Below are 72,089 nucleotides of genomic sequence, written 5' to 3' on the forward strand. Positions count from 1 at the left end.
ATTTGACTTTTTAACCTCTTAAAATGTATCTTAAAATATGTCAAGGTTATCTTGTACTTGTCCAAGGTCTGTGTCCCAAGAATGTTCCCTGTGAAATTGAAGACTCTGGCAGAAATAGGACTGGACTTATGCTGAGCACAGACAGACAGACAGACAGGCGTACAGACGGGCACACAGACAGACGAAAAGCCTTCACAATACCTGATGGCTATATTTGATGGTCTCAGGTAAATATAACACAATGCTAAAATACCCTCGGCTGTATGAGCATTGTGTTCTTTATGATTTGCAGTTGTTATATCCTAGTGCAAAGTGTACTTTGCATTTTCACTCAGTTCCTGAGTTGGGCTGCCTACATTCTGGGGTTTAAATCTAACAATTTGTGAACCAAACCCTAACAGAATGAATCGGCCAGTTATCAACCCCACAGGCAGCTCCCCAACTTGGTGACATTTAAAGCCTTTGGAGACAAGTTTGGACTTTTCTTCAGTTTTTTTTTTTTTGGTAATCACTGTTGTTACACTCCTAGCAAGAGGAAAGACTTTTTGAATCTTACCTGGGATTTATTAGATGCTAATATTTGGGCTTTTGAGATATTTCCAGAGCAAGATGCAAGATCCCCCCCCAGGACAGCCACTGTGTCTTGGACAGTGTCACGCCCACAAAGCCCAACCTGAGGGACCTTAAAACAATTTTTTCACAATTGAGTTTTCTGTTTGACTGCATCCACTGTTCCTACACGCCAAAGGAATGCTATGATATGTTGTATCAAGCCTGGGACTTAGTAGAAGGTTGTTTGACTGTTTCCCTGGATTGTACAAACTGGATTCTTTGTTTGAGGTGGGCAGGCTCCTGGAGTGGGTGGAGAACCAGTGGAGTCTGAGAACCAGCTGCTGGCCGGATTCTCCAGACCGAGCTTTGACTATTCCTGGTCAGAGTCAGAGGACAGTTTTCTGTCCGATGCAGAGGGGGACTGCATGCTGGATCCCGTGGAAGACTCCAAAGCCCCGGATCTCCAACACACTGCTGAAGTATTTTTCAGATCGGGGATTTGTATATGGACTATTTAGACAGCACTGATCCTGTTGAACAAAACACAATACTTAGTTCCATTGAAAACATCACTCACACAGAACCAGGCCTCATGACCGCGTACCCTGACCTTCATCACATCCGGACTCTTTTCATTTGAAGACAGGTCTCCAAATACATAGATGACCCCATGGACTTTCTGTATTCTCCCTCACGTAGACCAGCATCCGACATCCTCACTATTCCTTCACCCGCTCCTGAGATCCGCATGACCTCTGCTTCAACCATCCACTTCGGTACCGGCACTCCCACATCCTGTAACCACACTGACTGTTACTCCGAACTGCACAACAGACACATCACCTCCCTTCATTCCACACATCTCCACATCACACGTACATGCTACTAAACCACCCACCGCACCACATCCCATGGCCGACCCGACTGCAATGCTGAATCTGATCACATCACTCCAGACCACCACTGCTAGTCAGCCAGCTTGCCACAGTCAGCCAGCTTGCACACCGGACCTCAGCCCTCCGTCACTAGCTTTGACGACCTCACACCTCCTCTGCAGGCGGCATTCTGCTCGTCTTTGCCGCAGTCAGCGACCTGGGGTTCCTGTGCTGCTGGAACCCCAGACACCACCACTTCTTGTGGATTCCCTTCAAGGCAAGGGAAGCTTGCCTCTGAGGAAGAAGAAACGTTGGGCTGCCTCTGGCTGTAGGAGCCGCTGTCTAGCTTCTGAGGGGGCTGTGCTCTCCAACCACCTCCTTCATCAGAGTCGGCGACTTATGTGACTCCTGAATTAACTGTGGCTTTGTGTTCCAGCTCGGGAGGGGTCGCAGAGGGTCTCTCTCCTGGATTTATTTTCTTCTGCACAGGTTTGGGAATAGGCCCAGTGTATTTAAACCCTCCCGGGGAACCGGTCATCACAGCCCTGGAGGAGTCAGTCAGCTCCGAGTCCAGAGAGGTCTGTGCTCCTTTGGGGCCATCTGCCTCTGGGCTTGGGGACACTGGGAACCCCAAACAACCACAGATTGTAGCGCCAGATGACATCTTCGAGATTTAGTCAGCTTCTCCCGGAACTCCCAGAAAAATGTTGTTCCTGCTGCTAGTTATCAATTACATATTACTCTGTGTTTTTGTTGGATCATAAATACTATTTACGTTTTAATGACGTCTGCAGGAAGGCGTGCATGTGCGCATACATGCGCTTTTGACAAGAGCGGAAGTTAGATTTGAGTTAGCAGAAGTTAGAATGCACATCGATGTCTCCAAAATGTCTAAATCACTCCAGAAGTGTTATCAAGTTAGAAAAACAGAGTTTTCAGTTTTAGAAGTGTCTATTTCTTGCTAGCTTTTACATAATATATGACAAAGAGGTTATATTTACACACAAACAAAATGGAGTTTGCAGCTAGCTAGACCAGCATGTGATGTCAAAACACTAACATCCACAAAATGTCATGTAAAGAGGTGCTATCAAGTTCCAAAAACAGCGTTTTCTGTTTTAGAAATGTTTATTTCTCTCTAGTTTTTACATATGACAAACTTAACGGAGCTTGCAGCTAGCTAGACCAGCCGCTGACATCATGGTGCCACTCTACTCTGATTAGCTGTCACCTCCTGCCCACAAAAAACAATAACAACAAAAAACCCCCAACAAAACAAAACAGAATGTGACTTTTTAACCTCTTAAAATAGGTCAACATTAGCCATTTCTGAACCCAAGAATGTTCCTCGTGAATTTGAAGAATTTGCAGCAACAGGACTGGACTTATGCTGAGCACAGACAAATGGACGCAAAGTCTTCACAATACCCAATGGTCATATTTGATGGCCTTGGGTAAAAATCAAGAGAGAGAGAGCGAGAGAGAGAGAAAATGGATATAAACATACAGCTTCTTGCATAGAGAATCCTAACAACAGGTTCTGTTGATTCATTGAACAAAACTCTGAGTTTATTGATTAAATCAGTGTCAGCGTGTTTAAAATGGAATAGATTCATAAAAATCACAACTAATATCTTGTGCAGGCAATGAGACACAAAGATTTTATTAAAAATATGTTTTAGAATTTATTGGCCACTTAAAAAAAACATTTAAAAGTGAAAATGCTTTTTGTTACATAAACAGTAACAGACACATTTTAAATCCCATTTAAAATAATTTTTTAGATAGTATGTTTAATTTAAATGTGTTTAATTTAAATATTTATACATACCTGTCATAATGTTAAATATATGGACAGAAATATATAATTCCAAAAATAATTAATATATACAGAACATTAAATGGACTGCATAGCACTTTTCCATCTATATCAGAAGCTTCACACCCACACTCACACACCGATGTCAAGGTGCTGCCATGCAAGGCGCTCACTATACACTGGGAGCAACTTGGGGATAAGGACCTTGTCCAAGGGCCTTAAGTGATTGGTCCTGACAGACAGGGGTTCGAACCGATGATCCCCTGGTCTCAAGCTCACTGCTAAACCACTAGACCATCACCTCCAAAGAGCTCTTCAAGAACATGGTCTAATAATTTACAACATTTATAATCTGCAGAATGCTGCATTAAAAAGTTTTTTCCGTATTGTTTGTCTCAACATTTGTGGTTGAACTGAATCAGTGCAAATGTCTGTGTGTTATAAAACAATGAAAGGTTTATAAGATGATTGTGGCACGTTGTGATCTGGATTCATTCAGAGGTCCTGGAGTCTATCAATGCAGCCACCTGGTGGGAGCCTGGTCCTCCATGGACTCCTCTACCTGGTCTTCATCACTGGATATGACCATTTCGTCGTCTTCTGAGCTGCTCCTCTCTGCACTGTCTTTTCTCACACAAGCTAACTCTGGAGTATCATTGGAGAGTGTGGAGTGACAGATCCTGCAGATCCTCTGATGCTTATTCGGGTCAATGTGTCTCAACAACGCTCTGTGCTTGGAGCAGGAATTACACACCACAAAGCCACAGTTTCTGCAGTGGTGTCGACGATGGGTCACAGTGAACGTGCTGTAGCAGCGCATGCAGATGGAAGATTCCTGGTCTGGGACCCAAGTAACAGCAAAGATAGATCCAGGTTGGCGGCCGCTGGTCTGCAGCAATTTGGACCGGCAACTTTCAATATGTTGCATCCACTCCTGCTTCTCCTGGCATGTAGAAGCTCCCACGAAGAAGGATTTCTTTGGTGTGCGAATGAGCCACTGGTTCTTCATGTTGAAACTGTCTTCCAAGTCCTCCAGCTGGATGTCCTCTGAAATGATGGAGAAGACTGTGTCACACTCTGAAGTGATCACAATGTGTGGACAATTAAAACAACATTTCTATTTCCAGTATAAGTGCTACACAGTGACTGGATTTTTAAAATCTCAGTCAAATATGTATGAGTTGGGTTTAACTTTTGAAGTGTTATTTTAACATTATTAGTGTAAAAGTCACAAAGAGTTGGAGATGTTTCTCAAAACTGTTCATATCCATTTTGATTCAGCTGTCTACAAGTGCATTGATACATATGTGCATTCAGATTTTAACTCTCAACAGTGCAATTTTCAAAACTGTAGAAGTAGTAAGTCCTGTGGAGGCCGACTGCTGCCAGTACTTATCCATGGATACCACAGTGTGATGCACTATGCCTTTATTAAATGTATTTTTAAGTGGATGTGCATACCAGCCCAGTCTCAGGTTTTTTTTTTCGTCCTCCCGTCATGAAATGATTCAAATTTGCGTGACAGGGTTTTTTTTAAACTCACTAATCCTAACCCTACTCCTACTCCTAACCTTAACCATAACCACCCAGACCCCCGCTGCACTTTTAATTACGTGCAGCCATCATGGAATAAATTAGAATGAATTTGTGCTGCCATGACAAAGATTTTGCACTTTTTGTGACAATACGATGAACCAATAGATTAATGTATAGTTTGTGCTGCTGAATCACAACATGCCGTAAGACTGGGTTGGTACATACATACAAACCCATGCATATTATTGTGGTAAGTACAGTAATAACAATAAAAAAAATCAATTAAACATGTGCAGCTGCAGGATAATGCCAAAATTCAACCAAAGCCTCAATAAACACAAATAAAACTATTCATTATCTGATTTGTTTGTAAATGAGAAACATTAAAATGTTAGTTTTCAATTGTTTCTTTCGATGAACTTGATGTTTTCCTTTTAAGCTCTAGTTTTCTATCAGGCTCATTCTGGTGTTGAGGAGTAGCAGAAGAATTACTCACCTAGTGGGATAATCTTCTGTGTTTTGTGCCAGTGGCCCTTAAGAACGATGCCGCCGTACACCAACACATCATTGAAGAGGAAGAAGGACTTTGTTTTGGGCCCTCGACGACTCAGTTTAGTCAGTCTGCCGTGTCCGATCAGAACCCGATTTGCCTGGATCAGGTCATGGTTCTGCAGAGGATGTGTGAGCTGATCAGTCATGGTGCCCAAACTTTGGGAGTAGAACCAACAAATACAAAGGAAGAAGAAAGACAGCAGTGAGAGTGAAATCCTTTCTGACTGTGTCGAGCTGCAGCTCTGTGGATGTTGTTCTGGGTGTGTGCCTCACCTCTTACATTAGACATTTAAGTCTTGTGATGTGATGATGCAAAAGGGACAAAGGAGGGTGTGTGTGCAGAGTCTCATATATAATTAACAGCATTTTCCACGTACCAGTGTTATGATGATGATGAGGGGACTACTATTCAATCAATCAATTTCAATCAATCAATCAATTTTATTTATATAGCGCCAAATCACAACAAACAGTTGCCCCAAGGCGCTTTATACTGTAAGGCAAGGCCATACAATAATTACGTAAAAACCCCAACGGTCAAAACGACCCCCTGTGAGCAAGCACTTGGCGACAGTGGGAAGGAAAAACTCCCTTTTAACAGGAAGAAACCTCCAGCAGAACCAGGCTCAGGGAGGGGCAGTCTTCTGCTGGGACTGGTTGGGGCTGAGGGAGAGAACCAGGAAAAAGACATGCTGTGGAGGGGAGCAGAGATCAATCACTAATGATTAAATGCAGAGTGGTGCATACAGAGCAAAAAGAGAAAGAAACACTCAGTGCATCATGGGAACCCCCCAGCAGTCTAAGTCTATAGCAGCATAACTAAGGGATGGTTCAGGGTCACCTGATCCAGCCCTAACTATAAGCTTTAGCAAAAAGGAAAGTTTTAAGCCTAATCTTAAAAGTAGAGAGGGTGTCTGTCTCCCTGATCTGAATTGGGAGCTGGTTCCACAGGAGAGGAGCCTGAAAGCTGAAGGCTCTGCCTCCCATTCTACTCTTATAAACCCTAGGGGTGATATGGTACTATGAGGTCCCTAAGATAAGATGGGACCTGATTATTCAAAACCTTATAAGTAAGAAGAAGAATTTTAAATTCTATTCTAGAATTAACAGGAAGCCAATGAAGAGAGGCCAACACGGGTGAGATATGCTCTCTCCTTCTAGTCCCCGTTAGTACTCTAGCTGCAGCATTTTGAATTAACTGAAGGCTTTTCAGGGAACCTTTAGGACAACATGATAATAATGAATTACAATAGTCCAGCCTAGAGGAAATAAATGAATGAATTAGTTTTTCAGCATCACTCTGAGACAAGACCTTTCTAATTTTAGAGATATTGTGTAAATGCAAAAAAGCAGTCCTACACATTTGTTTAATATGCGCTTTGAATGACATATCCTGATCAAAAATGACTCCAAGATTTCTCACAGTATTACTAGAGGTCAGGGTAATGCCATCCAGAGTAAGGATCTGGTTAGACACCATGTTTCTAAGATTTGTGGGGCCAAGTACAATAACTTCAGTTTTATCTGAGTTTAAAAGCAGGAAATTAGAGGTCATCCATGTCTTTATGTCTGTAAGACAATCCTGCAGTTTAGCTAATTGGTGTGTGTCCTCTGGCTTCATGGATAGATAAAGCTGGGTATCATCTGTGTAACAATGAAAATTTAAGCAATGCTGTCTAATAATACTGCCTAAGGGAAACATGTATAAAGTGAATAAAATTGGTCCTAGCACAGAACCTTGTGGAACTCCATAATTAACCTTAGTCTGTGAAGAAGATTCCCCATTTACATGAACAAATTGTAATCTGTTAGATAAATATGATTCAAACCACCGCAGCGCAGTGCCTTTAATACCTATGGCATGCTCTAATCTCAATAATAAATTTTTATGGTCAACAGTATCAAAAGCAGCACTGAGGTCTAACAGAACAAGCACAGAGATGAGTCCACTGTCTGAGGCCATAAGAAGATCATTTGTAACCTTCACTAATGCTGTTTCTGTACTATGACGAATTCTAAAACCTGACTGAAACTCTTCAAATAGACCATTCCTCTGCAGATGATCAGTTAGCTGTTTTACAACTACCCTTTCAAGAATTTTTGAGAGAAAAGGAAGGTTGGAGATTGGCCTATAATTAGCTAAGATAGCTGGGTCAAGTGATGGCTTTTTAAGTAATGGTTTAATTACTGCCATCTTAAAAGCCTGTGGTACATAGCCAACTAATAAAGATAGATTGATCATATTTAAGATCGAAGCATTAAATAATGGTAGGGCTTCCTTGAGCAGCCTGGTAGGAATGGGGTCTAATAGACATGTTGATGGTTTGGATGAAGTAACTAATGAAAATAACTCAGACAGAACAATCTGAGAGAAAGAGTCTAACCAAATACCGGCATCACTGAAAGCAGCCAAAGATAACGATACGTCTTTGGGATGGTTATGAGTAATTTTTTCTCTAATAGTTAAAATTTTATTAGCAAAGAAAGTCATGAAGTCATTACTAGTTAAAGTTAAAGGAATACTCGGCTCAATAGAGCTCTGACTCTTTGTCAGCCTGGCTACAGTGCTGAAAAGAAACCTGGGGTTGTTCTTATTTTGTTCAATTAGTGATGAGTAGTAAGATGTCCTAGCTTTACGGAGGGCTTTTTTATAGAGCAACAGACTCTTTTTCCAGGCTAAGTGAAGATCTTCTAAATTAGTGAGACGCCATTTCCTCTCCAACTTACGGGTTATCTGCTTTAAGCTGCGAGTTTGTGAGTTATACCACGGAGTCAGGCGCTTCTGATTTAAAGCTCTCTTTTTCAGAGGAGGTACAGCATCCAAAGTTGTCTTTAATGAGGATGTAAAACTATTGACGAGATACTCTATCTCACTTACAGAGTTTAGGTAGCTACTCTGCACTGTGTTGGTATATGGCATTAGAGAACATAAAGAAGGAATCATATCCTTAAACCTAGTTACAGCGCTTTCTGAAAGACTTCTAGTGTAATGAAACTTATTTCCCACTGCTGGGTAGTCCATCAGAGTAAATGTAAATGTTATTAAGAAATGATCAGACAGAAGGGAGTTTTCAGGGAATACTGTTAAGTCTTCAATTTCCATACCATAAGTCAGAACAAGATCTAAGATATGATTAAAGTGGTGGGTGGACTCATTTACATTTTGAGCAAAGCCAATTGAGTCTAATAATAGATTAAATGCAGTGTTGAGGCTGTCATTCTCAGCATCTGTGTGGATGTTAAAATCGCCCACTATAATTATCTTATCTGAGCTAAGCACTAAGTCAGACAAAAGGTCTGAAAATTCACAGAGAAACTCACAGTAACGACGAGGTGGACGATAGATAATAACAAATAAAACTGGTTTTTGGGACTTCCAATTTGGATGGACAAGACTAAGAATCAAGCTTTCAAATGAATTAAAGCTCTGTCTGGGTTTTTGATTAATTAATAAGCTGGAATGGAAGATTGCTGCTAATCCTCCGCCTCGGCCCGTGCTACGAGCATTCTGGCAGTTAGTGTGACTCGGGGGAGTTGACTCATTTAAACTAACTAACTCACCATCTCGTCTACTATTATTATAGTTATTATAAGTAGTAGTAGTAGTAGTAGTAGTAGTAGTAGTAGTAGTAGTAGTGGCCTGCAGACAATTCCTGATTCAAACCCCACTCCTGCCACATTTCTCCATGTTCTGTGGAGTTGCGTTAGCAAAGGATCCGGTGTAAATCTTGTGCCAAGTCAACATGCAGATCCACCTTGGATCTGCTGTGGCCACACCGAGTGAAAACGAGGGAACAAGAGCAGACTTACTTTATTATGGGTGGTGGCCAAACGGTTAAGTGTACAAGGTTACCAGTTCAAGGCAGCCCTGCCCACTCTCCATTTAGAGCTGCACAAGCACGGGCATCCTTTGTAAAACTTGTGCCAAATCTTGTGTAGCAACCCTGTGTGAAAATAAGGGAGAAGCTGATGGGTCTTACTTACTAATTATTATCATTTTAGCATTGTTGCAGAAATAATAACACAATTCCTTGATCAGAGGATTTTCTCATTACAACAATTTCTCTGACTACAGTAAAAATGTATTAATTTATTTGCTGTTTTCAACTAATATAGTACATAAAGTACTGTGCAAAGGTTTAGGTGTGTTTAGCATCCAGGACATGAATAAATATATTATAGTTATAAATAATTCAAAATCAGTAAAATATGTCACCACTTTTCACTTTCAAACATGTTTTTTTAATCATTCCAACATTAACTTTTAAGTCATTCCTCATTTTCCCCATCAAACATAAAATCTTTGTTCCAAAATGACAATCGCAGTTATGTCCATTAGCCATATTTACTGTAGATTTAGTCATGTAGTTTATATTGTTCCAGTTGGTTGTTTTTTTCCTGAACTTGTGTGTGTCCTCCTGTCTGTCAATGTGTGACTAAAGACCTGCCGCGCGTCAAAGGGATTTTTTTTCAGTTGCTCTCTCAGAATCCACACAGACAGGTGCAGCAGTTTTACAGTAAAATCATTTTGTACGTTTCCTTCAGACATATATACACATATATATTTGCAGTAAATCTGTCCTAAAACACACTAACATGATAAAATGGCATTCTCCTGAGGTCATATTGCAGTTAGGGGTGTGGCCTAAACCAAACATCCCAGAATCATTGTCACATTTAACTTTCTTCATGAAGTAAACTGGGATAAAAGCAGTGACAGTCCCAAATTTCTTCCCGTCACAGTTGAGTCTTTAGTTTGACTGTGGAGTCAAACCTATTACTACATAACTGCAGTGAGACGATGGAATGAGAAAAATCTGCCCTCACCTGTTTGGTGGCTCCACACAAGGAAAGGAGGCCTACGCATTTTTTTCTTCTTTTCATTCTGGTAAATGACATATTATAGTCAGTGAACAAAGACCTGGTTTTTAAAGTGACATGATTTTTATGGGCATTGTGATGCCACATTTACAGGGGATTATTCTCATACTGAAATCACCTTTGGTAAGCCGTAAAACAGCTCTGGGTTCATGATACTGTACATTGTCACATCAACCACACTGTCCAACCACACAGGGTCCTAACTGGCAGAACCACACAGTAAGACAGGAAGAAACTCAACCTTGAAATCATTTAAAACATATTTTTACCCAAGGCCATCAAATATGGCCATCGGTGTGCAGCCAGTACATTCTGAGTGCCGGTCCCAAGCCCGGATAAATGAGGAGGGTTGCGTCAGGAAGGGCATCCGGCGTAAAACAAGCCAACCGAACTATGCAGACTCAGAATCGAATTCCCATACCGGATCGGTTGCGGCCCGGATTAACAACGTCCGCCACCGGTCCTATTGCCCAACAGGGTGCCGGTGGAAATTGGGCTACTGCTGGGCGAAGACAATGAAGAAGAGGAGGAAAACGTTGCCACGAACAGCGGGAGAAGAAGAAAACTAGAAGGGTGGAAATGAGAGTGGGGACTTTGAATGTTGGTAGTATGACTGGTAAAGGGAGAGAGCTGGCTGATATGATGGAGAGGAGAAAGGTAGACATATTGTGTGTGCAAGAGACCAAGTGGAAGGGAAGTAAGAGCAGGAGCATCGGCGGTGGGTACAAGTTGTTGTACCATGGTGAGGACAGGAAGAGAAATGGTGTTGGGGTCATTTTAAAGGAAGAGTATGGTAAAAGTGTGTTGGAGGTTAAGCGAGTGTCTGACAGGGTGATGAGTGTGAAGTTGGAAATTGAAGGGGTGATGATGAATATCATCAGTGCATATGCCCCACAGGTTGGTTGTGAGATGAAGGAGAAAGAAGATTTCTGGAGTGTGTTAGATGAGGTGGTGGAGAGTGTGCCCAAGCATGAAAGAGTGGTGATAGGAGCAGACTTCAATGGGCATGTTGGTGAAGGGAACAGAGGTGATGAGGAAGTAATGGGTAGATATGGTATCAAGGATAGGAATGGGGAAGGACAGATGGTAATTGATTTTGCAAAAAGGATGGAAATGGCTGTGGTGAATACCTACTTTAAGAAAAGGGAGGAGCACAGGGTAACATATAAGAGTGGAGGAAGGTGCACACAGGTGGACTACATTCTTTATAGGAGATGCAAGCTAAAAAAAATCACAGACTGTAAGGTGGTAGCAGGAGAGAGTGTCACTAGACAGCACAGGATGGTTGTTTGTAGGATGACTTTAGAGGTAAAGAAGAAGAGAGTGAGAGCTCAACAAAGGATCAGATGGTGGAAGCTGAAGGAGGAAGACTGTTGTGTGAAATTTAGCGAGCAGGTGAGAGAAGCACTGGTTGGAGGGGAAGCAATTTTGGACAACTGGAAAAGTACTGCAGATGTGGTGAGGGAGACAGCTAGGACAGTACTGGGTATGACATCTGTTCAGTGGAAGGAAGACAAGGAGACTTGGTGGTGGAATGAAGAGGTCCAGGAAATCATAAGGAGAAAGAGGTTGGCGAAAAAGTTTTGGGATAGTCGGAGAGATGAAGAAAGTAGACAGGAGTACAAGGAGATGCAGCGTAAGGCGAAAAGAGAAGTGGCAAAAGCAAAGGAAAAGGCATATTGCGAGCTGTACAAGAAGTTGAATAGTAAGGAAGGAGAAAAGGACTTGTACCGATTGGCCAGACAAAGGGACAGAGCTGGAAAGGATGTGCAGCAGGTTAGGGTGGTAAAAGATGCACATGGTAATGTGCTGACAAGTGAGGAGTGTGTGCTGAGAAGGTGGAGGGAATATTTTGCAGAGTTGATGAATAAAGAAAATGAGCGAGAGAAAAGGCTGGATGATGTGGTGAGAGTAAATCAGGAAGTACAAGAGATTAGCAAGGAAGAAGTGAGGGCTGCTATGAAGAGGATGAAGAGTGGAAAGGCAGTCGGTCCAGATGACATTCCAGTGGAGGCATGGAAATGTCTAGGAGAGATGGCAGTAGAGTTTCTAACCAGATTGTTTAATAAAATCTTGGAAAGTGAGAGCATGCCTGAGGCGTGGAGACGAAGTGTGCTGGTTCCTATTTTCAAGAACAAGGGTGATGTGCAGAGCTGCAGTAACTACAGAGGCATAAAGCTGATCAGCCACAGCATGAAGTTATGGGAAAGAGTAGTAGAAGCTAGGCTTAGAAAACAGGTGAAGATCTGTGAGCAGCAATATGGGTTCATGCCAAGAAAGAGCACTACAGATGCAATGTTTGCTCTGAGAATACTGTTGGAAAAGTACAGAGAAGGACAGAAAGAGTTACATTGTGTGTTTGTGGACTTAGAAAAAGCTTATGATAGGGTGCCAAGAGAAGAGTTGTGGTATTGTATGAGGAAGTCTGGAGTGGCAGAGAAGTATGTTAGGGTAGTGCAGGACATGTACAAGAATAGTGTGACAGCGGTGAGATGCGCAGTCAGAATGACAGACTCATTCAAGGTGGAGGTGGGATTACACCAAGGATCAGCTCTGAGTCCTTTCTTGTTTGCAGTGGTGATGGACAGGTTGACGGATGAGATCAGACAGGAGTCCCCATGGACTATGATGTTTGCAGATGACATTGTGATCTGTAGTGAGAGTAGAGAGCAAGTTGAGTCTAGTCTGGAGAAGTGGAGATATGCTTTGGAGAGAAGGGGAATGAAAGTCAGTAGAAGCAAGACTGAGTACATGTGTGTGAATGAGAGGGAGCCCAGTGGAATAGTGCAGTTACAAGGAGTAGAAGTGGTGAAAGTAGATGAGTTTAAATATTTGGGGTCAACTGTTCAAAGTAATGGAGAGTGTGGTAGAGAGGTGAAGAAGAGAGTGCAGGCAGGGTGGAGTGGGTGGAGAAAGGTGGCAGGAGTGATTTGTGACCGAAGAATATCAGCAAGGGTGAAGGAGAAAGTTTACAAAACAGTAGTGAGACCAGCTATGTTGTATGGTTTAGAGACAGTGGCACTAACAAAAAGACAGGAGGGAGAGCTGGAGGTGGCAGAGCTGAAGATGTTGAGATTCTCTTTGGGAGTGACAAGAATGGACAAGATTAGGAATGAACATATCAGAGGGACAGCTCAGGTGGGACGGTTTGGAGACAAAGTCAGAGAGGCGAGATTGAGATGGTTTGGACATGTGCAGAGGAGGGACCCAGTGTATATAGCGAGAAGGATGCTGAGGATGGAGCCACCAGGCAGGAGGAGAAGAGGGAGACCAAAGAGGAGGTTCATGGATGTGCTGAGAGAGGACATGCAGGTGGTTGGTGTGACAGAGGAAGATAGAGAGGACAGGGTGAGATGGAAACGATTGATCTGCTGTGGCGACCCCTAACAGGAACAGCCGAAAGACAAAGAAGAAGGTATTGTGAAGGCTTTGCGTCTGTCTGTCTATCTGTCCATTTGTCTGTGCTCAGCATATGTCCAGTCCTATTACTCCCAGAGTCTTCAAATTCACAGGGAACATTCTTGGGACACCGACCTTGGAGAACATTCATCATTCATCATTCATCATTATCTTAATGTTTCTCTAGGGTTATCCTAATGTTTCTCTAGGGTTATCCCAATGTTTCGCTAGGGTTATCCTAATGTTTCTCCAGGGTTTGTTGTGAAAGTTTAGTGACACGGACCCATATCAGGGGGCGCAAATGAACGGACAATAGAAGGAGTCAAATTTGAACACTTTACTGTTGTGAATGCCACAACCACACACAGCAGATTATAGAATGATACAAAGTCAATGGATAAAGGTGTCGTGTGGGCAGGCTCGACGATAGGAGACGTCTGTCTAAAGAAGAACCGGAACCACACGATTTCCTCCACCACCGAACCCGAAGGATACTGGAGCCGCCAGGTCCCGAATCCCCCAGGTGGCCACCGTCTCCGCGTGTCGGATCTGGTACTGCTGGCGAAGAGCAAAGACAGTCAAGTGTGGGTGTGTACACCCAGTAACAACAACGGTGGGAATTCCACCTCCACCTCAAATCACACACTCGTGCAGCTCCTGTTTCAACACTTATCTGGAAAGAGTGAGAGGCGAAGACGTCGGCACTCTCACAAACCACCAATCAGCGGACAAGGCTCCACAGGAAAGAGGCTGCAAAAAGAGTTCAGACTAAGATACAGTTTAGTTTATGACTGAGAATATTACCTCCTTAGAAGAACGATATCTCGGCGATGTGGTGGAGGTGTCATCCTGCTTTTATCTGGGGTGAAGTGCAGATGATCGGTGACAGCTGTCATAGTTGATGAGTGACAGCTGTCACCTCGGCTGTTCCTGTGAGGCGGCAGCGCCCTCTCGTGCCTGAAGCCCGCAGTTCAGGCAGGGTGCCCTCTGGTGGTGGGCCAGCAGTACCTCCTCTTCTGGCAGCCCACACAACAGGACCCCCCCCCTCAACGGGCACCTCCTGGCGCCCGACCAGGCTTGTCCGGGTGGCGATGATAAAAATCGGCCAGGAGGGCCGGGTCCAGGATGAAGCTCCTCTTCACCCAGGAGCGTTCTTCGGGTCCATACCCCTCCCAGTCCACCAAATATTGGAAACCCCGGCCCATTCGACGGACGTGCAGGAGCCGGCGCACTGTCCAAGCTGGCTCCCCGTCGATGATACGGGCAGGAGGTGGCGCCGGACCGGGTGCACAGAGGGGTGAGGTGAGACGTGGTTTCAACCTTGAAACGTGGAATACTGGATGAATCCGCAGTGAGGCCGGGAGTTGGAGCCTCACTGCGGCGGGACTGAGGACCTTGAGGATCTTGAAGGGCCCGATGTACCGGTCCTTCAGTTTGGGGGAATCCACCTGGAGGGGAATGTCCCTTGTGGATAGCCACACCTCCTGCCCGGGCCGATATGCGGGGGCTGGGGACCGTCGACGGTCTGCATGGGTCTTTGCCCTCGTCCGGGCCCTCAACAAGGCCGAACGGGCGGTGCACCACACCCGACGGCATCTCCGCAGGTGGGCCTGGACCGAGGGTACACCGACCTCTCCCTCCACCACAGGAAACAAAGGGGGCTGGTACCCCAGACACACCTCGAACGGGGAGAGGCCGGTGGCAGAGGACACTTAGCTGTTATGCGCATACTCGATCCAGGCCAGGTGTTCACTCCAAGCCGTCGGGTGTGCGGATGTGGTACATCGCAGGGCCTGCTCCAGCTCTTGGTTAGCCCGTTCAGCCTGTCCGTTGGTCTGAGGGTGATACCCAGACGAGAGGCTCACGGTGGCCCCCATCTCCCGGCAGAAACTTCTCCAAACCTGCGAGGAAAACTGGGGACCACGATCTGAGATGATGTCTGTTGGTATCCCATGCAGACGTACGACATGGTGGACCAGGAGATCCGCTGTCTCCTGGGCCGATGGGAGCTTCGGGAGGGCCACGAAGTGGGCCGCCTTGGAGAACCGGTCCACTATCATGAGGATGGTGGTGTGCCCCCAGGACGGCGGGAGGCCCGTGACGAAATCCAGACCAGCCTCAGCCCCAACCAGTCCCAGCAGAAGATTGCCCCTCCCTGAGCCTGGTTCTGCTGGAGGTTTCTTCCTGTTAAAAGGGAGTTTTTCCTTCCCACTGTAGCCAAGTGCTTGCTGACAGGGGGTCGTTTTGACCCTTGGGGTTTTACATAATTATTGTATGGCCTTGCCTTACAATATAAAGCGCCTTGGGGCAACTGTTTGTTGTGATTTGGCGCTATATAAAAAAATTGATTGATTGATTGATTGAATGTGGGACCAGGGGCGATGAGGCACAGGAAGCGGCTGAAGGAGTCCCTGTGCCTTTTGGTGGTCCGCCTTGCCCCTGGCGCAGGTGGTGCAGGTCTGGATGTAAGCCCGGACGTCAGCCTCCAGGGACGCCCACCAGAAGCGCTGCCAGACCACTGCCACGGTCCTACGCACCCCTGGGTGGCAGGAGAGCTTGGACCCGTGACAGAAGTCCAGGACGGCAGCCCTGGCTTCTGGTGGGACCTATAGTCTGTTCTTTGGCCCTGTTCCGGGATCCGGGCTCCGTGCCAGGGCCTCCCGGATGGTCTTCTCCACGTCCCAGGTAAGGGTGGCCACGATAGTGGACTCTGGTACGATGGGTTCCGGTGGATCCGACAGCTCGGTTTTGACTTCATGTTCATGCACCCGGGACAAGGCATCCAACCTCTGGTTCTTGGTCCCGGGGCGGTAGGTGATTCGGAAGTCAAAACGGCTGAAGAACAGTGACCAGCGGGCCTGCCTGGGGTTCAGCCGCCTGGCAGTCCTGATATACTCCAGGTTCCGGTGGTCAGTGAAAACCGTGAATGGCACGGACGCTCCCTCCAACAGGTGTCTCCACTCATCAAGAGCCTCTTTCACCGCTAGGAGTTGTCGATTGCCCACGTCATAGTTCCGTTCTGCTGGGGTCAACCTGCGGGAGAAATAGGCACACGGGTGAAGAACCTTATCGGTCTCTCCGCTCTGGGATAGCACGGCTCCTATCCCTGAGTCAGAGGCGTCCACTTCAACCACAAACTGGCGACTGGGATTGGGCTGCACCAAGACGGGTGCAGTCGAGAAGCGCTGTTTCAACTCCCTGAACGCGGCTTCGCACCAATCCGACCAGGTGAAGGGGACTTTTGGAGAGGTCAGGGCTGTCAGGGGGCTAACTACCTGACTATACCCCTTAATGAACCTCCTGTAAAAATTGGCGAAGCCTAGGAACTGTTGCAGCTTCCTACGGCTCGTAGGTTGGGGCCAGTCTCTCACCGCCGCAACCTTGGCCGGATCCGGGGCGACGGAGTTGGAGGAGATGATAAACCCCAGGAAGGACAAAGAGGTGCGATGAAACTCACACTTCTCGCCCTTCACAAACAGCCGGTTCTCCAACAACCGCTGCAGGACCTGACGTACATGCCGGACATGGGTCTCAGGATCCGGAGAAAAGATGAGTATATCGTCCAGATATACGAAGACGAATCGGTGCAGGAAGTCCCGCAAGACGTCGTTAACCAAGGCTTGGAACGTCGCGGGGGCGTTGGTGAGGCCAAACGGTATGACCAGGTACTCAAAGTGACCTAACAAGGTGTTAAATGCCGTCTTCCATTGGTCTCCCTTCCGGATCCGAACCAGGTGATACGCATTCCTAAGATCCAACTTAGTAAAGATTTTGGCTCCATGCAGGGGGGTGAACACGGAATCTAACAACAGCAACGGGTATCGGTTGCGAACCGTGATTTCATTCAGCCCCCTGTAATCAATGAATGGACGGAGTCCGCCATCTTTCTTGCCCACAAAAAAGAAACCTGCACCCATCGGGGAGATGGAATTCCGGATCAGCCCAGCAGCTAATGAGTCCCGGATGTAGGTCTCCATTGATTCGCGCTCAGGTCGTGAGAGGTTGTACAGCCTGCTGGACGGGCACTCAACGCCTGGAATCAGATCAATGGCACAATCGTACGGACGGTGCGGGGGAAGGGCGAGTGCCAGATCCTTGCTGAAGACATCAGCAAGATCGTGGTACTCAACCGGCACCGCCGTCAGATTGGGAGGGACTTTGACCTCCTCCTTAGCATGTAAACCGGGAGGAACCGAGGATCCTAAACACGCCCGATGGCAGGTTTCGCTCCACTGAACCACCACCCCAGATGGCCAATCAATCCGGGGATTGTGTTTCAACATCCACGGGAAGCCCAAAATCACGCGGGAGGTAGAAGGAGTCACAAAAAACTCGATCTCCTCCCGATGATTCCCAGACACCACCAGAGTTACAGGTTGTGTCTTGTGCATGATTAAAGGGAGAAGGGTGCCATCTAGTGCCTGCACCTGCAATGGCGAAGGAAGCGCCACCAGAGGGAGCCCTACCTCCCTTGCCCATCTGCTGTCTAGCAGATTCCCTTCGGACCCCGTGTCCACCAATGCTGGGGCTTGAAGTGTTAAATCCCCACTCAGGATTGTAACTGGGAGTCGTGTGGCAATATGTGTGTGTCCCACGTGAATGTTATGACCCCCCCTTAGCCCAGTCTCTAAGGGCGGGTGTTGTTTTGGCCGTTTGGGGCAGTTTTTCTGTATGTGCTCTTTTGAGCTGCAGAGAAAACACTCCCCGCGGACCAGCCTCCTCATTCTGTCAGCTGTTCTCATTTTGGCCCTGTGCGTTTCCCTAGCAACGTCAGCAGGGGGAGCTGTTGCCCCACGGAGCGCTGCGGCTGTGGAGCGTGGGGAGGGCGGAACCTTTGTGAACCCGGAAGGGAGAGGGACGGCGCGTGCCCGGCCACGTCCTTCGCCTCGCTCCCGACGGCATTCCTCCAACCGATTGTCTAACCGTATAGCGAGATCGATAAGCCCATCTAAATCCCGCGGTTCTTCCTTAGCTACCAGGTGCTCCTTCAGGACCGACGACAGTCCGTTTATGAAGGCGGTGCGGAGCGCAACATTATTCCAGCCGGACCTCGCAGCCGCGATGCGGAAGTCGACTGCATATTCGGCTGCGCGCCGGCGCCCCTGTCGCATTGACAGCAGCACTGTTGAAGCGGTCTCTCCTCTGTTAGGGTGATCAAACACTGTTCTGAACTCCCTCACAAACCCAGTATAAGAGGTAATTAGCTGTGAGTTTTGCTCCCAAAGCGCTGTAGCCCAAGCGCGTGCCTCACCACGAAGCAAGTTAATAACATAAGCCACCTTGCTGGCGTCAGACTCATACATGACGGGACGTTGTGCAAAGACGAGCGAACACTGCATCAGAAAGTCCGCGCACGTCTCCACACAACCTCCGTACGGCTCTGGGGGGCTTATGTATGCTTCAGGGGATGGTGGGAGGGGTTGTTGAACGACCACTGGAACATTCATATCTTGCACAGGGTCGGCAGGAGGAGGAGCTGCAGCAGCGCCCTGAGCGCTCGCTGCCACCTGTGCGGAGAGAGCCTCCACCCTGCGGTTCAGGAGGATGTTTTGCTCGGTCATCTGATCCAACCGAGCCGTAAAGGCGGTGAGGATGTGCTGCAACTCACCAATCACGTCTCCTGCAGACGCCTGTGCACCCTGCTCTCCCATTGGCCGTTCAATCGCTGGGTGACGCCCCTTGGAGTCCATGACGCTGGCCGAGATATCCTGTTGTGAAAGTGTAGTGACACGGACCCACAACAGGGGGCGCAAATGAACGGACAATAGAAGGAGTCAAATTTGAACATTTTACTGTTGTGAATGCCACAACCACACACAGCAGATTATAGAATGATACAAAGTCAATGGATAAAGGTGTCGTGTGGGCAGGCTCGACGATAGGAGATGTCCGTCTAAAGAAGAACCGGAACCACACGATTTCCTCCGCCACCGAACCCGAAGGATACTGGAGCCGCCAGGTCCCGAATCCCCCAGGTGGCCACTGTGTCCGCGTGTCGGATCTGGTACTGCTGGCGAAGAGCAAAGACAGTCAAGTGTGGGTGTGTACACCCAGTAACAACAACAGTGGGAATTCCACCTCCACCTCAAATCACACACTCGTGCAGCTCCTGTTTCAGCACTTATCTGGAAAGAGTGAGAGGCGAAGACGTCGGCACTCTCACAAACCACCAATCAGCGGACAAGGCTCCACAGGAAAGAGGCTGCAAAAAGAGTTCAGACTAAGATACAGTTTAGTTTATGACTGAGAATATTACCTCCTTAGAAGAACGATATCTCGGCGACGTGGTGGAGGTGTCATCCTGCTTTTATCTGGGGTGAAGTGGAGATGATCGGTGACAGCTGTCATAGTTGATGAGTGACAGCTGTCACCTCGGCTGTTCCTGTGAGGCGGCAGCGCCCTCTCGTGCCTGAAGCCCGCACTTCAGGCAGGGCGCCCTCTGGTGGTGGGCCAGCAGTACCTCCTCTTCTGGTGGCCCACACAACAGGGTTATCTTAATGTTTCTTGTAAATTCTTGTTTCTTGTTATCCTAATGTTTCTTGTAAGGATAACCCTTACAATTAAAAAGTTCCTTTTCCCATTTGATTTACTTCAGAAAAATTCTTTTAAGGATCGATTCAAACATTCTGAGAACATTCTCACAATGTTAAAAAGCAGTGATATTCACGGCATTGTGAGAACCATAGGGTAATGTTATGATAACTTTAGCTGTTAGCTGGGGATCGATTCAAACGTTCTGAGAACGTTCTCACAATGTTAAAACACCAGTTGCAGTGTTGCAGAGGTTTGTGATCAATGAGAGAGGTGCTCTAGTTTCTTCTGCAATGAGAAAAAACAAACAAAAACATCCTACTTACCCAGTGGGCATGTCGACATTGTGTCAGTGTTATTTTTTGATTATATATTTTGATGTCAATAAGCCTGATTTCAGTGTTGCGCTAACGTCGATCTTCCCATGTTGTACTGAAGATAACACTGATACAATTTTGAAATGTAGTTAGCCTCCTCCAATGTATTTTGATCCATTTTTAATTTCTGTCACAAACTCATAGGAAGTGTATTTATTCATTTACACATGACAGCAAATGTGCAACTTGTTGAATTTAACACGTATCATAATAAGTTGAATGTTATATTCAATATCTACAGTGAACATCTCTGTTGATCCAATTTTCAAATCCACCATAATTTTCTTGTTGCTCAACTTCAGACGTCAACAAAGATCATCACTTTGCATGCTGTGTAGAGTAACATATTTTAAAAATATCCTCTTTCCTTTTGTTCACCTCTTAAAAGGAACTTGGAAAGTCCTGTTGCATCATCAGCTGGTGTATAAAACACACTCTGCACACACACACACACACCCAGAAAAGCATCCACAGAGCTGCAGACATCAGCACAATCAGGAAGGATTCCACTCTGACTGCTGCTCTCTGTCTTCTTCCTTTGTGTTTTTTGGTTCTACTCCTGACGTTTGGCCACTATGACTTATCATCTCACACTTCCTCAGGAGAACCGTGACCTGGTCCAGGCAGTGGAAAATTCATTTGGCTGCTTGGGGAAGCCACTGTCCCAGCCGGATCGGTTTCTGATCGGACAGGGCAGACTGACTAAACTGAGTCGTCGAGGGCCCAAAACAAAGTCCTTCTTCCTCTTCAATGATGTGTTGGTGTACGGCGGCATTGTTCTTAAGGGCCGCTGGCACAAAAAACAGAAGATTATCCCACTAGGTGAGTAATTCTTCTGCTACTCCTCAACACCAGATTCAGTGTGATAGAAAACAAGAACTTAAAAATGTCAATTTCACAGAAAGAAACAAAAAACTAAGGACAAACATTGCAAAACAAAAAGAAACCCCCAGATATTTTCATGTTTGTCAAGTCCAACAAATAATGAATTATTTAATTTGTGTTTATTGAGACTATGGTAGAATTTCTGGATGATCCTGTAGCTACACATAATTGATTGATTGATTGATAAATGTTTGATTTTTGCATTACTTCCCATCGCTTGATAGTAAACCAATATCAACTCGAATGTCACTCGTTAGAACACCGGCCACCATCAATCATATTAACTCCACCCACATTCTAACTGTTCACCCTCTAAACTTAATTATGGAATTACTGCATATGAAATTAGCAAAATGCCACAATTTAATAATACTCTATGAATTATAGAATTACCTCCTTGGTGGAGAAAGTTGTGCATCTATGCATAAATGCTGCTGCCTATTGTTACCAAAATACACAAAACAACTGGTGTTAAACCAACTCACAGCAGAGGTTAACTATTTTTCAAACTTTTTTTTTGTTTATGCAGCTTAATTAACACTAAGTGAAGACTTATTCAACACTCAGATTTGAACTCCCAGTAGCGTCATTTTGAATGTGAGAGTACTTTAGCAATGTTCAGATTAAAAAGTGTAGTTACTAGTTGGATTTGTTCGGCTACAAGTGTTTTGAACATCTCCAATTTTACTTATAGAAAATTAAATTGCAGGGGTGGTGGCCAAGTGGTTAATGCGCTTGGTTTCAGTGCAGAAGGTTCCGGGTTCAAATCCCATCCCTGCCACATTTCTCCATGTAATGTGGAGTTGCGTCAGGAAGGGCATCCGGCGTAAAACCTGTGCCAATTCAACATGCAGATCCACCTTGGATTTGCTGTGGCGACCCCGAGTGTAAACAAGGGAGCAGTCGAAGGGACTTACTTAAATTAACATTATTATCATCCAATCTGGGAAACATCCCCAATGCTTTGCAAGGTTTAACACAGAGTTTCAAAATAACACTTCAAGAGTTAAAACCAACTGTGAAATGTTTGACATTTTAACACTGTGTAGCAGTTATTAATAAAAAATATTTTTTTAATTGTGATAGCTTCAGAGTGTGACACAGTCTTCTCCATCATTTCAGAGGACGTCCAGCTGGAGGACTTGGAGGACAGTTTCAACATGAAGAACCAGTGGCTCATTCGCACGCCGAGCAAATCCTTCTTTGTGGGAGCTCCTACATGTCTGGAGAAGCAGGAGTGGATGCAACATATTGAAAGTTGCCGGTCCAAATTGCTGCAGACCAGCGGCCGTCAACCTGGATCTGTCTTTGCTGTTACATGGGTCCCAGATCAGGCATCTTCCATCTGCATGCGCTGCTGCAGCACGTTCACTGTGACCCATCGTCGGCACCACTGCAGAAACTGTGGCTTTGTGGTGTGTAATTCCTGCTCCAAGCACAGAGCGTTGTTAAGACACATTCACCCTAAAAAGCATCAGAGGATCTGCAGGATCTGTCACTCCACACTCTCCAATGCGTTAGCTCGTGTGAGAGAAGACAGCGTGGAGTCGAGCAGCTCAGGAGAGGATGAAATGGTCATATCCAGTGATGAAGATCAGGTAGAGGAGTCCATGGAGGACCAGGCTCCCACCAGGTGGCTCTGCACTGATGGACTTCTGGACCTCTGACTGAAACCAGATTGTGACGATCACATCTAAAGTGCCACAATCATCTTAGAAACTCTTCATTGTTTTATAACACAGACTTTTGCACTGATTCAGTTCATCTACAAACAATACTGAGAAGCATTTTTAAGGCAGCATTCTGCAGATTATGACTGTTGTAGATTATTAGAAAGTGTTGTTGAAGATAATATTGTGTATATTTTTATTAAGTATTTTTTGAATTATATATTTATATTCATATATTTAACATTGTTTGGTTTGTATAAGTGTTGGTGCTGGTATTTGCAGCACCTGTTAATTCTTTGAGTATCTTCATTTCTAGACTCCAGAAGATCTTGTTAACTTTTTGTGAGTTTTATAGACAGTTTGCATAATTTAAATGTCATAATGTGTACATGACAAAAGAAGCATAAATAATAAAGCATCCAAAATAATAATAATAATAATAATCCCACATTTGTGTCTCATTGTCTGTATTAGAGATTAGTTGTAGTCTATGAATGATCCATTACACTTTATACATGCTGACACTGATTTAAATGAATGAACTCCACATTTTGTTAAATAAATCATCATATCCTGTTGGGATTCTGTATACAACAAACTGTAGCTTTTCATAATTTTTTTCTATTGATTTTTTATGTTACATTTTAATTCCTTCATGTGAATAATTAAAATTAATTCAACATTTATATGACAACACAAAATGTGCACATATTGAGATTACAGCATTTTCATATTTCAAAATTAGAAATTCAATTGTAACCAAAATGTATTTTTCTCCTAATACATTAGTTCAATCAGATGAAGATGAAGAATAACTTGAATATGACACAGAGTGAAATAAAATTTTATAGTGGCATCATAATTAACTGAGGTTCAAGTCAATCCTGATGATAGATTTTGCTTTCAAAAACTTTATTGTAATTCTGTCCTGCAGCAACATATGAATTTAGTCATGAAATGAGTTTTTAACTGTCGGCAAAGCAGTGAGCAGTGTATATTTTTGTTTGTCGACCACATAACGCAAAAACGGTTATATATACACATACTAGCTCATTATCTGCCCTAGGGTGGGTTTGAGTCAGAGACTGAAATGAAAACTTCATCTTCACCAATAAAGCTATCACCTCCCACTAATCTCACATTCTGGAGAACTGTTCGGACGTGATTAAAGCTGTCTGAAGTAGAGACAGGTCATTTACAGCACCTTGTGGTACAAGGTGTTTCTTATCTGTCCAAATGGACAGATAAGAAACATGGTGTACCACATGGTGTACCACAAGCCATGTGAAAAAGATGGCTCAGAGAGATCCACACCAGTGGCTTTGCGAGTGTGTCCCTGAGCCTTGTTGATGGTCATCATGGGAAAGCTTGACAGGAAACTGAAACCTTCTGAACTGGGAAAAATAGATCTGAGGGAATCATTAGTATTTGAGGGAGAAAGACGACTTTACCTTTGCATGGGCCTCAGTTCGATGACGGGCCGATGTTCTATGACGTTCTGGTGAGCTGGTGGATTTCACAGTGAGTCCCACTGGGACATCAACAGCCTATATCACTCTCCTTATGTCAAAGTATTTTTGTGCTACGTTTGGATAGATTCTGAGGTGTCATTTGGACAAGACAGGGACACACACGAACAATGCCAGAATGTGTCATGTGATTAGCCGATCCAACAGCACTTTATGTGGTGATCTCACCTTCATGTGAGGACCTGCTCCACTGATGTTATTGTTCTACACAGACACAAGTTGTATTAAAGTGCTGCCATTTATGGGGTCAACTTAATGTCATTTTGAACCAATCAGACACTGCAATAGGTCGGATGTGTGTTGTTATTATTCCTACTATCAAACAGTGTGTCATGCTGTCAGACACTCAAATACAACACAACTAACTCCAGCTAAGCTAACACTAGCTTCAAGTCTGAAGATAACAGAAACAAGGAGAAGTAAAACTTACCAACATCCAACTCAAATAGATTTTTGTGCAAATAATGGCATCCTTATAGTTTTTGAAGTTATCTAGACTGTTAAAAGAAACAAAATTATGTTGAACATTACCCAAAATACACAGTTCCTCACGCATTAAAGTCACACCAGATGCTGTAATGTAGAGGTGGGCGGATCGATCCTAAGATACCAACACTGGTATTGATATTGAACGATCCTCGTGTAAAAAGATCGATACTCAAGCTTTTTTCTCTCTCACACGCACTGACTGCTGCACACGCAGATTCATCAAAGTCTACTCTCTGTGTGTAAGAGCAGCGCTGCACTGTGTCACACAACACAGAGCAGCGCACCCTTGTATTGTGGTTTGTCAGCCCTCTACCTCAGGAGATTTAGTTTTAAGTTGTGTTGAGTGATATTTTTTAAACAAAATTGTTGATTGTGATAATAAAGTATTTTGTTGTCACGTACAATGTTTAGCGAAATTCTATCCTAGGTCTTTTGGATCCTTTGGATCTATGAAGCTTAAATATGAAAAAGTATCGGTATCAATATCGGCAATATTGGGCCTGTATTTACTTGGTATTGGATCAATACCAAAATTCCTGGTATCGCCCACCTCTACAAAATACACAGTTCCTCAAGCATTAAAGTCACACCAGACACTCTAATGGAAGAATAGGTGTCTTCAACAATGCCATATTTTTTTGTCAATATTTATTTATTAATGTTTGAGCGTGTATAATTAAAGATGAAGATATTTTAAAGTGTTTTTAATTTGATGAAGAGCACATTTAGATAGTTTCATTTAAAAATCAAAAACTGTTACAGCCACTGACACTGCAAAACACTGACATCTAGCCAGTGGCGGCTCCTGAAAAATTTCTCAGGAAAGGAAATTTTTCTGATATTGGGTAAGATAATTGTATCATTTTGTTGTTAGCTGATCAACTAATAAAGCAATAACTCCACTAGATGACAGCATACAACAGAAAGATTTGTTCTCTGGCTACATAAATTACAGTTGGAAAGCTATGGGGAAAAAAAGCTGCACCCAGGAACGTTCACAAGCAAAACGTTAATCAAAATGAAGTAGCCCCACAATAAATTAACCCACGTACTTACACTGGGAGCAACTGGGGATTAAGGATCTTGCCCAAGGGCCCTTAGAGAATTTCAGTTGGAAAAGCGCTGTATAGATTTGTGTGTTTATGTGTGTGTGATATTCTCAGGTGAAATGAGATGATGTGTTACTTCTGTTACATATGTCACAGATACATAAATTCATCTTAAATCAGGAGAATATCTGTGAAAACGCTCAGAATTGTGGGACTTTTGAGATTTATGTAAATATGATTATGAGATGAGATGAGATGAGATTTTGCACAATATGACACCTTTAATAATTACCTTGTTGGCTCCAAGACCATTTAATTTTTAAATCTGTTCATTAAACATTAAAATTTAAACATTAAAATTTACTCTGCTGGGATAACATTTGGTATTTTATTCATTCATAAACAACAGAAATGGGACTTACATTTTGGTATTCTACTGCTGCTAAAATCCCAACACAAACTTTAAATAGGAGTCCAAATTGTGACATGCAGTCTGGTGATGTGCACTGACTTCGTACTTCCATAAAAAAAGACTTTGTGTAGTTCCTCAGTCCAGCGAAACATCACATCAGCTTTTCAGCTTTTCATTTGAACAGTTCTTCATGCCTGCATCATTAATTAGCTTAATCAAATCGTCGTTCCGCTTGTGTGAGTGTGCGGTACATGCGGAGCGGCGCTTGTGCGCGTGTACTTCCTTTGTCCATCGAAACGTCACGTCAGCTTTTCTTCTGAACAGTTCTTCATGCCTCCAGACGGCTTACAGCGCAGTGGATTTGTTTTGTGTGTGCGCGTGGGCGTGCGTGTGTGAGTGTGCACATGTGTGTGCGCAGAGTGCAATGGTACCAAACGTATGGAACCAAATTTGCATGCTAAACGGAACCAAATTGCACTCTAAATGCAATGCAACACAAATGGGACGAATAATCCAGCTGTTATATAATACTCCCCATGTGTCAAAGTGTATGTGTGCCAAGTTTGGCTCAATTCTGATGTGTTGTTTGGACACACACACACACACACACATACACACACACACACACACACACACACGTCTCTTAGGATATAGATTCACTAATACATTTATATTGTGGTGTGTAGTTTGCACAGTGTGTGCACTTAGGCTGTATAGGGTGTGCATTAGCTCGCTGGTGCCTTTTTTAATCATTTATTTTTTTGTGACCCTTTGTATATCACCTTGTCTGTCACAATGTCAATAAAAAGTCACCAGGGGTCCATGGAATTTTTGTTTCGGGTTGCTCTCTCGGAGTCCACACACACAGTTGTGGCATTTTACAGTAAAATTACTTCATCTGTTTCCTTAAGATATATTTGTGCCAAATCTGTGGTAAAACATGTTGACATAGCAAACACCTTCTCCTGAGGTCATAACACAGTTGGGGGTGTGGTCAAACACATAATAGCAGTGACAGTTCTTCCTGGTTGTGACTTTGGTTTGAATGTGGAGCCAAACCTGTAAATGACAGTGTGTCACCGCAGTGAGATGACGGTTTGAGAAAAACCTGCCCTCACCTGTTTGGTGGCTTCACACAACAAGGAAATGTCACCTTTTTTTTAATCTGGTAAATTGTAAATGAACAAGTGATGTTGATAAGTGACATGATTTTTACGGGTCACATTTACAGGGGATTATTCTCTTACTGAAATCCTCTGTTTTTCCGGGTGCTCCGGCTTCCTCCCACTTCCAAAGACATGCAGGTTCGGTGAACTGGTGATTCTAAATCGACCATAGTTATGAGTGGGCGTGTCACTGTGTTTGTCTCTCTACTGGTGGCCTGTGCAGGGTGTACCCCGCCTACACCCTATAACGAGAAAGGCTCCAGCCTGTGTTGCTTCATCACATTTACCACGATTAGGCTTGTTGCACTTTGCGTGCATGCATCAACGTAGAATTACCTGCACAACACAGAAGCCGGGCAATTTTAGCATTAAGAGACAGCCCAAAAGTGTTAATAAGGATGTTTGTCACAATATACGCATTCATTTAAGGCACAAAGAAGGATACTGAAAGACAGTCACAAGTATTTTAATAAAAAAAAAAAAAAACATGACAAACAACTACAAAAAGGCAGAATTAGTTGAATTCAATATCAGCTTAGCATTCCGGTGTAACAGGAAGATATCCTTGGATATCTTACCTTACCCCCACCCCGATATCTTGCCAAAACGAAGTTTGCAAGATATGTTTGTCAGTATGTAAAAATAATGGTATTTGTTTTTCATTAAAATACTTCCCCCGGGGGGGGGGGTTAAACTGTTACACTGACACAGGAATCCATTGAGGAGGACAAGTTAAAAACTCCCTGAAATATTCTCCAGATGTGATTTTTTTCCTGACTAGACTTCAAAGTGTTGTTCTGTTCATAAAAATTAAGTAAGGTATGTCTTCTAGAATATATTCCATTCCTAAGGTAGAACTCTACTAGTGTATACTAAGGTACATCTAAATATCTAAAAAGGAAGAGTAGAATAGAGTAAAGTAGAGCCACTTAAGTGCCTGGTCTTGAGAACCAGGGATGTGACTCCTGTCAGTGAGCCTGTTGTTTCAGCTCAGCTCTGGGATCATTATACTGATGCTTCACATTCCCACAACAACCACACTATGCAACCACCCTGGGTCCTGAATACCAGGGTGACTGCATAGTGTGGTTACTGTGTTGTGACTTGAAAGCAATTAGGATGTCATGTAGTTGTGGGGTGAAGCCCTGGCTGGGAGCTTGCAACAGAACACGAGCAGTATACCTTAGAGCCTCTATATCCAGGTGACTTGCTTTGTTGGATAACGGGGCATCTTCTATGGGGACTCTTATACCCATAGAAGATGTGTTATTAGGAGGAAGATGGCGCCTGTGTGTTTGGCATGCCGTCAGCCCTGTCTCTCGTCGAGTTTTTTGCTATTTGTTGCTGTGTTTTTGCTCTGTGTGTTCTGCCGGGACACTTCAGCCTTGCTTGTGTATGGTCGCCAGTCTCTCTTAGACATTAATGCTCTTTATGAGCCGCTGCTGTCGTCTGGGTCCGGGCTTGGAGGGCCCTGCCCTGCTCTGCCACCTGTGCTCGCGGACGTCCCGCTCCACCTGCTCCATTTTCCTTGCGTTCCTCTCCGGAGGAGGCGCTTTAGAAGGCGCGGAAAGCGGAGCGGTCTGTTGGTGAAACTTAAGTTTTACCTGGCAGCCTTCACTAGAGGGTCTGATCCTCGCCGCCTCTGTGATGGACGATATTTTTGGGCGTGGGAGCGCGCGCTGCGCACGAGAGGCTGCTGGATTCGTCCAACTAGTGTTCCTGAACTGATGACCGGACCAGCTCCGCTGAAGCTGTGCCCGTTTGTGCCGCAGCTTCCCGCTGCTGCCTCTTGCCGGGCTGCGGAGGTTTTACGCCGGTGCTGTCGTCTGCAGGCTCTCGGACGCGGTGTTTCACCTGAGCTCCTCCGGCCATTGAAACACGCTGCGTCACTGGCTGCTGAGGAGCAGAACTTCCGCATGACCTCATTAAAACCTGCTGATCCCACCGAGATCCTTAGTTTGGGTCTCATTAACATCAGATCATTGTCTCTGAAGTCATTGCTGGTGAATGACTTAATTGTGGATCATCGTCTGGATATGCTTGGATTATGTGAAACCTGGATTAAATCCACAGCTGTCCTTCCTCTGAATGAGGCCTGCCCACCGGAGTACACTTTTAGTCACGTTTCACGTGATGTGAAGAAAGGTGGGGGTGTTGCTTTTATTTTTAAATCCAGGTTTACTTTAGTAACTGTTGGGGGTCAGAAATATAATTCATTTGAGCATCTGATTCTCCGTTATGCCCATGATGCTAAGTACTGTCAGGGTCATAAAACTGGAAATCAGCTATGTTATATTGTCACTGTCTACAGGCCTCCTGGCCCATATTCTGATTTTTTAGATGAATTTGGCACATTCCTCTCTAGTCTTTCAACTAGTGTAGACAACATTTTGATTATTGGTGACTTTAACATTCATAAAAATAAGCTCTCTGATCCCCTCGGTAAATCATTTATGGAAATCATGGATGCATTAGGATTTCAGCAGTTCGTTCATGGTTCAACGCATATCAGTGGTAATACTCTGGATTTGGTTCTTGCACGTGGCCTTGCTGTCACAAATATCGACATCCTGCCTCTTGCATCAGTGGTCTCTGACCACTCGCTTATTAGGTTTACAATTACGCTGCCGCGTTTAGTGGAGCAACAACCTTGCCTATCATTGCGGCGACAAATTAAACCTTCAACTTTGACTGAACTCGAAGCAAGACTACCTGAAATCCTAACTTCAAGCTTGATGAAATTTCAGTCAGTAGACAGTCTTGCAGATAGCCTGAATTTAGTGCTAAAAACCACACTTGATAAGATTGCGCCTCCTCTATTAAAGCCACGCCTTCCCAAAGCACAGACACCCTGGTTCAATAGTTATTTGCGTGACCTTAGGAAGAAGGCTAGAGGGTTGGAACGGAAATGGCATAGTTCCAAACTAGAGGTGTTTCACCTTGCGTGGCGTGAAGCTATTTTAGATTATAAGCATGCTTTATTGGCTACGAAGCAGGCGTATTATTCTGAACTGATCAACAAAAACAAGCATAACTCAAAGTTCTTGTTTGATACGGTGGCATTTCTTATTCATGGACAGCCACCTGTTGGTTGTTCTCCTTTTTCAGCACAGGACTTTCTGGACTATTTCGAAAAGAAAATAGAAGATATTAGGTTGAGCACATCTCAGCATACTTTGGTTGAATCATTGTATCCAGCTACTGAGCTGGGGACTACTACTGAGGTGCTACCTAGATTCACGGAATTTAACAGTATCTCACAAGGTGTGCTGACGAAACTCGTGATGTCTACTAGAAGCACAACTTGTTTATTTGATCCTATACCAACAAAATTGTTTAAGGATCTTTGGCCCATTCTTGGGCCGACTGTGCTGGAAATTGTTAACCTTTCTTTAAACTCTGGATCTGTTCCAAATTGTTTTAAATCTGCAGTGGTTAAACCACTACTCAAGAAATCTAATCTTGATCCTGGTGAATTGAAAAATTATAGGCCGATATCAAATCTATCATTCTGCTCTAAAATTCTGGAAAAGGTGGTTTCACTGTTGTGAAAGTGTAGTGACACGGACCCACAACAGGGGGTGCAAATGAACGGACAATAGGAGAAGTTAAATTTGAACACTTTACTGTTGTGAATGCCACAACTACACACAGCAGATTATAGAATGAATACAAAGTCAATTAATAAAGGTGTCGTGTGGGCAGGCTCGACGATAGGAGACGTCCGTCTGGAGAAGAACCGGAACCACACGATTTCCTCCGCCACCGAACCAGGAGGATACTGGAGCCGCCAGGTCCCGAGTCCCCCAGGTGGCCACCGTGTCCGCGTGTCGGATCTGGTACTGCTGACGAAGAGCAAAAACAGTCAGGTGTGGGTGTGTGTACACCCCGTAACAAGGATGGTGGTTATTCCACCTCCACCTCTAATCACACGCTCGTGCAGCTCCTGTCTAATTACTTATCTGGCGGAATGCAGAGCGAAGCAGTCGCAGCATACACCGGTCCTTCGGGAAGACAGCTGCAACAATGTATCTACTGAAAACAACATTTAGGAATTCTCAGGCTGAGAGAGTTACCTCCTTGGAAGAACGATATCTCGGCGACGTGGTGGAGGTGTCGTCCTGCTTTTATTTGGGGTGAGGCGCAGATGATTGGTGACAGCTGTCATAGCCGATGAGTGACAGCTGTCAACCCGGCCGCTCTTGGGAGGTGGCAGCGCCCTCTCGTGCCTGAAGCCCGCACTTCAGACAGGGCGCCCTCTGGTGGTGGGCCAGCAGTACCTCCTCTTCTGGCGGCCCACACAACATTCACGGCAGCTTGTGGACTATCTTACTGAGAATGACCTTTTTGAGCCACTGCAGTCTGCTTTTAGAAGACATCACTCCACAGAAACAGCACTTATTAAAGTAGTTAATGATCTTCTGCGAGCAATGGACTCGGATACTACTACAGCATTGGTGTTGTTGGATCTCAGTGCTGCGTTTGACACAGTTGATCATCATATTCTACTTGATAGGCTAGAAAACTGTTTCGGGATTACTGGAACTGCTCTTGTGTGGCTGACGTCTTATCTGTTTGGTCGTTCCCATTGTGTTTTGTGCAATGACACTACCTCTGACTTTAAGGGCATGAAGTTCGGGGTTCCGCAGGGATCCGTTCTGGGTCCCTTGCTTTTTTCCCTGTATATGGCACCCCTTGGGAACATTTTGCGGCATTTCGGGGTTGCTTTTAATTGTTATGCTGATGATACTCAGTTGTATATGCTGATAGCTGCTGGAAATCCTGTCGACATAAAATCTTTACAGGACTGTCTTGCAGCAGTGAGAAGTTGGATGTCTAGCAACTTTCTACTTTTGAACTCTGATAAGACTGAAATGATGGTTCTTGGCCCAGAAAGACATCGGCACCAATTTGATCAGTTGGCGCTTAGCCTAGGTTCATGTGTTATACATCATACTGACAAAGTGAGGAACCTTGGGGTAATCTTTGATCCTACGTTGTCCTTTGACCTCCACATTAGGGACATTACGAGGACTGCTTTCTTTCATCTGAGAAATATAGCAAAGATTCGCCCCATCCTGTCTATGGCTGATGCTGAGACTCTGATTCACGCATTTGTCTCTTCTAGATTGGATTATTGTAATGCTTTATTTTCTGGTCTGCCGCAGTCTAGCATTCGAGGACTTCAGTTGGTGCAGAATGCTGCTGCCAGAATTTTGACACAAAGTAGAAGGTTTGACCACATTACTCCCATTCTGGCATCCCTTCATTGGTTACCGGTTTCTGCCAGATTGGATTTTAAAGTTTTATTGTTGGTTTATAAAACTGTTCATGGACTGGCGCCCTCCTACTTGGCGGACTTGGTTAAGCCCTACGTACCTGCGAGGCCTTTGCGTTTGCAGGGCGCAGGGCTTCTGTGTGTTCCGAGGATGAACAAAAAGTCTGTGGGGTGTAGAGCCTTTTCCTACCGTGGTCCGGCTCTTTGGAATGATCTACCTGCTGTTATTCGGCAGTCTGACACGGTGGAGATTTTTAAATCAAGACTGAAGACCCACTTTTTTAGACTGTCTTATCATTAATTTTTTAATCTGTTTGTGTTTGCTTTGTAATTTCTTTTTATTCTACTGTGTTTTATCTTTTAACTGTGCTTTTCTTGCTTTTAATTTTGAATTTAGATTAATTTGTGTTGTGAATTATGTGAAGCACCTTGGTACGACTTTGTCATGATTTGGCGCTATATAAATTAATAAATTAAATTAAATTAAATTATACCTCACTGACTGCTCTGACATATTAACACAATCACTGACTCGCTTACGCAGTCAATTACAGAGGGATTCTAATCTACGTCTCATTGTATTGCATCTTCAGTTATCCTGCAATTATGAATAATCACTAAAATATACTGTAAATTCAGTCAGTGTTGTGTTCTTTTCTGCTTAATTCTTTAATGGCCACAACAGAGTGTGGTCTGCTTGATGTTTCTTCCAATTAAAAAACACTGAGTGAGTTTTTCTTTACCACTATTGCCATTGCGTTTGTTCACGGGATGAGTAAGGTCACAACCTTACCCATGAATACCACCATGAGGTGATTTATGTTACAACCCCAATTCCAATGAAGTTGGGACGTTGTGTAAAATGTAAATAAAAACAGAATACAATGATTTGCAAATCATCTGCAACCTATATTCAAATTAATACACCACAAAAACAAGATATTTAATGTTCAAACTGATAAACTTTGTTGTTTTTGTGCAAATATTTGCTCATTTCAAAAAAATTGGGACGGGGCAACAAAAGACTGGGAAAGTTGATGAATGTTCAAAGAACACCTAATTGGAAACACATGAGTGTCATGATTGGGTATAAAACGAGCATCCCCAAAAGGCTCAGCCGTTCACAAGCAAAGACAGGGCGAGGATCACCACTTTGTGAACAATTGCATGAAAAAAATAGTCCAACAGTTTAAGAACAATGTTTCTCAACGTTCAATTGCAAGGAATTTAGAGATTCCATCATCTACAGTCCATAATATAGTCAGAAGATTCAGAGAATCGGGAGAACTTTCTACATGTAAGCGGCAAGGCCGAAAACCAACATTGAACGCCCGTGACCTTCGATCCCTCAGGCGGCACTGCATTAAAAACCAACATCATTGTGTAAAGGATCTTACTGCGTTGGCTCAGGAACACTTCAGAAGACCATTTTTAGTTAACACAGTTCGTCGCTACATCTACAAGTGCAAGTTAAACCTCTAACATGCAAAGCGAAAGCCATACATCAACAACATCCAGAAATGCCACCGCCTTCTCTGGGCCCGAACTCATTTGAAATGGACATACGCAAAGTGAAAAAGTGTGCTGTGGTCTGATGAGTCCACGTTTCAAACTGTTTTTGGAAATAACGGACATTGTGTCCACTGGACAAAGAAGGAAAAAGACCATCCAGATTGTTACCAGCACTAAGTTCAAAAGCCAGCATCTGCGATGGTATGGGGGTGTGTTAGTGCCCATGGCATAGGCAGCTTACACATCTGTGATGGCACCTTCAGTGCTGAAAGGTACATCCAGGAGCAACACATGCTGCCATCCAAGCAACGTCTTTTTTCAGGGACGTCCCTGCTTATTTCAGCAAGACAATGCCAAGCCATATTCTGCATGTGTTACAACAGTGTGGCTTCGTAGTAAAAGAGTGCAGGTACTAGACTTGCCTGCCTGCAGTCCAGACCTGTCCATTGAAAATGTGTGGCGCATTATGAAGCGCAAAATACGACAACGGAGACCCCGGACTGTTGAACAACTGAAGTCGTACATCAAGCAAGAATGGGAAAGAATTTCACCTACAAAGCTTCAACAATTAGTGTCCTCAGTTCCCAAATGCTTATTGAGTGTTGTTATAAGGAAAGGTGATGTAACACAGTGGTAAACATACCACTGTCCCAGCTTTTTTGAAACATGTTGCAGGCTCCCAGACTACCAATAACCAGCAAAAATCTATTTAAGCATAAAAATTCAATAAGAAAAAATAATATAGCACCTTCAATTGCACCACAGACTAAAACAGTTAAATGTGGTCTATTAAACATTAGGTCTCTCTCTTCTAAGTCTCTGTTAGTAAATGATATAATAATTGATCAACATATTGATTTATTCTGCCTTACAGAAACCTGGTTACAGCAGGATGAATATGTTAGTTTAAATGAGTCAACACCCCCAAGTCACACTAACTGCCAGAACGCTCGTAGCACGGGCCGAGGCGGAGGATTAGCAGCAATCTTCCATTCCAGCTTATTAATTAATCAAAAACCCAGACAGAGCTTTAATTCACTTGAAAGCTTGACTCTTAGTCTTGTCCATCCAAATTGGAAGTCCCAAAAACCAGTTTTATTTGTTGTTATCTATCGTCCTCCTGGTCGTTACTGTGAGTTTCTCTGTGAATTTTCAGAACTTTTGTCTGACTTAGTGCTTAGCTCAGATAAGATAATTATAGTGGGCGATTTTAACATCCACACAGATGCTGAGAATGATAGCCTCAACACTGCATTTAATCTATTATTAGACTCAATTGGCTTTGCTCAAAATGTAAATGAGTCCACCCACCACTTTAATCATATCTTAGATCTTGTTCTGACTTATGGTATGGAAATTGAAGACTTAACAGTATTCCCTGAAAACTCCCCTCTGTCTGATCATTTCTTAATAACATTTATATTTACTCTGATGGACTACCCAGCAGTGGGGAATAGGTTTCATTACACTAGAAGTCTTTCAGAAAGCGCTGTAACTAGGTTGAAGGATATGTTTCCTTCTTTATGTTCCCTAATGCCATATACCAACACAGTGCAGAGTAGCTACCTAAACTCTGTAAGTGAGATAGAGTATCTCGTCAATAGTTTTACATCCTCATTGAAGACAACTTTGGATGCTGTAGCTCCTCTGAAAAAGAGAGCTTTAAATCAGAAGTGCCTGACTCCGTGGTATAACTCACAAACTCGCAGCTTAAAGCAGATAACCCGTAAGTTGGAGAGGAAATGGCATCTCACTAATTTAGAAGATCTTCACTTAGCCTGGAAAAAGAGTCTGTTGCTCTATAAAAAAGCCCTCCGTAAAGCTAGGACATCTTACTACTCATCACTAATTGAAGAAAATAAGAACAACCCCAGGTTTCTTTTCAGCACTGTAGCCAGGCTGACAAAGAGTCAGAGCTCTATTGAGCCGAGTATTCCTTTAACTTTAACTAGTAATGACTTCATGACTTTCTTTGCTAATAAAATTTTAACTATTAGAGAAAAAATTACTCATAACCATCCCAAAGACGTATCGTTATCTTTGGCTGCTTTCAGTGATGCCGGTATTTGGTTAGACTCTTTCTCTCAGATTGTTCTGTCCGAGTTATTTTCATTAGTTACTTCATCCAAACCATCAACATGTCTATTAGACCCCATTCCTACCAGGCTGCTCAAGGAAGCCCTACCATTATTTAATGCTTTGATCTTAAATATGATCAATCTATCTTTATTAGTTGGCTATGTACCACAGGCTTTTAAGGTGGCAGTAATTAAACCATTACTTAAAAAGCCATCACTTGACCCAGCTATCTTAGCTAATTATAGGCCAATCTCCAACCTTCCTTTTCTCTCAAAAATTCTTGAAAGGGTAGTTGTAAAACAGCTAACTGATCATCTGCAGAGGAATGGTCTATTTGAAGAGTTTCAGTCAGGTTTTAGAATTCATCATAGTACAGAAACAGCATTAGTGAAGGTTACAAATGATCTTCTTATGGCCTCAGACAGTGGACTCATCTCTGTGCTTGTTCTGTTAGACCTCAGTGCTGCTTTTGATACTGTTGACCATAAATCTTTATTACAGAGATTAGAGCATGCCATAGGTATTAAAGGCACTGCGCTGCGGTGGTTTGAATCATATTTATCTAATAGATTACAATTTGTTCATGTAAATGGGGAATCTTCTTCACAGACTAAGGTTAATTATGGAGTTCCACAAGGTTCTGTGCTAGGACCAATTTTATTCACTTTATACATGCTTCCCTTAGGCAGTATTATTAGACGGCATTGCTTAAATTTTCATTGTTACGCAGATGATACCCAGCTTTATCTATCCATGAAGCCAGAGGACACACACCAATTAGCTAAACTGCAGGATTGTCTTACAGACATAAGGACATGGATGACCTCTAATTTCCTGCTTTTAAACTCAGATAAAACTGAAGTTATTGTACTTGGCCCCACAAATCTTAGAAACATGGTGTCTAACCAGATCCTTATTCTGGATGGCATTACCCTGACCTCTAGTAATACTGTGAGAAATCTTGGAGTCATTTTTTATCAGGATATGTCATTCAAAGCGCATATTAAACAAATATGTAAGACTGCTTTTTTGCATTTATTGCATATCTCTCTAAAATTAGAAAGGTCTTGTCTCAGAGTGATGCTGAAAAACTAATTCATGCATTTATTTCCTCTAGGCTGGACTATTGTAATTCATTATTATCAGGTTGTCCTAAAAGTTCCCTGAAAAGCCTTCAGTTAATTCAAAATGCTGCAGCTAGAGTACTGACAGGGACTAGAAGGAGAGAGCATATCTCACCCATATTGGCCTCTCTTCATTGGCTTCCTGTTAATTCTAGAATAGAATTTAAAATTCTTCTTACTTATAAGGTTTTGAATAATCAGGTCCCTTCTTATCTTAGGGACCTCATAGTACCATATCACCCCAATAGAGCGCTTCGCTCTCAGACTGCAGGCTTACTTGTAGTTCCTAGGGTTTGTAAGAGTAGAATGGGAGGCAGAGCCTTCAGCTTTCAGGCTCCTCTCCTGTGGAACCAGCTCCCAATTCGGATCAGGGAGACAGACACCCTCTCTACTTTTAAGATTAGGCTTAAAACTTTCCTTTTTGCTAAAGCTTATAGTTAGGGCTGGATCAGGTGACCCTGAACCATCCCTTAGTTATGCTGCTATAGACTTAGACTGCTGGGGGGTTCCCATGATGCACTGAGTGTTTCTTTCTCTTTTTGCTCTGTATGCACCACTCTGCATTTAATCATTAGTGATCGATCTCTTCTCCCCTCCACAGCATGTCTTTTTCCTGGTTCTCTCCCTCAGCCCCAACCAGTCCCAGCAGAAGACTGCCCCTCCCTGAGCCTGCTTCTGCTGGAGGTTTCTTCCTGTTAAAAGGGAGTTTTTCCTTCCCACTGTCGCCAAGTGCTAGCTCACAGGGGGTCGTTTTGACCATTGGGGTTTTTACGTAATTATTGTATGGCCTTGCCTTACAATATAAAGCGCCTTGGGGCAACTGTTTGTTGTGATTTGGCGCTATATAAAAAAATTGAATTGAATTGAATGAATAGAATGACTAACAAGCTAATTTTGAGTTTTAACACCACGATCGTTTCTGGTAGCAGTGCGCAGTAATTGAAATACAGAAAGACAATGGAACAGTATAGGATGCGGAGGGATTTATGATCCAGAACATGTACCCCATCCATCTGTATTTGTACTTGCTCACTGGTTCTGCAGGACCCAAATAACATTAGCTTTTCTTTATTTAAGTTTAATGACAATTTGTTTCGGTCAAACCATGTTTTCAATTTGTTGATTTCTTCAGTGATTTCCTCCAGCATTTCTTTTAAATTCTCTCCAAATAAACAAATGGACTGCATTTATATAACGCTTTTCCAACTGCACCAGATGCTCAAAGCGTTTTACAACTATGCCTCACATTCACACAAACACACTCACATACCGATATCAGGGTGCCGCCATGCAAGATGCTCACTACACACCGGGAGCAACTTGGGGTTTAAGGATCTGGCCCAAGGGCCCTTAGTGATTTTCCAGTCAGGCTGGGGTTTGAACCAAGGATCCTCTGGTCTCAATGCCAATGGTTAATCACTAGACCATCACCTCCCCAGAACTGCAAATATTTGTGTCATCTGCAAACAACACCAGTTCCAGTATCTGACACCTTACAAATATTATTAATATACAATATGAATAGTTTGGGCCCAAATACTGACCCCTGGAGTACACCACAAACAATGTCCAAACATTCAGAACAAACATCACCCGTCTAATACCCCCGTCACACTACAACATGAATGAGCCAAAATGACATACGAATGAGGATTTGAGCCACACTTCTTTTGTGATCCATGGACAGTTGCCATATTTCAGTTTTTTGTGTATTCTTTAATTTGACAGCTTTTGTAATATAACTGCTTAAACACCTTCAGAAATATTTCATATGCATTGTCCACATTGTTTTCTTAGTATATGGTGTGATGTCATTAATTAGAATGCCACTTATTGTTTTATCTTGAAGTTTGTTAGTGTATATGTTGTCAGTCAAGGTGGCACAATGAAAGGTGATTCTAGTGATTTTTGAAAATAGACTCAGACTCCATATTGTATTGATAATGCCATCTGTTATATTATGCTGATATGGATTCAGATAATATATCAATGCAGAAATACCCACGTATGAAAACTACTTTTTTAATATACCCTCTATCCATTCCCTGAAAATGTCAATATTTGTGCCTGGTGTCCTTAACACAAATAGCTAATCAGCTAATGACACGGCAGCAGCTCAATGCATTTAGGCATCTCAACGGCTAAGAAGGCATCTAAGAAGACTTACTGAAGTTCAAACCGAGCATCAGAATAGGGAAGAAAGGGGATTTAAGTGACTTTGAATATGGCATGGTTGCTGGTGCCAGACAGGCTCATGTGAGTATTTCACAAACTGCTGATCTACAGGGATAGTCACACACAACCATCTCTAGGGTTTACAGAGAATGGCTTAAAAAAGAGAAGATATCCAGTGAGCAACAACTGTGTTGACAAAAATGCCTTGTTGTTGCCTTGTTGATGTCAGAGGTCAGAGGAGAATGAGCAGACTGGTTGAATGGATGACTGCGTGATTGTTATCATGTCATTCAATATGGAACATCATCCCTGAGGAATGCTTCCAACACCTTGTTGAATTTATGCCAGGAAGAATCAATCAAAGAAGCAGTTCTGAAGGCAAAAGGGAGTCCAACAAGGTACAAACAAGTTGTACCTAATAAAGTGTCTGGTGAGTGTATATATAGTATATATATACTAGTATATAATAGTTATAAATAATTCAAAATAAGTAAAATGTGTCACTGCTTTGCATCTTTAAAAACAAAAATTGAGTTTTGTCATTCCTGTTTTTCCTCATCAAACATAATTTTGGTTACAAAATGATAATTGTAATTACATCCCAAAGCCATATGCACCGTTTAGTCATGTACTTTTATATTTTTCCAGTTGGTTGTTTTTTTCTGACACGTTGCATGTCTTCCTGTCTGTTACTGTGTGAATACAGACCCAGCAGTGGGCAAAGTGATTTTTATTTTCGGCTGCTCTCAGAATCCTCATAGTCTCCACAGTGAGACGATGGCCTGACAAAAATCTGCCCTCGCCTGTTAGGTGGCTCCACACAAGGAAATGACACCTCTTTATTTTTATTTTTTTTCATTCTGCTAACGACACATTACAGTCAGTGAACAAAAGACATGGTTTGTAAAGTGACACGGTTTTTATGGGCATTGTGATGCCACATTTACAAGGGACGATTCTCTGACTGAGATCACCTTTGGGAAGCCATAAAACTCCACAAGGTTTGTTTTTTGGTTTAGTTATCATTTGTTTCATTTAATAATTAACAGTATCCAAATATAAACCCACATTTGACCTTTTGAAGATGCTTTATCTGAACTGCAGACAGAGTCAGACCACCTTCTAAAGTTTGTCTGGAGCCCATGTGATGTGACCCCTGGTAGGTAGGCAGAGCCTGTTGTTTTAGATCAGGTCTGGGATCATGATAGTGTTGCTGTACATTGTTTCATTAACCACAATGTCCAACCACCCTTGGTCATGAATGATAACCCTCCCCCGCCCCGTTCCCCAGACAGGCAATCAGTCCATCCCCAGTCCCCACCATTCAATGTTGCACCCACGTGATGCACAGGCATCCCCTAGGCCTTTTCCACATGCTGGGGTCCTCATCGCTGATGCACCTGCACACTGCATCATGCAGAAAGAAAGACACCACGTGGTCAAAATGTTGTTGCTGTCATTCCCTTATGATCCGTGGAGTATGCATCATCTGAGTCTCCCAGAGTAACTGTTCATTTGACAAAAGTCCAATTCCAGCAGTAACCAAGGATCCTCCAAAGACACCTAGTACTGAAGTCAGCTTGTTGCTTCCTTGGATCACCGGTTAGCGTAGAGAATTCAAAACCAGACAGTAAGAAACTTCAACCACAAGAACATTCACAAAATGTATTTTTCATTTTACAAATTAAATAAGCAAAATCATGTTGCTGTTTTGCTGATTTTAAAAAGCTGGTGTCCTGTTCAATGTAGAGTATTGTGTTCTTATTTCTGCTACAATAATAAAAAGAAAGAAAAAGGAGAAAAAAAACAACAACAAACAACACCAAATCCTACATTACCCAGTGGGCACGGCGACATTGTGTCAGTGTTGTTTTTTTGGTTATGTTGTGTTTTGATGTCATTAAACCTGATATCAATGTTTCTCCAACATCAATCTCCCGATGTTCTAACACAATCTGAAGATGCCACTGATACAATTTTGAAATGTAATTCCACAAATGTATTTTGATCTATTTTTATTTTCTGTCACAAACACATGGCAGCTAATGTGCAACTTGTTGATTTTAATATTTATCATAATAACTTGAACATTATTCAATATCTACAGTGGATCCAATTTTCAAATCCACCATAATTTCCATGTTGATTCAACTTCGGACGTCAACAAAGATCAACATCAGTTTGCCTGCTGCTTACAGTAACATATTTTTAAAATATCCCCTTTCCTTTTGTTCACCTCTTTTCAAAGGAACTTGAAAATCCTGTTGCATCATCAGCTTGTGTACAAAACACACTCTGCACACACACACACACACCCAGAACAACATCCACAGAGCTGCAGACATCAACACAATCAGGAAGGATTCCACTCTGACTGCTGCTCTCTGTCTTCTTCCTTTGTGTTTTTTGGTTCTACTCCTGACATTTGGACACCATGGCTCATCAGCTCACACTTCCTCGAGAGAACCGTGATCTGATCAAGGCAGTAGATAATTCATTTGGCCACTTGGGGAAGCCACTGTCCCAGCCGGATCGGGTTCTGATCGGACAGGGCAGACTGACTAAACTGAGTCGTCGAGGGCCCAAAACAAAGTCCTTCTTCCTCTTCAATGATGTGTTGGTGTACGGCGGCATCGTTCTTAACGGCCGCTGGCACAAAAAACAGAAGATTATGCCACTAGGTGAGTAATTCTGCTGCTACTGCTCAACACCAGATTCAGTCTGGCTGCATTTTTTTTTCATTGCATACTGACAATACAACTATTACAAAAAGCAGATATTATGTTTGTCATTTCCAACAAATAATGAATTATTTGATTTGCGTTTATTGAGGCTTTGGCAGAATTTCTGGATGATCCTGTAGCTACAAATAATTAATTGATTGATTGATGAATGTTTGATTTTTGCATAACTTCCCATCGCTTGGTAGTAAACAATATCAACTGGAATGTCACTCATTAGAGCGCCGGCCACCATCAATCATATTAACTCCACCCACATTCTAACTGTTCAACCTCTAAACTTAAATATTATGGAATTATTGCATATGAAATTAGCAAAATGCTATAAATTAATATTACTCTATGAATTATAGAATTACCTCCTTGGTGGAGAAAGAATGCAATCTGAATTTTTAATGTATCTTTGCATAAACACTGTCAACTGTCACCAAAATATACAACAAACCAACCAGTGTTAAATCAACTCCCAGAAGAGTTTGAATATTTTTAGATGTTTTTTTTTGTTTATGCAGCTTAATTAACGCTAAGTGAAGCGTTAAACATTCAACACTCAGATTTTAACTCCCAGTAGTGTCATTTTGAATTTGATGGAAAGTACTTTAACAGAGTTCATATTAAAAAGTGTAGTTACTAGTTGGATTTGAACCCACAACCTCATGATTGTCAGGCCACAAGTGTTTGTAACATCTGCAATGTTATATGTAGAGAGTTAAATTAACACTGTTATCATCCAGTTTCGGAAACACCCCTAACTCTTTGCAAGGTTTTGTTGTGTAAAATACAAATTTTATCTGAACATGTTGAACAATAATAATAAAGATTCTGAGAATGGTGTCTATTGTTTTGTATTTATTTGAATTGAACAAAAACGCTGTTTTTGGTCACACAGAATACATGCTTTTTACAGAGGAAACACAAAAGGGGTGCGTGTGTGTGAAAAAATAACTGTGCACACAGCGTTATACAGCAGGACAGTAGTCCGATGGGAGGGGTCAAAGGCCTTGGAGCCGAGACACCACAATGCCTTTGCACATTAAAAAATGCATTTTCCAGCTTCACACATTTTAAGAAGTAAATAGTTCATGTAACAGAAAAATTGTACATGCAGCTGTTGAATTTTCAGAGCAGTAAACCAAATTCAACTCAAAACAAACAGCAGTGTGTGATACACACGAGTTAAAGCAAGACAAACAGTGTTAATGCAATGCACACAAGATATATTGAATATAACAATACTGGCTATAACATTTGCCATAACAATTTAACACAGAGTTTTAAAATAACAAGAGTTCGAGTTAAAACCAATTCTGAAATATATTTGACATTTTAACACTCTGTAGCAGTTATAAATAGCAATGTTTTTTAATTGTCCACACATTGTGATCGCTTCAGAGTGTGACACAGTCTTCTCCATCATTTCAGAGGACGTCCAGCTGGAGGACTTGGAGGACAGTTTCAACATGAAGAACCAGTGGCTCATTCGCACGCCAAGCAAATCCTTCCTCGTGGGAGCTCCTACATGTCAGGAGAAGCAGGAGTGGATGCAACATATTGAAAGTTGCCGGTCCAAATTGCTGCAGACCAGCAACCGACAACCCGGATCTACCTTTGCTGTTACTTGGGTCCCAGACAAGGCTTCTGCCATCTGCATGCGCTGTTGCAGCACGTTCACTGTGACCCATCGTCGACACCACTGCAGAAAATGTGGCTTTGTGGTGTGTAATTCCTGCTCCAAGCACAGAGCGTTGTTGAGACACATTCACCCCAAGAAGCGTCAGAGGATCTGCAGGATCTGTCACTCCACACTCTCCAACGATACTCCAGGGTTAGCTCATGTAAGAGGAGACAGCGTGGAGTCGAGCAGCTCAGGAGAGGAGGACGTGGTCACATTCAGTGAAGAAGACCACGTAGAGGAGTCCATGGAGGACCAGGCTCCCACCACGTGGCTGCACTGATGGACTCCAGGACCTCTGAATGAAATCAAATTGTGACGATCACATCTGAAGTGTCACAATCATCTTATAAGTGCTTCATTGTTTTAAAACACACAGACTTTTGCAATGATTCAGTTCATCTTGTGTTGTTGAAGATAACATTGTGGATATATATTAAGTATTTTTGGAATTGTATATTTCTGTACATATACTTGACATTGTGCTGGATTGTGTTTTGTTGTTGCTGCCATTTGCAGTATCTGTTACTTGGAGTATCTTCCTTGCTGGTCTCCAGAAGATCTCATCCACTTTTTCATTTTTATAGATTGTTTGCTTAATATACATGGCTTAATGTGTACTTTGTACATAACAAAAAGCATTTGCACTAAAAAATATGCCTTTCAAAAGATCAATAAATAATAAAGCATGCAATAAAAATCTTTGTGTCTCATTGTCTACATTAGAGGTTAATTGTAGACTGTATATATACTGGACAGAGCCTGCGTGACGCCACCGACTGGTTTTCTGCAGAGACCAGGAACAGTCAAAATAACCCCATTTTCTGGGTATCGCTATGTTGAGAGCCCCGCCCACACTGATTCATGATGAACTAATTAATGCATCAAGGGGTGGAGCTTGGGTTACTCAGTGTGTGACAAAAAAAAAAAAAGCCCGAAGGCCCCCCCCCCACCCAATCCGAAGCACCAGCTTAAAGGCAAACTTTGTTTGTTAAATCATATTTTTGGGGACTGCGCGGTGGTTCTCCTCACGATTCATTTCAGTGTGGATAGTAAAAGTTATGAGCCGTGTGTTTCCTCAGTGATTTTGCATTAAGTGAACCTACCGACAGCTGCTAAAAGTGCTAACACTGTTAGCACACAACATTCAATAAGACGAGAGTTACTCATAGACATCTTAGAGTTGGACATTTTAAACAGGGCTTCTTTTTGTAATGCGCTCTGTTTTGGAGCCAGCCTCAAGTGGCTAGTCAAGGAACTGCACTTCCTGTTTGGGGTCAAAATACAGGACTGAGCGTTGCCGCTTGGTTGTGATTGATCCATTTCACTTTAATTTTCAATATTCAATTTATTTTCATTTATATAGCACCAAATCACAACAAAGTTGCCTCAACACGCTTCACACAAGTAAGGTCTAATGTTACCAACCCCCAGAGCAAGCACATAGGTGACAGTGGTAAGGAAAAAACTCCCTCTGATGATTTGAGGAAGAAACCTCAAGCAGACCAGACTCAAAAGGGGTGACCCTCTGCTTGGGCCATGCTACAGACACAATTTACAAAACAATTCACCCTACAAATATACAGGAAATGTTGCCAGTGCACAGGACGGGAGGGTTACAGAAACAGACACCACACCCATCTCGAGATAGAGATGGGTGTGCACCTCAAACAGAGAGGAAAAAAAGAAACAGTATTTGTTGTCTTTCAGATTGGCATCAGAAAGACAACACGTACAGTATAATTTGTTGACATTAAGCAACAACAAAAACAAACAAACAAAAAATACTAAGGTGATTACCGGCCAGTAGCCCTAAGCATCACTAAAAGACCCAGACTTTAGATAAAGTTTAGGCCGCAGCCCACTCCGTTTCCAAATAAAATTAATTTAAAAGGGTAAAAAGCATAGTAACATACTATGTCAGTATGCTAGCCATATGAAAGGGAAAATAAGTGTGTCTTAAGTCTCGACTTGAAAGTCTCTACAGAATCTGACTGTTTTATTGATGCAGGGAGATCATTTCACAGAACAAGGGAACGATATACAGTGAGGAAAATAAGTATGTGATTTTGAAAGTTCTCCCACTTAGAAATCATGGAGGGATCTGAAATTTTCATCTTAGGTGCATGTCCACTGTGAGAGACATAATCTAAAAAAAAAAAAAAAATCTGGAAATCACAATGTATGATTTTTTAAATAATTTATTTGTATGTTACTGCTGCAAATAAGTATTTGAACACCTGTGAAAATCAATGTTAATATTTGGTACAGTAGCCTTTGTTTGCAATTACAGAGGTCAAGTGTTTACTGTAGTTTTTCACCAGGTTTGCATACACTGGAGCAGGGATTTTGGTCCACTCCTCCATACAGATCTTCTCTAGATCTTTCAGATTTGGAGTTTCAGCTCCCTCTAAAGATTTTCTGTTGAGTTGAGGTCTGGAGACTGGCCAGGCCACTCCAGGACCTTGAAATGCTTCTTACGGAGGCCCTCCTTAGTTGCCCTGGCTGTGTGTTTGGGGTCATTGTCATGCTGGAAGACCTAGCCATGACCCATCTTCAATGTTCTTACTGAGGGAAGGAGGTTGTTTGCCAAAATCTCACAATACATGACCCCATCCATCCTCCCTTCAATACGGTGCAGTCGTCCTGTCCCCTTTGCAGAAGAGCACCCCCAGAGTATGATGTTTCCACCCCCATGCATCACGATTGGGATGGTTTTCTTGGGGTTGTTCTCATCCTCTAAACATGGTAAGTGGAGTTTATTCCACAAAGCTCTATTCTGGTCTCATCTGACCACATGACCTTCTCCCATGCCTCCTCTGGATCATCCAGATGGTCACTGGTGAACTTCAAATGAGCCTGGACGTGTGCTGGCTTAAGCAGGGGGACCTTGCTGCCCTTCAGGATTTTAAACCATGACAGCATCATGTGTTACTAATGTAATCTTTGTGACTGTGGTCCCAGCTCTCTTCAGGTCATTGACCAGATCCTCCTGTGTAGTTCTGAGCTTTCTCAGAATCATCCTTACCCCACAAAGTGAGATCTTGCATGGAATCCCAGACCGAGGGAGACTGACAGTCGTCTTGTGTTTCTTCCACTTTCTAATAAATAATCATAACAGTTGTTGTCTTCTACCAAGCTGCTTGCCTGTTGTCCTGTAGTTCATCCCAACCCTTGTGCAGGTCTACAGTTTTGTCCCTGGTGTCCTTAGACAGCTTTTTGGTCTTGGCTATGGTGGACAGGTTGGAATGTGATTGATTGAGTGTATGAACAGGTGTCTTTTATACAGGTAGCAAGTTCAAACAGGTGCAATTAATACACTTATTTGCAGCAGTAACATACAAATAAATTATTAAAAAAATATACATTGTGATTTCCGGATTTTTTTTTTAGAATATGTCTCTCACAGTGGACATGCCCCTAAGATGAAAATTTCAGACCCCTCCATAGTTTCTAAGTGGGAGAACTTTCAAAACCACAGGGTGTTCAAAAACTTATTTTCCTCACTACGAGGTCTGTTAGAAAAGTATCCAACCTGATTATTTTTTTCAAAAACCATATGGATTTGAATCATGTGTGATTACATCAGCCATGTTCGAACCCTCGTGGGCATGCGAGAGTTTTTTCATGCCTGTCGGTTACGTCATTCGCCTGTGGGCAGTCTTTGAGTGAGGAGTGGCCCACCCTCTCGTCGATTTTTTCATTGTTTAGGAATGGCTCAGAGACTGCTGCTTTGTTTGATAAAAAATTTTTTCAAAAACTGTAAGGCACAACTGAGTGGACACCATTCGATAAATTCAGATGGTTTTCGGTGAAAATTTTAACGGCTGATGAGAGATTTTGGTCTGTTAGTGTCGCTTTAAGGACGGCCCATGGCGCCTGACGGCGATCTGTGCTCTGAGGCGGCGTTGTCTTGCTGTTTCAAGCTGAAAACTTCCACATTTCAGGCTCTGTTCACCCAGGTCGTCGTCAGACAACAGAGAACTTTCAGAAGAGGTCGGCATGAGGAGTTTATGTGGACATTCCACTGTTAAAGGAGATTTTGTAATGAAAGAACGTGCGGGCAGAGTTGCATGTCGGGCCAGACCCGACCGCGGGGGGAAGCGACAGGAAAAACACCTCCGTTGGAAACCTTAACGGACAAGTTGGAACATGCCCAGCTGTTAAACAATTTCTCAGATACTCACTAGCTGAAAGCCATCAAAAGCCGCCTGAATTTTACAAATGGTTTTCAACACGGAGGTATTTTTCCTATCGCGGAGCAGACGTTTTTGCCACGTCGTCACGGAACCGACTCGGCAAATTTGTCCGCACGTTCTTTCATTACAAACTCTCCTTTAACAGTGGAATGTCCAGGTAAACTCCTGATGCCGGCCTCTTCTGAAACTTCTCTGTTCTCTGACGACGACCTGGGTGAACAAAGCCTTAAATTAGGATGTTTTCAGCTTGAAACAGCCAGACGGACGCCACCTCTGACCGCGCCAATCCGCTTTGTGGGCTGTCCTTAAAGCAAAAGAAACTCCACAATCTCTCATCAGCCGTTAAACTTTTCACCGAAAACCAGCTGAATTTCTCGAATAGTGTCCACTCGGATATCCCTCACAGGTCCTGAAAAAATGTTGATAAAGGAACGCGCGCCGTCTCCAGCGGCTTCTCAGACAAAGAGATTCCGACGGGCGGGGTGGAGCACTCCTCACTCAAGGCCTGCCCACAGGCGAATGACGTCACTGACACTCGTGAAAAAACTCATGCATGCGCACGAGGGTTCAAACATGTCTGGTGCAATCGCACGTGATTCAAATCCATGTAGTTTTTTTTTTAAATAAAACTGCCGGTTAGTTTTATCACAGACCTCGTGTATATATATTAATATATACTAGTGCCTGGGCTACGGCACTCTGGGAGCAAAATTCACGGCTCCTAACGACATATACTGGGTTTGTGAGGGAGTTCAAACAGGTTTTTGATCACCCCAATAGAGGTGAGACTGCTTCGAACGTGCTGCTGTCAATGAGACAGGGGCATCGGAGTGCAGCAGAGTATGCAGTCGACTTCCGCATCGTGGCTGCGAGGTCCGGCTGGAATAACGTTGCACTCCGCGCCGCCTTCGTAAACGGAATGTCTCCAGTCCTGAAGGAGCACCTGCTGGCTAAGGACGAACCGCGGGACTTGGATGGGCTTGTTGATCTGGTTATACGATTAGATAACCGATTAGAGGAACATCGTCGGGAGCAGGGCGGGGGGCGTGGCCGGGCACGAGCCATCCCTCTCTCTTCCGGGTCCGAAAGGGTGCCGCCGTTCCCACGCTCCACAGCCAGAGACTCCCGTGTGGCAACAGCTCCCCCTGCTGACTAAGCCACGGACACGAGCAGGGCCAAAGTCAAATCAAATAACAGACAACGGAGGCTGGCCCGTGGAGAGTGTTTTTTCTGTGGCTCGAGTGAGGATCTAAAGAGGAACTGCCCCAAGTGGTTAAACGACAATGCCCATCCTTAGAAACTGGGCTAAGGGTGGGCCATAACACACACGCGGGGAAACCCCGTAAATCAGCACGCATCCCAGTTACGATCCTGAGTGGGGATCTGACCCTTCACGCCCCAGCACTGGTAGACACGGGGTCGGAAGGGAATCTGCTGGACAGCAGATGGGCAAGGGAGGTTGGGCTCCCTCTAGTGGCTCTACCTTCACCTTTGAAGGTACGGTTACTAGATGGCACCCTTGTTCCACTAATCACACACCAGACACAGCCCGTGATGTTGGTTGTGTGTGGTAATCACAGGGAGGAAATTGTGTTTTTTGCAACACCGTCCACCTCCCGTGTGATTTTGGGTTATCCTTGGATGATAAAGCACAATCCCCGGATTGATTGGCCGTCTGGGGTTGTGGCTCAGTGGAGCGAAACCTGCCACCAGGAATGTTTAGGATCCTCGGTTCCGCCTGGTGTGACAGCTAATGAGGAGGTCAAAGTCCCCCCTAATCTGACGGCGGTGCTGGAGGAGTACCATCATCTTGCTGACGTTTTCAGCAAAGATCTGGCACTCACTCTTCCCCCGCACCGACCGTACGATTGCACCATTGACTTGATCCCGGGCGTTGAGTACCTGTCCAGTAGGCTGTACAACCTCTCACGTCCGGAACGCGAATCAATGGAGACCTACATCCGGGACTCATTAGCCGCCGGGTTGATCCAGAACTCCACCTCCCTGATGGGTGCAGGTTTCTTTTTTGTGGGTAAGAAGGACGCCGGACTCCGTCCATGCATCGATTACAGAGGGCTGAATGGCATAATGGTTAGCAATCGTTACCCGTTGCCCCTGTTGGATTCGGTGTTCACGCCCCTGCATGGAGCCCAAATATTCACCAAACTCGATCTTAGGAATGCGTACCACCTGGTTCGGATCCGGAAGGGAGACGAATGGAAGACGGCATTTAATACCCCGTTAGGTCACTTTGAGTACCTGGTCATGCCGTTCGGCCTCACCAATGCGACCGCGACGTTCCAGGCCTTGGTTAATGACGTCTTGCGGGACTTCCTGCATCCGTTTGTCTTCGTATATCTAGACGATATACTCATCTTCTCCCCGGATCCTGAGACCCATGTCCAGCATGTATGTCAGGTCCTGCAGCGGTTGTTGGAGAAACGGCTGTTTGTGAAGGGCGAGAAGTGCGAGTTCCACCGCACTTCTTTGTCCTTCCTGGGGTTCATAATCTCCTCCAACTCCGTCGCCCTTGATCCGGCAAAGGTTGCGGCAGTGAGAGACTGGCCCCAACCAACAAACCGAAGGAAACTGCAACAGTTTCCTTTGTTTTGCGAATTTTTACCGGAGGTTCATCATGGGCTACAGTCACGTAGTTAGCCCCCTGACAGCCCTGACCTCCACTAAAGTCCCCTTCACCTGGTCGGATCAGTGCGAAGCCGCGTTTAGGGAGTTGAAACGCCGGTTCTCGACTGCACCAGTTCTGGTGCAGCCCGATCCAAAACGCCAGTTTATAGTCGAAGTGGATGCCTCTGACTCAGGGATAGGAGCTGTGCTATCCCAGAGCGGGGAGTCCGACAAGGTTCTCCACCCAAGTGCCTACTTTTCCCGCAGGTTGACCCCGGCTGAAAGGAACTATGACGTCGGCAATCGGGAACTTCTTGCGGTGAAGGAGGCTCTGGAGGAGTGGAGACACCTGTTGGAGGGAGCTTCGGTGCCATTTACGGTTTTCACGGACCATTGGAACCAGGAGTACATTTGGACCGCCAAGCATCTGAACCCCAGGCAAGCCCGCTGGTCACTGTTCTTCAGGCGTTTTGACTTTCAGATCACATATCGCCCCGGGACGAAGAACCAATGATCTGACGCCCTGTCCTGGGTGCATGAGGAGGAAGTCAAGACCGAGCTGTCAGACCCGACGGAAACCATCATCCCTGAGTCCACCGTCGTGGCCACCCTCACCTGGGACGTGGAGAAGACCGTCCGGGAGGCCCTGACACGGAACCCGGACCCGGGAACCGGTCCGAAGAACAAGTTGTACGTCCCACCAGAGGCCAGGGCTGCAGTCCTAGACTTCTGTCATGGTTCCAAGCTCTCCTGCCATCCAGGGGTGTGAAGAACCGTGGCAGTGGTCCGGCAGCACTTCTGGTGGGCGTCTCTGGAAGCCGATGTCCGGGAATACGTCCAGGCCTGCACCACCTGCGCCAGGGGCAAAGCTGACCATCATAAGGCCCCAGGCCTCCTCCAGCCTTTGCCCGTGCCTCATCGCCCCTGGTCTCACATCGGCCTGGACTTTGTCACAGGCCTCCCGCCGTCCCAGGGCATGACCACCATCTTCACGATAATGGACCGGTTCTCCAAGGCGGCCCACTTCGTGGCCCTCCCAAAGCTCCCGACAGCCCAGGAGACTGCAGACCTCCTGGTCCACCACGTCGTGCATCTGCATGGGATTCCATCAGACATTGTCTCGGATCGTGGTCCTCAGTTCTCCTCTCAAGTCTGGAGGAGTTTCTGCAGGGAACTGGGGGCCACCGTAAGTCTCTCGTCCGGGTACCATCCTCAGACAAACGGACAGGCAGAGCGGGCGAACCAGGATTTGGAGCAGGCCCTCCACTGCGTGAACTCTGCGCACCCGACGGCCTGGAGCAACCATCTGGCCTGGATCGAGTACGCTCACAATAGTCAAGTATCATCTGCTACCGGCCTCTCCCCGTTTGAGGTGTGTTTGGGGTACCAGTCCCCATTGTTCCCGCTGGTGGAGGGAGAGGTCGGGGTGCCCTCGGTCCAGGCCCATCTGAGGAGGTGCCGTCGGGTGTGGCATACCGCCCGCTCTGCCCTGCTCAAAGCCCGGACGAGGGCCAAGGCCCATGCAGACCGCTGGCGTTCCCCGGCCCCTGCATACCAGCCCGGGCAGGAGGTTTGGCTATCCACAAAGGACATCCCCCTGCAGGTGGAATCCCAGAAGCTAAAGGACAGGTTCATAGGACCTTTTACCATACTCAAAGTCCTCAGTCCAGGGTGTATCCGCAGTGAAGCTGGCAGCTTCAGCTTCACTGCGGATACACCCTGTTTTTCATGTGTCGAGACTCAAATCCTGCCATACCTCACCACTGTGTGCTCCTGGACCGGCGCCGCCTCCTGCCTGGATCATCGACGGGGAGCCCGTGTGGACAGTACGCTGGCTCCTGGACGTCCGTCGAAAGGGCCGGGGGTTCCAGTATCTGGTGGACTGGGAGGGTTATGGACCCGAAGAGCGCTCCTGGGTGAAGAGGAGCTTCATCCTGGACCCGGCCCTCCTGGCCGACTTCTACACCCGTCAACCGGACAAGCCTGGTCGGGCGCCAGGAGGTGCCCGTTGAGGGGGGGGGTCCTGTTGTGTGTGCCGCTGAAGAGGAGGTACTGCTGGCCCACCACCACAAGATGGCGCCCTGCTTGAAGTGCAGGCTTCAAGCACGAGAGGTCGTCGGAGCGACTGGAAGTGACAGCTGTCATTCATCATCTGTACCAGCTGTCACTCATCCACTACTCAACACCATCACCATAAAGGCCGGACTGCAACTCCACCTCCCCGCTACCCTAAAGGTAACTTCTCTGCTGCATCCTTAACAAACAAGAGTCTGATCTCATTTACAGCCATTTTCCTGCGACGTGTCCTTGTCTGCTGCATTGGCGTTTGGTGTGGACTGCGACGGCTTCGCCTCACACCCCAACCAGATAAGTGGTTTTCCAGGAGCTGTACGAGTGTGTTATTGGAGGTGGAGGTTCTCCCTCCCTACAGGACACAGACTGAAGAATTACTGAGTGTGCTAACTCACACTCACCTGCATTGTTTCTGTTCTCTCTGCCAGCAGTACCAGGTCTGACAGCTGGAGACGGTGGCCACCTGGGGACCCAGGACTAGGCGGCTCCAGTGTTCTTCAGATCCGTTGGTGGTGGAAGCCGTATGGGATCCGGCTCGTTTCTGGACGGACGTCTCCTATCCTCGAGCCTGCCCACACGTCACTCAATGTATAATTGACTGTTTTTCCAAACCTGTTTTGTCTGTATTCCGTTGTGCACGTCATAACATTAAATTGTTACTGTTTTGGCTTATCCACTGCCCGTTCGTTTACGCCCCCTGTTGTGGGTCCGTGTTCCTACACTTTCACAACACAATTACTTTATTAGAAGCTGCCGAAAACTTGCAACTAATAAGTAATGTAACTAATAAGGTAACTAGTAATCTAACTTGGTTACTCTTAAGATTGAGCAATCAGCAAAGTAACTAATCAGCAAAGTAACTAATAGTTACTTTTCTGAGTACTAAATCTTAAAAATAACCAAGTTAGATTATGAGTTACTTTATTAATTACATTCAGCAGACAAGTAGCATTCAGCAGACAGCAGCCGACAAGTTGTCCACAGCTGCTAATGAAGTAAATGTATAAAGTAATTGTAAAATATAACTGTATAAAGTAGTAACTAATGGTAACTTTTCAAAGTTACTTTGGCAACACTGTATATATATATATATATATGAATGATCTGGCTGCAATGCTATGCGCGCTCTGATTGGCTGATTATTGGTCAGATATTTTCCCATACTGGACTGGTTTCCATGGCAATTAGTCTGAAACGCGTATTTTCTTTATAAACCAGAAGCTAAAACGTAATTAGAAAAAGCAAGTCGGACATGAACATACTCCCATACTCCATAAATATCTAAAGAGCATCTGGAAAAAACACACAGACTGAAAGCTAACCAGCTAACAACCGGACCATCTGTTAGCAAGTTCTTCAGGGAGGTGAAGCGAACAAGTCGGACAAGCCTTCAGCAGCTTCATATTCGGACAATACTGTAAGTTTGCGTGATTATATGTAATAGCCATATAATGAGCAAATTATTCACCTCACTTTCTCGGTCTATAGGGGGAAATATCAGACCGACGTGTTGTCAGCACAGACCGAATGAAGCGAGGTCCGTGCAAAAAACACTCACAGTCGGTTAATAATCCTTTAATATTCACTTTGTCATTAAAATGAACACAAACAAAAAGTATATAATTCAAAAACTGAAACAAAACCTATATTTAATATTGATGAAAAAAGTACAACCACAATCATACAGTAATATTTAGCTGCACTATTATTTTAAAACATTACTCTGTAATTCTAGATCCTTTAACCTGTGAATGCTGACCTTTTCATTTTACTCTGACAGTTTTTTCCAAACTTGTTTGGTAAAAACATTCACAGATAAGCCAGCTCCTGCCTTTGTGACTGATACTTTCACATTTCCTTGATTGTTGTCTTAGGTTTGTAACTAGGTTTAAGGATATGATTCCTTCTTTATGTTCTCTAATGCCATATACCAACACAGTGCAGAGTAGCTACCTAAACTCTGTAAGGGAGATAGAGTATCTCGTCAATAGTTTTACATCCTCATTGAAGACAACTTTGGATGCTGTAGCTCCTCTGAAAAAGAGAGCTTTAAATCAGAAGTGTCTGACTCCGTGGTATAACTCACAAACTCGTAGCTTAAAGCAGATAACCCGTAAGTTGGAGAGGAAATGGCGTCTCACTAATTTAGAAGATCTTCACTTAGCCTGGAAAAAGAGTCTGTTGCTCTATAAAAAAGCCCTCCGTAAAGCTAGGACATCTTACTACTCATCACTAATTGAAGAAAATAAGAACAACCCCAGGTTTCTTTTCAGCACTGTAGCCAGGCTGACAAAGAGTCAGCGCTCTATTGAGCTGAGTATTCCATTAACTTTAACTAGTAATGACTTCATGACTTTCTTTGCTAACAAAATTTTAACTATTAGAGAAAAAATTACTCATAACCATCCCAAAGACGTATCGTTATCTTTGGCTGCTTTCAGTGATGCCGGTATTTGGTTAGACTCTTTCTCTCCGATTGTTCTGTCTGAGTTATTTTCATTAGTTACTTCATCCAAACCATCAACATGTTTATTAGACCCCATTCCTACCAGGCTGCTCAAGGAAGCCCTACCATTATTTAATGCTTCGATCTTAAATATGATCAATCTATCTTTGTTAGTTGGCTATGTACCACAGGCTTTTAAGGTGGCAGTAATTAAACCATTACTTAAAAAGCCATCACTTGACCCAGCTATCGTAGCTAATTATAGGCCAATCTCCAACCTTCCTTTTCTCTCAAAAATTCTTGAAAGGGTAGTTGTAAAACAGCTAACTGATCATCTGCAGAGGAATGGTCTATTTGAAGAGTTTCAGTCAGGTTTTAGAATTCATCATAGTACAGAAACAGCATTAGTGAAGGTTACAAATGATCTTCTTATGGCCTCGGACAGTGGACTCATCTCTGTGCTTGTTCTGTTAGACCTCAGTGCTGCTTTTGATACTGTTGACCATAAAATTTTATTACAGAGATTAGAGCATGCCATAGGTATTAAAGGCACTGCGCTGCGGTGGTTTGAATCATATTTGTCTAATAGATTACAATTTGTTCATGTAAATGGGGAATCTTCTTCACAGACTAAAGTTAATTATGGAGTTCCACAAGGTTCTGTGCTAGGACCAATTTTATTCACTTTATACATGCTTCCCTTAGGCAGTATTATTAGACGGTATTGCTTAAATTTTCATTGTTACGCAGATGATACCCAGCTTTATCTATCCATGAAGCCAGAGGACACACACCAATTAGCTAAACTGCAGGATTGTCTTACAGACATAAAGACATGGATGACCTCTAATTTCCTGCTTTTAAACTCAGATAAAACTGAAGTTATTGTACTTGGCCCCACAAATCTTAGAAACATGGTGTCTAACCAGATCCTTACTCTGGATGGCATTACCCTGACCTCTAGTAATACTGTGAGAAATCTTGGAGTCATTTTTGATCAGGATATGTCATTCAAAGCGCATATTAAACAAATATGTAGGACTGCTTTTTTGCATTTACGCAATATCTCTAAAATCAGAAAGGTCTTGTCTCAGAGTGATGCTGAAAAACTAATTCATGCATTTATTTCCTCTAGGCTGGACTATTGTAATTCATTATTATCAGGTTGTCCTAAAAGTTCCCTAAAAAGCCTTCAGTTAATTCAAAATGCTGCAGCTAGAGTACTGACGGGGACTAGAAGGAGAGAGCATATCTCACCCATATTGGCCTCTCTTCATTGGCTTCCTGTTAATTCTAGAATAGAATTTAAAATTCTTCTTCTTACTTATAAGGTTTTGAATAATCAGGTCCCATCTTATCTTAGGGACCTCGTAGTACCATATCACCCCAATAGAGCGCTTCGCTCTCAGACTGCAGGCTTACTTGTAGTTCCTAGGGTTTGTAAGAGTAGAATGGGAGGCAGAGCCTTCAGCTTTCAGGCTCCTCTCCTGTGGAACCAGCTCCCAAATCAGATCAGGGAGACAGACACCCTCTCTACTTTTAAGATTAGGCTTAAAACTTTCCTTTTTGCTAAAGCTTATAGTTAGGGCTGGATCAGCTGACCCTGAACCATCCCTTAGTTATGCTGCTATAGATGTAGACTGCTGGGGGGTTCCCATGATGCACTGTTTCTTTCTCTTTTTGCTCTGTATGCACCACTCTGCATTTAATCATTAGTGATCGATCTCTGCTCCCCTCCACAGCATGTCTTTTTCCTGGTTCTCTCCCTCAGCCCCAACCAGTCCCAGCAGAAGACTGCCCCTCCCTGAGCCTGGTTCTGCTGGAGGTTTCTTCCTGTTAAAAGGGAGTTTTTCCTTCCCACTGTAGCCAAGTGCTTGCTCACAGGGGGTCGTTTTGACCGTTGGGGTTTTACATAATTATTGTATGGCCTTGCCTTACAATATAAAGCGCCTTGGGGCAACTGTTTGTTGTGATTTGGCGCTATATAAAAAAATTTATTGAATTGATTGATTGATTGTCTTCATGGTTTTTTCATTTGTGTCTCTGTGTTTGAAAAGATAAGTGTCTGAAGACGGTGCCAGTAAATCAGTATGATACAAACAGACCTTTTTACGATCAGGCTGTGGAAACTCCATAGAAAGAGATTTCTGGAAATTGGTTTGAATTATGTCATTCACGATTAAACATTCTTATCATTGACACTGACTACTTATTTTGCTTAAAGTAGGGGAATTCATGAAAATATTCCGGCACCGTCAATCCCAGATAGCAGCCAACACGTTATGTAAGTTGGGACAGTGATGTCATGCGTTGTTTCAACGTAGCCTGATGGACACTGTTTCTGGGAGAAACTGCATATAGTTGCTGCAGGGAGCTCCTGTCCATCAGACTCTTATTCTCTCTTCTTCCTCATTCTCCTCTGTGTTGTTCATCCACAATTTTTTAAAGACTTCCACTCAGTGGCGGCTCCAGAGATTTTTTTCTGCAGGTGCTATACTACACCGCTGTCACTTTCTTTTCTTTTTTTTCAATTTATACTTTATTTTAGTTTTCAAAAGGATACAGTTTTACACATAAACATTTGCACAGATTGAACTTGGTAGCATCCCAAAAAATAATTAACATTTGTGAAAACTTTTTTTTTCCCTTTAAATTAAGCGAGAACTGTAGCATTCCAAAAAAAAAAAAAAGGATTCAAAAGAATTTTATTGTCATATGCACAGAAGAACATGTTCCCTGCACAATGAAATGTGTCTACTGCATTTAACCCATCCTAATTGCCAGTAGGAGCAGAAGTCGCCATTAGGCACCCAGGGACCAGCTCCAGATGTACATCCCTGCCTTGGTCAACAGCAGGGCTGAGCAAACCAAGACCGACCCATAACAAATGACACACACATAACACACAACACACATAGGCCGGCCTGGTACATAAACATATATTGAAAAGCAAAACACGAGGGAAAAGGAGAAAAAAAAACCCTCATAGCCGCTGCGTTACACAGCAGCAATGAGGAAAAAAAATCCCCAATCAGCACAGAAAAACAATAATCACACAGACAAAACGACGCAGGACGACAACCGAGATTTGAAGGTCCAGTTTATCAGAACACTCCGGAGGCAGCCTATTTGGCGCCGTCAACGGCCTTGTCCGACAATGCTGGAGAAGGAGGGGCTCAGCCCTGAGCAGTCCACTGTCCACAGTCAACGTCAGAGCTGGAGAAGCTGAGGGGAGGGGGGATGACCAGGGAGCAAGGCTTAAGTGTTGATCTTCTGAGGAGGTTTTTTTATCACAGCGACCTTGAAGTGCAGCTGTGTTGGGGAGGCCAAATGAATAACCAGATTAGCAGATGCCTGAAAGATTCCACAGTTCTGAGAACAGAGTGGCTCTCAATGCATCTGAATGTAGAATGTGGTCTTCACAGACGGTCAAAGCAGGTTTCCAGAGCTGCAATCCTACCCGAGATGTTTTCCAGCGTGCGGTTAACACCCGCCGACTGCGCAGCCACTGCCTTCCCAATCGAATCAATCATGTAGGGCAGCCTGGAAGGCCCAATCAAAGCTGCTTCCACTTTCTTGATTTTCCGGTAAACCAGCGCCATGTCCGCTCCACACAGCAGAAAGCCGGTCACCACCAAGCCGAATATATACACATCTTCGATGTCTTCCACAGAAAGCATGTAAAGGCACATGACCTGCCATCTCCTCCACGAGTCCATCACGTAACCCATCACATGCATCCCGGCAGGACAGGTCGGGTCCTCCGCCCCCGAATGTCTTGTAGAAAATATAGTGTCAATTGCGTTCAGAGACCACTTTAACAGATCCATTTTTGTCGTTTTCCAGAAGAGCAAAGCTGCAGCCTCACAGACAACACGCCACAGAAGCAGGAAAGATAAGGAGGGAGGGAGAAGAGAACCCGGGTGTAAAGAAATAATCTTATTCATAAGTCCACTTTGTGAAAGTCCATTGAAATATGTTGAAAACATAGAAAGCAGATTCACCTACAGCATTTACACATTTCTGTACCCCCCTCCCCCATTCTTACTTAATATGTATGTGGTAAAATCCTATATAAAGTCAGATCTATATTGTCTAATGTATTGTATCCATCCTTTCCATACATTATTGAATTTGTCAACTTCCAATCTAACAGATGCCGTTACTTTTTCCATAGTGTATATATTTAACATGACATCAACCCATTCCTCCACCTTTGGGATCCGATCTGTTCACCATCTTTTGGTGATTGCTTTTTACTAGCTAAAAGCATGATTCTCATAATTTATAGTCATCTTTTCTTCTTAAATGTAACATTTCTATATTAGTCAAATATAACATTTCAAACTTAACGGGATTCTGACCCGTACTACTTCATCTATAATGTTTTGATTTCAGACCAATATTGAGTCATTAAAGGGCAAACCCCAAAAGATGTGAAAATGATCCGCTTTGTCTTCCCCACATGATCTCCAACATTTTGTGTCTACATATTTTCTTTGAGCAGGTGTTAAGAAAAACCTTATTACATTTTTCCAGCCATATTCTCTCCAGAAAAAAGAGCTTGTTGTTTTCCATTGATATTGGAGTATTTGATCCCAGTCCCCCTCTGAAATTAAAATGTTTGCTTCCCTCTCCCACCTTTCTTTGACATATCCTGTGGCATACCCCTTTAACTCCTCTAAAGCTGTATATAATTTTGAAATAACTTTGCAACTTAACTCTGATTTATAAGCATCTAGGATAAGTTTGAGTATATTTGACCAAGTAATATTCATATCCTTATTTTTCGTTTCTTACTTTAAATAATGCCTTAGCTGCAGATACCTATGGAAATCCTCATTTCCAAGATGAAAGACATCTTTTACTTGTTGGAAACTCATTACATCATCTCTTTTGATTATCTCCCAGTGCATTCTTGAACCATTTCCCCACAATTTAAATGTGCTGTCCAATGCATTTGGTACAAAATCAGTATTATATGCAATCCATCTCAAAAGCCTGCATTTTTCAACTAAAATATACTTTTTTCAAAATTTCAGACCAGATTCCCAGAGAAACCCGCAGCAAAGGGTTCACATTTTGTCCCAGTTTACCTGTAATTGCAAATCACACATCAGAGCTTGTACTGGTGGCTCCATTTCCCCTCAATATCTTTCCATTTCACTACAATTCTGGATCACACAAACCCATCACACCTTCAACTGAGCAGCTTGATATTAGCTTTTGAGGCATAGTAAAGCTAGACCTCCATGTTTTTTTTGGCAATTGTAAAGTTCTATATTTAATATGTGGTCTTGCCCCCTGCCATATGTATCTAGATATTAATTTGTCCCATTCTTTAAAGTCCCTCTCAGTTAATTCAAATAGGAGAATTTTGAAATATATATAACAAAACCGTGGCAAAATATTCATCTTAATCACCTCAACTCTTGACAACCAGGCCTAAGAAAGGATTAGTTCCATTTGAAAGTACTGCTTTGAATGTAGACAATCACCTTGTCATAATTTGAGATTTTCAAATGTCCAACATCTTTTGTAAGGTGAATGCCCAGGTACTTCATTGATTGCTGCTCCCAATTAATTGGATAATTTTGTTTTATAAATTGGTTTGGTATATAATTATATGATAGAGCTTGGGTTTTCTGCACATTAATTTTATATCCTGACAGCTTTCCAAACTCTGCCAAGAATGACATCAGGACTGGTAGTGATGAGTTTGGGTCTCCAGGTAGATCAAGACATCATCTGCGAACAACGCTAATTTCTGCTCTATTCCTGATACGGTTTATTCCCTTGATATTGACACACTGTTTTATCCTCTGGCTTAGCGGTTCCAAAAAAATATCAAATAATAACGGGACTGACTGAGCAGCCTTGACGACAACCCCTCTCTAATTTGATTACTTTTGACAGACTACTATTGACTTTGATCCTTGCTATTGGGTCCACATACAGAGATCGAACAATCTCAATATAACCATCATGAAAGTTAAATTTTTTCATTACTCTAAATAAAAATTCCTACTTAACGGAATCAAATGCTTTTTCTGCATCCATTCCCAGTATGGCGGCCTCCAGGTTTCTTTCTTCGATGTGTTGCATAATAAGTAATGTACGGCGAATATTGTCATGTGTTTGCCTTTGCTTTATAAATCCAGTCTGTTTTAAACTGATAATATCTGGTAATATGTCCTCCATTCTTCGAGCAAAATTGCTGTAAAAATTCTATAATCCACATTAAGTACACTAATAGGTCGGTAGCTAGAGCAATTTGTTACGTCCTTACCTCTTTTGCAATAACGGAAATGATTGCTTCCCTCCAAGAAGCTGAAATTGTCCCACCCTGTAAAATCCAATTGAAAGTTTTTGTAATAAAGGGATTAAAGCTTTCCTGTATACTTTATACCATTCGGAGCCCATAACCATCTGCACCAGGAGTGGTGTCAGATTTAAGTCTAGAAATGGCTGAATTGATTTCTTCCACCGGTATTAGAGCAATTCATTTCTTATTCTGCTCCTCTGTTATTTGTGGCAAATGTAACTTGTCTAAATATGTGTCTCTGAGATTCATTGTTATTTTCTGTTTGTGCATACAACTTGGGCATAATAATCTTCAAAACATCTATGTATATCCTCTGTTTTGTTATACCATTTGCTTTGTTTTAGGGTCTTTCATCTTAGAAATTTGTCTTAATGTCTATTGCTTTTTAAGTTTATACGAAAGTAATTTGTAGATTTACTCCCCGCCTCATAATATCTTTGCTTTGTGTAAATCATTTTTTCTGGATTTCTTGAGAAAAAATGTCATTAATTTTTGCCCGTATTATCTTTAATTCTTCATTTAGTTTTATCATCAACTTTGTTTTTATGCTCTCTTTTCCTTTTTTTTCCAAATCTGCTTGTAATTGTTTTAGTTCGGCTTGTCTCATTCTTTTTATGTGAGCAGATTTGCTATCAGCTTTCCCCTCAATACCATCTTGCATGCGTCCCATAGTATAGGTGGAGACACTTCACCGTTATCGTTTCTTTAATATATTCGCAAATATTCCTCTCAATTTCCTCTTTCATCTGACCGTGAGCAAACTTGAATTTAGTCTCCATACTGTTGTTTTCTTTTCAGTCCCTGTGAATATTTTTAAAAATTTGGGCAATGATCAGATAGGACCATAACCCCCATATAACATCTTTTACTCTATAAACGATCTTTGAGTTAATTAAAAATAATCAATTCGTGAAATACAGAGCAGAGGAGCTGAATAATAGGTGTAATCTTTTTTGAGTGGATTTAGGTCCTGCCATATATCTAAAATCCCATGTTCTGACAATAATTTAGAAATTCTTTTACCAGTAGTGTCTTTTGTTGGGTTTTCCCTGTTGAATCTAAATTCGAATTAAGACGCTGATTAGATCACCTCCCCCTAATTAACACTCCCTTCACTCTCAGTTATCACCAGCTCAAAGAGGAGTTTGAAGAAACTCCAATCGAGCCTGTGGGGGCATAGATATTGAGCAATGTAACCAGAACTCCCTCTAGTCTACCATAACTATTACATATCGACCTTCCTTATCCTTTATAGTTTTAAGCATTTCGAAACTTATTCCTATTGGATATTAATATACAAACCCCTCTTCTATGCCCGACTGATATGAAGATGAAAATTCCTGATTAATCCATTCTCTTGAGTTTTTCATGTTCTTTATCAGTCATATGGGTCTCCTGTAAATATAGCATTCTACACCCTCTTTTTTCATCTTGCTCAACACCTTGCCCCTCTTGATTGGACTGAGGAGACCATTAACATTGTATGAGGCTACTTTTATATGAGTACTCTGTGATGCCATTCTATGTTACATACACTCAACAAAAATATAAACGCAACACTTTTGGTTTTGCTCCCATTTTGTATGACATGAACTCAAAGATCTAAAACTTTTTCCACATACACAATATCACCATTTCCCTCAAATATTGTTCACAAACCAGTCTAAATCTGTGATAGTGAGCACTTCTCCTTTGCTGAGATAATCCATCCCACCTCACAGGTGTGCCATATCAAGATGCTGATTAGACACCATGATTAGTGCACAGGTGTGCCTTAGACTGCCCACAACAAAAGGCCACTCTGAAAGGTGCAGTTTTGTTTTATTGGGGGGGGGGGGGGGGGGGGGATACCAGTCAGTATCTGGTGTGACCACCATTTGCCTCATGCAGTGCAACACATCTCCTTCGCATAGAGTTGATCAGGTTGTCAATTGTGGCCTGTGGAATGTTGGTCCACTCCTCTTCAATGGCTGTGCGAAGTTGCTGGATATTGGCAGGAACTGGTACACGCTGTCGTATACGCCGGTCCACAGCATCCCAAACATGCTCAATGGGTGACGTCTGGTGAGTATGCCGACCATGCAAGAACTGGGACATTTTCAGCTTCCAAGAATTGTGTACAGATCCTTTCTACATGGGGCCGTGCATTATCCTGCTGCAACATGAGGTGATGTTCTTGGATGTATGGCATAACAATGGGCCTCAGGATCTCGTCACGGTATCTCTGTGCATTAAAAATGCCATCAATAAAATGCACCTGTGTTCTTCGTCCATAACAGACGCCTGCCCATACCATAACCCCACCGCCACCATGGGCCACTCCATCCACAACACTGACATCAGAAAACCGCTCACCCACACGATGCCACACACGCTGTCTGCCATCTGCCCTGGACAGTGTGAACTGGGATTCATCCGTGAAGAGAAGACCTCTCCAATGTGCCAAACGCCAGCGAATGTGAGCATCTGCCCACTCAAGTCGGTTATGACGACAAACTGGAGTCAGGTCGAGACCCCGATGAGGACGACGAGCATGCAGATGAGCTTCCCTGAGACGGTTTCTGACAGTCTGTGCAGAAATTTTTGGTTATGCAAACCGATTGTTTCAGCAGCTGTCCGATGGGTGGTCTCAGACGATCTTGGAGGTGAACATGCTGGATGTGGAGGTCCTGGGTTGGTGTGGTTACACGTGGTCTGCGGTTGTGAGGCTGGTTGGATGTACTGCTAATTTCTCTGAAATGCCTTTGGACGGCTTATGGTAGAGAAATGAACATTCAATACACGAGCAACAGCTCTGGTTGACATTCCTGCTGTCAGCATGCCAATGCACGCTCCCTCAAATCTTGCAACATCTGTGGCATGTGCTGTGTGATAAAACTGCACCTTTCAGAGTGGCCTTTTATTGTGGGCAGTCTAAGGCACACCTGTGCACTAATCATGGTGTCTAATCAGCATCTTGATATGGCACACCTGTGAGGTGGGGATGGATTATCTCAGCAAAGGAGAAGTGCTCACTATCACAGATTTAGACTGGTTTGTGAACATATTTGAGGGAAAACTGTGATATTGTGTATGTGGGAAAAAGTTTTAGATCTTTGAGTTCATCTCATACAAAATGGGAGCAAAACCAAAGTGTTGCGTTTATATTTTGTTGAGTGTAATATAAATATCGTTATTCCTTTCACCCTATGTGCTACGTAAAAACAACATTTGGAACAGTAATGAATACAGAAGAACATCTTTGAACTAAGTATAGTCAAGACTTCCAAACATGAGGTCCAAAGGAGACCTTTGTAGAGCAAAGTACCAGCTCTGAGGGATAAACCCCTAACCCCGTAAGGTAGGCGGCCCTTGTGACCATATTGGCCCTGTTCATTCCTCCCACTTTTGTCCACTTTGAAATAAACATAAACTCCCCGACTGATAAATTAACTAAATAGGGAAGGCTCCCTCTCTGTTGTAAACATATACACACAGTCATTTTCAACATAATTTCCATAACACCACACTGTTGTCTTGATGAGAGAAGGTCCTATTGGTCCAGTGGCTTACTGGTCCTCTTCCCCCTGCTCTTCTGTAGTTGAAGGCTTGCAGTTTCTCCTTATATCCCAAAGATGCTGCCTGGTCCGGTTTGTCCCCTCCTCGAGCAGAGCGCCACATCAGACGAGACAGCCTCTCCAGGGGGTCGTCCACGGGTCTGATGATCCGGACCTGGAGACCCCTCGCCACCATATCCTTAGTTGCCTCTGCTGCCGTGGTATAAAATTGAGTTTCATCTCATAGAAACGCGAAGCTTTGCGGGAAAGAGCGTCTGGAATCTGATTTTTTCTCTCTCAGCACTCGCTTTGCTTCAGCATATTCCTTTCTCCTTTTCATGACTTCGGGTGCATAATCATGATCCACGTACACACATTGCTCCTCAAGCATGAAGCCTCTCATTCCCCACGCCTTCTTTATGATTTCCTCTTTACATTTATAACTTGACAGCTTCACAATAATCAAGCGTGGAGGGGCATCTGTGGGGGGACGTGGTGCGAGTGCTCTGTGTGCTCTCTCCACTCGGAGTGCAAATGTCGGTGGCAGCTCGAGTTTTTCCCGGAGTAAAGTTTCCACGAATGTGCACATTGACTCCGCGCTCTCCTCAGCCCGTTCTCTGATATTGTGCAGACGTATATTTTCGCGTCTGCCCCGTCCATCCTGGTCCACCAACCGCTCCTCCAGCCTTCTCTGGATCTTGATCAGCTCACATGTCGCTTGCTCAATGCACTGGACTTGGTCCTCAGTCCCTTCAATACGTCTTTCCGCTTCATCAATTCTGCTATTGGCCGTTTTTATTTCTGCCCTGATATCTTTCAGATTTTCCACTGTTTCAAGGCGAAATTCCCTAATTTCACGCATAACAGTCTCCAGCTCGGACATTTTCCTGGGTTCGGGGGACCTGTGCACTGCCCGTTCCTCCTCCGCATGCACCTCTGTTAGCTCGGTTAGCCCTGGTGTTAGCTTACCCCACTCTTCTTCGTCCGTGTGTATCTCAGTGATTCTAGAAGATTTTTTCGTCTTTCCTCTTGTCATTATCAAAAGCCCATTTATGCCTTGATATTTTAGGGATTACACAGCAAAATTCACCACTCAGGGCTTCACCCAACTTAAACTTCCCGACCGAAGTCCACCACCGCTGTCACTTTCACGGGCATGCGTACACATAGCCACATTCTGATCTGTGACAGTCACTAATGACATAAAGAATGACCAAAACTACACACACAAACCTATTCAGTTCAAGTATTCACAGACCTACACATGCAGGCTACAGCCTCAGGAAAAAAAATGCTCACTGCAGGCAGAGAGAAAATCTTTCACCTACCATTGATATCTTCATAAAAGTACAATGCCTGTTGTTGTGGTTAAGAGGAAAAGTATCAATGATTGGTTGCTGTCCAGAGGCTGTTTTCTAGGGGTTAATTGCCAGGAGTGACACCGGGTCACTGGTTTGTCTGTGCCTACTGCTGTTGGTTCTTTAGGCGACACAGACTTGACTTCTTTCCAATTCCACTCATGGATATTTGGGCAGCAAAAACTGAACCATTTCAGCAAACTGAAACTACACTCACTGCAGTACGACATCATCATTGATGCTGAAAAACTCGTCTATGCCTTTGTCTCCTCTAGGCATGACTACTCTAACTCCCTGCTCTTTGGGATCTCTGGAAAAAACCTTCAAGGCTTCAATACATTCAAAACAGTGCAACTACAATTCTGATGATAGTATGTAAACAGGAACACATCACACCTATATTCCATAACCTTCACTGGCTCCCAATCACCTACAGAATCCATTTTAAGATTGCTCTCATGACCCACCAATGCATCCATGGCAATGCCCCCATACTTCAAAGACCTCCTCACTCCCCACACATCCTCCTGTTCCCTCGTTCATACAACACTAATCTTCTCTGTCCCCCTCGCACCAAACTTCACACAATGGGAGACAGGGCCTTCTGTTCAGCTGACCCTCATATTTGGAACTCCCTCCCCGACCACCAGAGGGCTCCACAAACTGTGGAAGCTTTTAAAAAAGCCTCAAGACATACCTGTTTAGACAGGCCTATCACACGTCTGAATAATTTGAATCTGTTGCATCTTAGTCTTTTTATTCTATTATTTTATTTTGGTTTTATTATATTCTGGTGACTGTTTTTATCTTAAGATTTTATTTTTTATTCTCTTATTTATCCTTGCTTTTTTTTTTCCCTGTAGCACTTTAAGATTTTTATTAATGAAAGGTGCATTATAAATGAAATTTATTATCATGACACTGTTGAACGTGATGTCATTGAACGTCACTTTACACTCATTTTGTGTAAAACAATCAGTTCTGCTGATGAATGTTTATTTTCTTTACATAAATCTGAAAATGCCAGAAGTGTCTTACTGTGGAAAATGAAAAGATGATGTCATCGCCCTGCCTCTGTAACATGTTGTTCACAGTTTAACAGTCTAATTTAGGATATTTTTTTTTTCTTCTTGTTGGTGGTAGGACAAAATGCTGGCGTCCTCCAGCTGAAAAACTCACCCAGAGCAGACAGACACTGAGGAGCTTCTTAAAAACTCTTCAAAAAACAAAACAAAACAAAAAACACTTAAGTAACTGGGTGATTCTTAGACTACGGGCACTTATTATGTCCTTTGATCATATTGTATGAAAAACAGAAAAAAGGGGAAATTTCACACTTTTATAGTTATCTTTACAATGAATGTGTTAAGAAATTTGTTCTAGTAGTCTATGATGACTTTTTCACCTTTTTTCAATGTCATACAACTGTTGTGATTTTTTTTAAACAAAATGTAGTTGTCCCACACTATTGCCGTAATTTCCACCACAACACTGTAAAGTCCCTAAACAGTTTGTATGAAAGATTGTTTGGGTAGTTTCTATGGAGATAAACAGTGACATCAGAGCACATGTATATAGCGCCAAATCACAACAAACAGTTGCCCCAAGGCGCTTTATATTGTAAGGCAATGGTGTGGTGGAAATTACATTTACAAGGCCAATAGTGCCCATAGTTAAAGAATCACCCAACTTCCATCATAACGAATCAACGCATTTTCCAACCCTTCCAAAACAAGGGTGTCATGTGGAGAACAGTTTTCATCTGTGATGATGAATCCTCGCAACAGTTCAGATTAAAAGACTTTATTTAATCCGTGAGCAAGCTTCTAAAGTTTTAGCTTTTGTTGTTAGCTCCACATCTTCTTCCCCATTTTTTGTAGAAGCGTTACAGCGCCACACACAGGCCTGGCATATGTACTGCAGCATTTTCACATGGTTTCACTGGATCTGTGAGAACGGAGATATTTCTTGAATGGAACAATTTTTGAAAATGACAAAGAAAAAGATTGTATAGCAGAAGTTTAGTTTCAGTGTTAACAAGGCCTTAAAAACATGAGATGAAATTATAATAAAAATAATAAATAAATGGGGAATTATTTTCTTGGGGGGGGGGGGGGGGTGCTATGACAAATCCAGGGGGAGCTCTAGCACTCCCTAGCGCCCCCTTCCCATACTTCCACTCCTGTGTGCACGTGGATCATGACTTACCAGTTGGCTCGGTCCGTCGAGTGTTCTTCCTAGCAGTGCACAGTGGTGTCAAAAGTACACACATTTGTTACTTAAGTAGACGTATAGATACTGCAGCTTAAAAACACTCTGGTAAAAGTTGAAGTATCAACTTGACCTCTTTACTCAAGTAAAAGTGAAAAAGTATGTGCTCCAAAACCTACTTAAATTATAAAAGTATAAAGTAACCTTTTTTTTTAAAAAAAAAAAAAAGGTAGATGACACTATATGAATTGAAAGCTTAATTTAAAAACTGATTCGTTCTACATGTGGCCCAAGACCCAAAACCCAAAATTACACCCAACACCACCTGCACGAAAATGTTTCAATTCTAGAAGCTCTGAAATGCAATCTGGGACTATTCCAGACAATAAACTGCAGTGAGTACAGCATGTTGTGAAAGTGTAGGTACACGGACCCACAACAGGGGGCGTAATGAACGGACAATGGAGAAAGGTGAATAACAAGTTTTACTGTTGTGAAACGAGCACAACGAATACAACAATTAACAATTTGGGGTCGAATCCGCTGGTGTCGTGTGGGCAGGCTCGAAGGTAGGAGACGTCCGTCTCAGTCGAACCGGAACCACCCAGATCTCCTCTGCCACCGAACCCTGGAAATACTGGAACCGCCAAGTCCCGAATTCCCAGGTGGCCACTGCCTCCGCTCGTCGGATCCGGTACTGCTGGCGGGAGAGAGCAACAACACACAGGTGTGGATGCGCAGCCCAGTAACGGAGTGGGGAGAAGCCGCCTCCACCTCTTGTCAATATATAGCAGGAAGGTGAGTACTTATCCAAGCAATTTAGCTATCAGTAGTCAGCAGTCCTGAAAAGGTTTAACAAGTTTTAGCTGGTTATTCAGAATATGAATGCAGAGAACGTTACCTCAGTCTTAAGGCGATATCTCGGCACTGAGGTGGAGACGCCGTCCTGATGATATACCCCCGTGCTGAGTGGAGTCAGCTGTGTCCAGTAATGGGTGACAGCTGTCACCCTGACTGCTCTCATAAGGCGGCGGCGCCCTCTGGTGCCTGGAGCCCGCACTCCAGGCAGGGCGCCCTCTGGTGGTGGTGGGCCAGCAGTACCTCCTCTTCAGCGGCCCACACAACACAGCATCCACTTAGTGAAGGAAAACAAAAAAAAAAACAAAAAAAAAAAGACAACTTTCCTTATTCAAATTCATTCCAGTAGTATTCTGCTCTTACTAGGATGCAGCAGTTTTCTAGTTTGGCAGATAGTTCTGGAGAAAATCACTGAAGAAATTAACACATTGAAAATATGGTTTGACCGAAACAAACTGTCATTAAATAAGACAGGGATGAAGTGGAGGTGTAATAGTCACTAGGTGTTCACAGGAAACACTTAAGGAGCTTCATCCTGGACCCGGCCCTCCTGGCCGACTTCTACACCCGTCAACCGGACAAGCCTGGTCGGGCGCCAGGAGGTGCCCGTTGAGGGGGGGGTCCTGTTGTGTGTGCCGCTGAAGAGGAGGTACTGCTGGCCCACCACCACAAGATGGCGCCCTGCTTGAAGTGCAGGCTTCAAGCACGAGAGGTCGTCGGAGCGACTGGAAGTGACAGCTGTCATTCATCATCTGTACCAGCTGTCACTCATCCACTACTCAACACCATCACCATAAAGGCCGGACTGCAACTCCACCTCCCCGCTACCCTAAAGGTAACTTCTCTGCTGCATCCTTAACAAACAAGAGTCTGATCTCATTTACAGCCATTTTCCTGCGACGTGTCCTTGTCTGCTGCATTGGCGTTTGGTGTGGACTGCGACGGCTTCGCCTCACACCCCAACCAGATAAGTGGTTTTCCAGGAGCTGTACGAGTGTGTTATTGGAGGTGGAGGTTCTCCCTCCCTACAGGACACAGACTGAAGAATTACTGAGTGTGCTAACTCACACTCACCTGCATTGTTTCTGTTCTCTGCCAGCAGTACCAGGTCTGACAGCTGGAGACGGTGGCCACCTGGGGACCCAGGACTAGGCGGCTCCAGTGTTCTTCAGATCCGTTGGTGGTGGAAGCCGTATGGGATCCGGCTCGTTTCTGGACGGACGTCTCCTATCCTCGAGCCTGCCCACACGTCACTCAATGTATAATTGACTGTTTTTCCAAACCTGTTTTGTCTGTATTCCGTTGTGCACGTCATAACATTAAATTGTTACTGTTTTGGCTTATCCACTGCCCGTTCGTTTACGCCCCTGTTGTGGGTCCGTGTTCCTACACTTTCACAACACAATTACTTTATTAGAAGCTGCCGAAAACTTGCAACTAATAAGTAATGTAATTAATAAAGTAACTCATAATCTAACTTGGTTACTCTTAAGATTGAGCAATCAGCAAAGTAACTAATCAGCAAAGTAACTAATAGTTACTTTTCTGAGTACTAAATCTTAAAAATAACCAAGTTAGATTATGAGTTACTTTATTAATTACATTCAGCAGACAAGTAGCATTCAGCAGACAGCAGCCGACAAGTTGTCCACAGCTGCTAATGAAGTAAATGTATAAAGTAATTGTAAAATATAACTGTATAAAGTAGTAACTAATGGTAACTTTTCAAAGTTACTTTGGCAACACTGTATATATATATATTATATGATGATCTGGCTGCAATGCTATGCGCGCTCTGATTGGCTGATTATTGGTCAGATATTTTCCCATACTGGACTGGTTTCCATGGCAATTAGTCTGAAACGCGTATTTTCTTTAAACCAGAAGCTAAAAACGTAATTAGAAAAAGCAAGTCGGACATGAACATACTCCCATACTCCATAATATCTAAAGAGCATCTGGAAAAAACACACAGACTGAAAGCTAACCAGCTAACAACCGGACCATCTGTTAGCAAGTTCTTCAGGGGTGAAGCGAACAAGTCGGACAAGCCTTCAGCAGCTTCATATTCGGACAATACTGTAAGTTTGCGTGATTATATGTAATAGCCATATAATGAGCAAATTATTCACCTCACTTTCTCGGTCTATAGGGG

General features: G+C 43.5%; 3 protein-coding genes across 3 annotated transcripts; 2 read left to right on the top strand and 1 right to left on the bottom strand.

The window, feature by feature from the left end:
* Positions 1–3,597: 3,597 nt before the first annotated feature.
* Positions 3,598–5,480, bottom strand: LOC117528700 (pleckstrin homology domain-containing family F member 2-like). Its single transcript, XM_034191340.1, has 2 exons — positions 5,279–5,480; positions 3,598–4,293 (listed from the first exon to the last, which is right to left on the bottom strand). Exons 1-2 carry the CDS (start codon positions 5,478–5,480, stop codon positions 3,761–3,763), a joined length of 735 nt encoding a protein of 244 aa, XP_034047231.1. The 3' UTR covers positions 3,598–3,760.
* Positions 5,481–20,965: 15,485 nt separating this feature from the next.
* LOC117528606 (pleckstrin homology domain-containing family F member 2-like) lies at positions 20,966–23,642 on the top strand. The gene is made up of 2 exons (XM_034191229.1): positions 20,966–21,344; positions 22,530–23,642. The coding sequence occupies exons 1-2, from the start codon at positions 21,098–21,100 to the stop codon at positions 23,072–23,074; spliced, it is 792 nt and encodes a 263-aa protein (XP_034047120.1). The 5' UTR covers positions 20,966–21,097; the 3' UTR covers positions 23,075–23,642.
* Positions 23,643–42,204: 18,562 nt separating this feature from the next.
* LOC117527787 (pleckstrin homology domain-containing family F member 2-like) lies at positions 42,205–44,987 on the top strand. The gene is made up of 2 exons (XM_034190284.1): positions 42,205–42,571; positions 44,054–44,987. Exons 1-2 carry the CDS (start codon positions 42,325–42,327, stop codon positions 44,584–44,586), a joined length of 780 nt encoding a protein of 259 aa, XP_034046175.1. The 5' UTR covers positions 42,205–42,324; the 3' UTR covers positions 44,587–44,987.
* Positions 44,988–72,089: the final 27,102 nt, after the last annotated feature.

The sequence above is a fragment of the Thalassophryne amazonica genome, chromosome 16, assembly GCF_902500255.1.
Source record: "Thalassophryne amazonica chromosome 16, fThaAma1.1, whole genome shotgun sequence".
In the NCBI taxonomy this organism is placed as follows: Eukaryota; Metazoa; Chordata; class Actinopteri; order Batrachoidiformes; family Batrachoididae; genus Thalassophryne; species Thalassophryne amazonica.

Excerpts from the sequence above, each read along its gene's own strand:
- LOC117527787 (XM_034190284.1), top strand. The coding sequence starts at position 42,325 with ATGGCTCATCAGCTCACACTTCCTCGAGAGAACCGTGATCTGATCAAG. Across the intron at positions 42,572-44,053 it reads ACAGAAGATTATGCCACTAG|AGGACGTCCAGCTGGAGGAC; the intron begins GTGAGTAATTCT and ends CCATCATTTCAG.
- LOC117528700 (XM_034191340.1), bottom strand. The coding sequence starts at position 5,480 with ATGACTGATCAGCTCACACATCCTCTGCAGAACCATGACCTGATCCAG. Across the intron at positions 4,294-5,278 it reads ACAGAAGATTATCCCACTAG|AGGACATCCAGCTGGAGGAC; the intron begins GTGAGTAATTCT and ends CCATCATTTCAG.
- LOC117528606 (XM_034191229.1), top strand. The coding sequence starts at position 21,098 with ATGACTTATCATCTCACACTTCCTCAGGAGAACCGTGACCTGGTCCAG. Across the intron at positions 21,345-22,529 it reads ACAGAAGATTATCCCACTAG|AGGACGTCCAGCTGGAGGAC; the intron begins GTGAGTAATTCT and ends CCATCATTTCAG.